Below are 72089 nucleotides of genomic sequence, written 5' to 3'. Positions count from 1 at the left end.
TTTTTTAAGTGATGCTGATTTTTATTAAGGCAAAAGCTCAAAAGGGCAAATTACAAAGGAGGGGAGCCTTCCCAAACAATGAGAGATTGTTGGGAAGTTCCAAATTTTGCCAATTTATCAGCCAAAGAGTTGGCTGATCTAGGAAGTGTTGCAAATTGTAACATTGTCTAATATATCCATGCACCTCAAGAAAATGTTCCAACAAAAAGTAGTACAGAGAAATTTGTTTGTTGAATTTAGAGTTGCAAGGTAAAAAGCCACTAGCTCTCAAGTCGGAAGCCACTAGTTGCATGTTTCGTAAAGTTGAAATAGTACATTGTCCATGTAGGTTTTCCAATTTCTCGACTATTAATATAAAATATGCACATGATAATAATGCAACTCTAAAAAAAAATTAATGTTTTTTTGCCTTCAACTACAACAAAAATGAAATTTATTCACAAACACCCACTAAAAAATTAGGAAATTCGTATTGAATCCAATTTGTTTTAAAGATGATTTTCATGATTTATGGCCCTTTGTCCTTCATTAAAAAAAATTATGGGCCTTTGTTACATTTTATAATAGGTTGCTCTATAATCAAATTCTAGTGAAGTATCAATTCCAAATTAGTAAGAAATAATAACAAAAAAGAGAGTGAAAACCAAAGAGAGGCATCAAGAGGTACTTACATCCGATTGCTTCTCCATAACTCTCACCCTCTTTTTGGGCTGCCGAGGTCGCTTAGATCCTGTCAAGAAGAAGATATCCTCTTCAATCTACTCTTTAGACAACGCAACTGGGAACTTCCTCCTCTCCATCTTCTCTATGTTCTTGTCCTGGATATTGCATGGTTTTCCGACGGTGAGGGCTAAACCTTTTAGGACTCCTTTGCATCACCACTATCCAAATCGATAGGTACCGAAAGACCATCATCGTTGAGAAGCCACACGAAATCCACTTGCACGATAAATTTTCACCTGAGAATGGTCCAATGAGCATGTATCGAACACGCAATCCAAGACGTTAGAGGAATAGTCAAGTTGTGCCAAATGAATCTTATTTTTTAGCAACTAGGTTCTAGAAAAACCACTTTACTATTAGCTCTATCTGGGAACCTCGACAAAGAATTGAAGGTCTTTGGTAGAGCAACTTATCTTAAACTATCTCTGTAGTCTTCAAAGTCGAACGCAGCTTGTTGAATCATCTCCTCTATCCTGGCAAACTCCATCTCAGGCATATCCAACACCGCCTCCGCATAGACTCATCCTCGGTAGCTTAACAGCAGCCTTAAAATGAAATAATTGATTGCTGCTTTTGATGATATTTGGATGCATCAGAGGTATGTTAAAAGCTGGAATACACTCTATGGCTCATTGACTAATCCAAAGAATAGGCCGATGAAGATGGGGCATTTAATTTTTGAGATCTTGCAAGCTTCAAATCAGTATCAAGTTGTTGCTAAGGGTACTGAAGTTCTTTTAGACTTAATGAATCAAGGTTTTCACCCATATAGTGCCTGCATTGTACATTATCGTTCAGTATTCTTGTAGAGCCTCAAGTTTAGCTTTGAGTTTGCCATATTCCAGATACCAACCTCCCTTCAAAGCATGCAAAAAGGAAGAAAGTTTCATGTTTCGATTCATTTAAAGAAATACACTCTTTTTGGTACGTTTTTAAGGCTTTAGCCAAAGAGAGGACTGTAACAGGAGACGCAAAAGTGGGGGGAGTGAGAAGTGGGAAATACCTCGGATTCAGGATCCGTTGCAGTAAGTTGTCACTCGGTATATGAATTTCTCTCGTATCGTTCTAGAATTCTGGCCATATTATCAGATATCGAAACTCTCAAGTTAAAGTGGTGCTGCAAACTGTAACATTGTCTAATATATCCATTCACCTCAGGAAAATGTTCTCAACTATTCATATTAAATATGCACTTAATAATAATGCAACTTCACAAAAAAATTAAGCAAAAAAATTAATGTTTTTTTGCCTTCCAACTACAATAAAAATGAAATTTAAGCACAAACATCCACTAAAAATTTAGGAAATACGTATTGATACCGATTTGTTTTAAAGATAACCTTCAAGTATAGCCCTTTGTTGTATTTTCAAAGAGGATGCTCTACAATCAAAATGCAGTGAAGTATCAGTTCCAAATTAGTAAGAGATAATAACAACAAAAGAGAGCAAAAAACAAAGAGAGGCATCAAGAGGTGGTTACATCCTATTGCTTCTGTATAACTCTCACCCTCTTCTTGGGCTGCCGAGGTGGCTTTCATCCTGTCATGATGAAGAAATCCTCATCTCCTCTTTACACAACACAACTGAGAACTTCATCCTCTCCACCTTCTCTTAGTTCTTGTCTGCCGCCAAGGTTCTCAGGCGAGTGGATATCGCATTGTTTTCCAATGATGGGGGCCAACCCTTTTAGGACTACTCCGCATCAACACTATCCAAATCGATAGGTACCCGAAGGCTATCACCTTCGAGAAGCCACACGAAATCCACCTGCTAGAGAACCTTGGCGGCGGACAAGAACGGAGAGAAGAAGGAAGTTCTCAGTTGCATTGTCTAAAAAGGAGATTGAAGAGGATTTCTTGATCATGACAGGATGTAAGCCACCTCAGCAGCCCAAGAAGAGGGCGAGAGTTATACAGAAGCAATAGGATGTAAGCACCTCTTGATGCCTCTCTTTGGTTTTCACTCCCTTTTATTGTTATTATTTCTTACTAATTTGGAACCGATACTTCACTAAATTTTGATTATAGAGCATCGTATTTGAAAATGCAACAAAGGGCCATACTTGAAAGTTATTTTTAAAACAAATCGGTAACGATACGTATTTCCTAAATTTTTAGTGGGTGTTTGTGAATAAATTTTATTTTTGTTGTACTTGAAGGCAAAAAAACATTAATTGTTTTGGTTTTTTTTTGTAAAGTTGCATTATTATCAAGTGCATATTTAATATGAAGAGTTGAGAAATTGGAAAACCCACATTGGACAATGTCCTATTTCTAGTTTATTGCAACTTGAGACCTAGTGGCTCTCTACCCTGCAGCTCTAAATTCAACAAACAAATTTCTCTGTCCTACTTTTCTTTTGGAACATTTCCTGAGGTGAATGGATATATTAGACAATGTTACAGTTTGCAACACCACTTTAACTTAGAGTTTCGATATCTGATAATATGGCCAGAATTCTAGAACGATACGAGAAATATTCATATACCGAGCGACAACTTACTGCAACGGATCCTGAATCCAAGGTATTTCTAACTTCTCACTCCCCCCACTTTTGCGTCTCCTGTTATAGTCCTCTCTCCGGCTAAAGCCGTAAAAACATACCAAAAAGAGATTATTTCTATAAATGAATAGAAACATGAAACTTTCCTCCTTTTTCCTTCTTTCAAGCTTTCTGCTACCAAACTAACAGCAGCAACAGCTCACTCCCACGGGTAGCCGACTCATACAAACAGTGATCCAACCTCCAACTTAAATTTCTTTCAACTAGGAAGAACTGAAACCGCTTAAATAACATTTTTCTTCCCTATTTTTTGTGCTCTCTTTTGAAATAAAATCATGACCATTTAAAAAAAATACTCCATTGGAATTCAGTTGCAGGATCGGCTTTGGGGTCACGTTTGGGCCATTGCCAATGTCTACGGTCCCACAAAATATCGGGACTGTGCTGTTTTCTGGAAGGAATTGCTGAACCTGCTCCAGCTCTGGGGCCTTCCCTGGATTCTAGCGGGTGACTTCAATGCAATTCGATTTGCCACGAAAAATCTCCTCCAGCAAACAGAATAACCTCCATGATGAGGGCTTTCGCTGACCTCGTTGGCAGCCCAGAGTTGACAGAGATCCCCTCTCAAGGAAGATGTTCACATGGACAATGGACAGCAACCCACTATCCTCTCAAAGTTGGACCGATTCCATGCAAATCCTAACTGGCTTCAACTCAACAACAACACTTCTGAAAAGGTTCTGAACAAGGCATGCTCCGACCATTGGCCGATCCTCAACGATACAAATTCCCAGCCTTGGGGTAGCTCACCCTTCCATTTTGAGAACGTATGGCTTCTGGATCCTGAGTTGGACACAAATTTTACGAATTGGTGGCTTTCCCTTCCAGCCAATCCCAATCCCTATTGGAATTTTCCTCTCAAACTGAAATTGCTCAAAGCTAGTATGAAGTCTTGGTCTTCTCAGCACCAATCTGCAGCTGCCAGCAGGAACAACTCCCTCCTCGGGCAAATCTCCGAGCTCAACCTCCTCGAGGAACAAAGGTCTCTCTCTGCCACTGAACTTACTCTCCGCAATGATCTCACTCGTGATTTCTAGGACATTTCCTATAATGGAACTATTCACTAGAAGCAAAGAGCCAGATACCGCTGGTGGTCCGATGGAGACGAAAATACAAAATTCTTCCAATCTATCGCCTCAGCCAGGAGGAGAGCTAAGCGAATCACCTCCCTTAACATCAAGGGCCAGGTGAGTTCGGATAGACTCCATTACTAATGCTATTGTGAAGTTTTTTTGTAGAACTTTATATTGTGGAAGGGTTCGATCGGCCGATGTTTCAGCAACTTCAGTATCAACATATCAGCACCAATATGGCCAACCATTTGGAAATTCCTTTCTCCCACTCTAAGATTGATGTTGCTGCCCTCAGTTTGCCTAATGATAGTGCCCCCTGACCTGATGCCTTCAACAGGGAATTTTACCGCCATTGCTGGCCGACAATCCGAGAGGATGTCTATGCCTCTGCCAACAATTTCCACCATTGCGACGTTACTTACGGGGAATTGGAGTCATCGTTCATTACCTTGGTTCCTATAAAAACCAACATTGAACACCCCTCATGACTTCCAACCCATCAGCCTCACCACCAGCACCTATAAAATTATTGCTTGACTTTTGGCTAATAGAATCAGGAAGGTCCTACCGCATATTATTCACCCTTGTTAGGGTGCTTTCATCCACAGTCAAAACATTCTCGACTTAGTATTGGCTGCGCATGAGCTTCTCAACTCTTTCAAGCACTTCAAACTTCCAAGATTTGCTCTCAAACTAGATTTTGAGAAGGCATTTGACCACGTCAATTAGAAGCTCCTGAAATATCTTTTCAGGTGAATGGGCTTTGGAACCCATTGGCGTGTTTGGACGCGTAGTTGTGTATCCTCGGCATCCTACTCCATTCTGGTTAATGGCATTTCTTGCGGTCGTTTTCATGGCACCCGGGGGATCAGACACCCTTATCGCCTTTCCATTTCACCATTGTCGCAAAATATCTTTCAACGATGGTCCAGCACGCCAAGAGTATTGGATGGCTCTCCTCCATCTCAAACCACCTTGACCAACACATTGTTATTCTACAATATGTCAAAACACCATCCTCTTTGGAGAAGGCATTATGGAGGTAGCTGTCAAGTTCAAAGCTTTGTTGAACCTATTCGAGCTCTCCTCTGGCCAAAAAGTCAGTTGGGCAAAGTCCTCCATCACGGGTTATAACATTAAGCAGAGTACTCCTCATTCTATGGATTATCTCGGCTGCAGAATTGCATACCTTCCCAGCACCTAAATCGGTCTCCCGCTGACTAACTCTACCCATAGATACCCCCATGGAAGTTAATCATAATCTACAAGACACCCAAAGTCCTACACTCAAGGATAAAACTCAATACCAACGATTAGTAGGTAAACTGATTTATGCTACAATTACCAGGCCAGATATCCCATTTGTTATGGGAGTTGTGAGCAATTCATGGAAAAGCCTTAGAAAGTTCATTTAGAAGCTACTCAGAGAATTTTGAAGTACTTGAAGGGTGAACTTGGAAAGGGTCTTTTGTATACTCAGAATAGGAAAGTTGATGTACTTGGGTATTCCGATGCCGATTATGCTAGGTGTAAGATGGATAGACGTTCTACGCCAGGCTATTGTTGTTTTGTTGGAGGCAACCTGGTAAGCTAGAAAAGTAAGAAATAGACAGTAGTGGCTATGTCAAGTACATAGGCCGAGTATCAAACAATGGCTCGTACAGTTATTGAGCTTATGTGGATTAAGTCTGTGCTTCTTGAGTTTGGTTTGAAGTTATTTGACCCTATGGTTATGAATTGTGATAACAAGGCAACCATTTTTATTGCCAGTAATCCTGTATTCAATGAGAGAATGAAACATATATAGGTTGGCTGCCGCATCATTAGAGATACAGTTATGTAGGGGAAGGTAGTAACACCTTATGTGAAGTCTTCAGACCAATTGGGAGATATATTTACTAAGTCTTCGGGAAAACGTGAACATGTAACCATTAGCGACAAGCTGGGATTGTTTAATATCTACTCTCAAGTTTGAGGGGGGATGTTAAAATACATATTTTGGTCATTTTCCATATTTTCCACATTACATTTTTCTCTTATAGTATGGCTATTAGACTGAGAATGTCTAATTTTATCTCTAGTTAAATTTTCATTTAATTTAGACATGTATTTTAGGAGATATGTAATTTTGAGTATTGAGGGGCATTTTAGTCCTTTTGTAAATTTTCGCTTAAACTTTTGTAAGTACTCGGATTCCAAGGCAGCAAAGCAACTCTTCTTCTAGAACTCTTTTTCCTCTTCTATTTTCTCCCCAAATCACATATTTTTCATGATGGACAGAGTGAAGAACTGGCCAAACAATTTCAGACTAAAGACGGGTTCAATAAGAATTTTCTGGGCATCGAAGTAGCTAGAAGCAAGGCAGGCCTTATATTGACACAAAGGAAATATATCACAGAAATGTTTCAAGAGTATGGGTTGTGGGGTGCTAAGCCAGTTGAGACTACTCCCATGGAAGTTGGTCATGAACTTCATGATGGACAAAGTGAAGAACTCCACGATGTCCGCCGAAGAGAATTGGAGGATTAGGAATTAAAATCTTAAGGTAATGAATCAAGCATTCCTAACAAAATGGCTTTGGAGATTCTCGGTGGAGAAGACAGCTTAATGAAAAAGAATGATAGTAGCCAAATACATTTTGTGGGAAGAATCATGGTTTCCTAAAAACACATCATCACGAAGAACCTCAAGTTTTTGGCTGACATTGTCACAAGGAGCTCTATACCAAAAATCTGAGATTTCATGTCAAGGGAGGAGAAGTTCTGGACAGATGTTTGGGTGGGGAAAAGCATTAAATTTCTCTTCTTCAAATTGGCCTTAAAAAATATACCTCTTCAGTAAGGAATTGGCATCTATAAAAATGATTTACTCTAATTCCATCAGCAAGAGAATAACTTTTGAAATACAATGGAAATCCAATGAATCAAATCATAATCCAAATTCAACAAATTGATGATGTCTCAAGGATCCATTGCAGTAAGTTGTCGCTTGGTATACAATTATCTCTCGTATCGTTCCAGAATCCTGGCCATACTATCAGATATTGAAACTCTCAAGTTAAAATGGTGTTGCAAACTTAAACATTATCTAATATATCCATTCACCTAAGGAAAAATGATCCAAAAGAAAAAGTAAGATAAAGAGAACGGTTTGTTGAATATAGAGATGTAGGGAAGAAAACCACTAGCTCTCAAGTTGCAAGCCACTAGCTGCATGTTTCGTAAACTTGAAATAGTACATTGTCCAATGTGGGTTTTCCAATTTCTCAACCATTAATATTAAATATGCACATCATAATAATGCAACTTCTACAAAAAAAAAAAAAAAAAAATTGCCTTCAACTACAACAAAAATGAAATTTATTTACAAACACCCACTAAAAAGTTAGGAAATACATATTGATACCAATTTGTTTTAAAGATAACTTTCAAGTATGGCCCTTTGTCCTTCATCAAAAAAAAGTATGGCCCTTTGTTGAATTTTCAAATAGGATGCTCTATAATGAAAATGTAGTGAAGTATCAGTTCCAAATTAGTAAGAAATAATAACAATAAAAAGGAGCAAAAACCAAAGAGAGGCATCAGGAAGTGCTTACATCCTATTGCTTTTGTATAACTCTCGCCCTCTTCTTGGGCTTCCGAGGTGGCTTACATCCTGTCAAGATGAAGAAACTCTCTTCAATCTCCTCTTTAGACAACACAACTAAGAACTTCCTCCTCTCTTTCTTCTCTCCGTTCTTGTTCGGCACCAAAGTTCTCAAGCGAGTGGATATCCGGATTTTGAATATCTGAATATTTGCCAACGAATTGGGTTCGGTATTGTAATATCCGAACCAATTCCAATCCATTTACAGCCCTAACCATAGCACCATCTTCTCATGTAAATTTCCAAATAAAAAGTAATCCATATAGAATTACTAAATATGGAGAACGAACAAATTTAAAAATCTGGAGAAAAGAAGGAAAAAAACTAAAAAAATTTATACTAAATATTTGGTTTCACAAATTGACAAACATTTGTTGAAATGCAATAATACAACCTCAACACCAAAAAACAAATGGCAACAAGAGGACACAATGCTGTAGTAATCATCAAAACAGTAAAAGAATACAGAAATCATCATTCTATTGGGAGAAAGATAGCAATTTATTCCATTAAAGAAGTTTTGAAGATTGTAGGCTGTCCTGTGAGTGAAAAAATTAAGATAAAAGGCCATTCTCATTGTAGTCCAACAGTTAGATAAAGTCCAAGATGTTCTAAAACCAAACCCCTTATCCTATAATAAACCATCAAAACATAGAACCAGGGATAAACATCACAAGAACATAAATCAGACAAACATAAAACTGAAATATCTAATAAAAATTTTGAAATTTTCAGTTAGTTAGTTGAATTAAAAAATTAACATTAAAATGGAATTCCATATCCTATCTAAAGAAGTGAAAAAACAAACAGAATTAAAGGATCTTTGACCAGAATTGTGAGGAGAAGTCAGCAGCAAAAATAAAATAAAATAAATTAGACAAACTTGTAAAATGATTTAAGAATCGTGAACAAAAAGATCATAAAAGTAATATAGAACCCAAGAATGACATTGACTTAAAAAATTTAAAGCTTGACAATTTTGTTGGTTAGCCTGGTCTCTTATTTAGCTTCTCAGTTCCAAATTGCATACTCCATTCACAGGGCAAGGGTGGAGTGCATTAAAGTACAGATCAGAAAGATTAAAAAGAAAGCAAAAGACTCGCTTGGACTATTGTTATAAGCATATTTAGACAAAGTAAAAAATATGAAATTACAGAAACAGAAAAAAGAGAGATTTTCGGAAAATAATTTTTCAAGGACATAATCAGCATATACAAAACAGGATTTCAGAAAATCAAGGAGATAATCACTAAATAAAACTGTTTGATGAAAGAAAATGTTCACTAAAGTTTGCAGTTGGTCATAGAAAGGGCAGTCCGTGCAAGAATATTGGTAGCAAGTCTGTGTAGAGACAGAGCTAGGCAGTGAGAGGATAGAGCATAGAAGCCAGCAGCAAAGAGAAGTACTGAAGACTGCATCCTTAGTTCTACTAAAAATCAGATACTTCTAATGATAAAAATTACAAGAGAAACAAAAAAGAAAATATAAAAACATTCTCTAATTGCCATAGAGATCTAGCATTATGCCTATTATTCTTGTACGGTTTATTATTTATGTTCAAACAATTTAGAATAAGGTCATAGAAATCTAATATACACATTCAATACCAAACTGCCAGTTTGGAACTTGAGCAATCTCAGTGACATAGGAGTTGAAAGAAAACTTAAATATTTCCTCACTCCAACATAGAAATAGAAAAAAACTCAATTCATAACCATTTGTAATTTACTCTCGTGACTCGTCCATAAAAAATTTATAACAAATTTGTAAACACTCCTTTGAGGAATCAAGCTCGTTCCTAAAAAAGTTCAGTCCCCTGTTATTGTTGAAGGAAATGACAATTGTCTCAAATTCAATAAATCTCCATTCCGGCACAAACATCCATCAGTTACATAAGCAGTTCATGAGCATTTATTCGAGCATTCCCACTCACGGCCTTTAGAAAAGGCAGCAAAGATAAGTCCTGAAGAGGGAAATTAGGCAGAGAGATCAAAGGAGGAGGAAAAAGAAATACCTGATGGTCTTCGATTCGTCCAGAAGCTGTTTGAGAACTGTCTTCGTTTCAAATTGGCACCAGTTCGAAACATAAAGAAGAGAAAAGGCAGGGAGAAGAGAGAAATTAGGAGAACTGTGAGAAAGATAAAAATGACACGTTTACGGAGAAGTTTGGTGAAGGTTTAAACAGCAAATGGGTTTTCCCTGCAAATGCTGCATAACGAAAAAAGACTATAACAATATAAAAGATACGCCAGAATACTCCAACAAGAAAAGGGGGATTTAAACAACGCAAAGCAAACCAAATGAGAAAGAAGGCAGAAAAAGGGTAAGCCAGAACACAAAAAAAAACAAAAAAATATTTTCGCAAATCAGAAGCATATGAGAGACGAAGAATGAAGAACGTAACATGGCATGAAAGAGAGAACTAAAATGAGGAGAAGTCCGGCAGAGGGAAATTAGAAAGAGAGACAAAGCAGAAGGAGGAGAACCATACCTCATAATCTTCAGCGTGCTCCTTCCAAAAGCTGTTCGAGGAGAACAAAACCTCTCTTCGGTTAAGAAGAGAGACCGTGTAGGATAAAAAATGAGGAGAAGAAAGAAAGATAAAAGCAAGGAGAAGAGAGAAAAAAGGAGCAGAAACGGAGGAAGAAAAAAAGGGCAGAGAGAAGAGAACAGGAGAATCGTCGCTGGAGAAAAAGAAGAGGGTGGGAAAGAAACAGGAAGAACCCGCAAGAAGCAAAGTTGGAAACTCGGAGCCCGGTAAGCTGATTTACTGGATTAATCGCCGTAACCTCTCTTCGATTAAGAAGAGAGACAGTATAGGATAAAAATGAGGAGAAGAAAGAAAGAGAAAAGCAGGGAGAAGAGAGAAGAAAGGAGCAGAAACGGAGGAAGAAAAAAAAAGGGCAGAGAGAAGAGAACAGGAGAATCGTCGCCGGAGAAAAAGAAGAGGGTGGGAAAGAAATAGGAAGAACGCGCAAGAAGCAAAGTCGGAAACTCGGACCCGGTTAGCCGATTTACTGGAAAAATCGCCATACCCAGGTTAGCCTGTTGGTTTATGATATTTATAACACCGACACAGGGATTGGTTTTTGACTGTTCATCCGGATGGTGTGGTTCGAATTTTATAACAGAATTTTATATGTTCAATTTAGCAATTTTTTTGAATGTTAATTAGACACAACCAACTCTAACCCATAATGAGTCTTGAACCCAAGTCATATTACAAAAAAGCCATCAACTTCATGTTCACTAATGATATGTATTACATATATAAAAGAAAAAAATGAATTAACTTTAAGTTCACCTGTGCATCCAAAATATAATTTATTTATTTATTTTTTTTTATTTTTTTATACATGATTGAAGTAAAATTAATATTTTAAAAATATATTTTTATTTTTAAATAATAAAATAGTGATAATATTATGATTGTAAATATAATGAGGTTAATGATATTCTTGTAAATAATATAGATTTTTTTTCCAAAAAGGAAAAACTTGGGTGGTGGCTAGACATAAATAAATAAATAAATATATATATATATATATATATATATATATATATATATATATATATAGAGAGAGAGAGAGAGAGAGAGAGAGAGAGAGAGAGAGAGAGAGAAATTGATATACACTTAGTGCAAAAAGTATGAAACGGTTATTCTGACCGTATGATCTTGATCAATGGTAAAAACTTCAGCTCGTTGTTTGCTCTCATTCCCTCCCACCCTTCACTTGTGAAGCCTTTGCCTCTTCCTCGCCTCTTCCTCTTCCTCTTCCTCTCCAGCTGCTTCGACTCTCCTAGTGATAATCTCTACTTCACCATCACCGAAACCCTTGGTTCCATGTTCACTAGAGATGACCTTATAATTATGTTTTGCTAGATCGTGTAACAAATTGGTGGAAACACATTGGGCAAAATATGTGGGATCAAACTTATTCGGTCTCCAAGGTTGCATTTGAATCAGTTGGGAGGTTGTTTCAAAAGTTTGATTCGAAAATTATTTGGTCGATAAGCTTATAGATAGTAAAAAATATTAGCTATAAAATCGAATTGGGTTGCTTATATTGTGGATTTTGTTTGGAAGAAGAGGAATGCTTTAATGACAAAGTCTTTTGTTCTTCAAATAGAAAGTTTTTGTGTCACGATTTTTCCTATTGTTAATGCAACAAAGATTGTGGCTTTAGGTGTTGTGGAGGTCTACCAGAAGCTCTCTAGTAGTAATAGAGTATTGGTTGTGTGCTCAACTCGAACAGTGCAGAGAGGTTTATGGGTATTTATGATGTGTTTTCACATCTGGTGCACTTCCTAGGTTCAATAGACTTTTGCATTGATATTTGAAGTCGGGATTAATATGTTGTCTTTGGCTGATGTTCCAGAAGGAAAACCTAACTGGGCTTTAGCATCCATTATTTCCATTCTAAAGTTGTGGTACTGTCAAGATTCTCCTCTGCTAAATCAAGCATTATAAGGATTGTTGCCGTGAATCCCCATCTTCTTGGTTTTCATATGCAGGTCTTCCTTTTAATTTGTTGTTAAATATTTAGGGTCTATATATTTCTTTTTTAGAAAACTCATGGTCTATATGGTTTATAAATTTTTTTTAGAAACAATCGGTGGGGATGTTGGGGCAGCTAGTTGCAGAGGAGATAACAGAATCTGGCTAAAGGGTGAAGCATCAGGTGCTCATCATTTATTTGTTTCTACATTTATTATGTTTTTCATTTATTTGTTTATATTGTGGATGCTTTCAATCAAATGAATATTTTTTGTGTTTAGACAAAATCACCATTTTTTGTTTTATGGGACTTTGTTTTTTATTCCATTTTACTTTTTTTTGTTTTGTGTAGACATGGTAAACATCATGAACACTTACCTTGTGGGTTTCCAACTGACAATAGAGGAGAGATGCATTATGGATCAATTATAAGCATGTTATTGGTCAAAGTGAGCAACATTTAATTGTCCCAAAGAGATGCATTTGCAGAAAGAAGAAACAAAAGGGAATGAAAAAATGTGATGATAAAATATTACATGCAGAAGATTCAAGACATGAGGTCTCAAAGATCTCAAATGACATCTTTTCCTCATAGACAAACAACTTCTCTCTTCCTCTACATCCATTTAATTCAAGTGTTTGTTAGGACAAATGGTTTGGCATAAACACAACTTTATTAGTTTGAAATCTGGGTTATGAGTTTTTCTTTGGTTGATTAAAGAACATTGAATATTGCTCTTTCTATTAATCTCTAATTTTAATATTCATGTATTTTCAGCTTCTCTATGAAATACCATGAATGCCTCTTTGCTTTTTGTCTTCTCTAGTAAAAGTTGTGTTTGCTATCATTGTGATCAGGTTTTGGGTATCTCTTCTACACTTGTTTTTTGTTTTGCAATGGGATCTATGGAGTGGAAGGCACTATAATGGGAACATGTCAGGAGGCCTTTGATTTAAAAAAACTATAATGATTCAAATACATAGCTATTTGAGGGATATTGACCAATGGCATAAGTAGTTCAAATGCATAGCCATTTGAGGGAGATAGACTAACTCCCTAGGTATTTCAAATGCCTAGATAGCTATTCGAGGGAGACATATCAAATGCATAAGTATTTGAGAAATACAAACTAATTGCTATAGTTGTTTCCTGCTTCAAATAAACAAAAGGGGTAGAGCAAAGAAGAAGGACATTACCAACAAAATCTCTGACTACACCTTTTTTTCCTAGTCTTTGATTTGATCTGTTCTAGAAACATTGGTTGAGTGATAATTTTTGTATTCTTGCTAGTGATGCCCTTTTCTCTGCTTAAGTGCTTCTGCTCATCTTTGGTCTCTATCAAAATGTTTCTACTTTAAATCATTATTCTTAGAGTTATTCTTGGAACAGGACATATTAGTTAATTGAATATTTTGCAATTTAGCTGCAAGGATTAGAGCTTTCTATTTTTGTTCTCACCTTCTCTTTTGCATTTTTTTCTATATGGTAATCAATATTGAATGTGAAATATCAAGCAAAAGGAAGATTACATAGAAGAAAGTATTTTCTTTGGTTCCATATCTTATATTTTATCCCGAGTTCTAAATAATCAATGTTTTTTTTTATCAATTTGAGTGTTGGCATTGGTTGCGCTGGTTCATCCTATTTTTTTTTTTTTTTTTGTGATAATTTATGGGCTACATAGATTAGGAATGTTTTGGTTTTCCTTTTATATATCTCTACTTCTCTTTGATGTCCAATATATAACTCATATGTTCTCTTATCCTCTCTTTTCCAATATATAACTATTATGAGTCAATGACCCCTAATCTTTGGAAGGACCTACCAAATGGTGTTTTGTTCTGCAACTATTTTGCCAAGTCTACTTATGTTTGATTCTCATATATTTTATAACATGACTGTCTTGGAAACATGGTTTTGACTAAGAAATATCTTTTATTGATGGCTTAATGGTGGATTTAGTGGGTGCATTTAAAAAATTATATCATTTAAATTCTAAATTTCTAAGGAAGGCCTAGGAATTTCTTACTGTCTTAATTGGGCTTTGGCTAGAAGAAGTGTGTAAAGGAGAAAGTATTTCACTACTTGAATACTTCATAACAATAGAAGGGTGCAACCACTATAGGTAGATACACATTTGTTTGCATGTTTTTATTTCAAATATTTTTCTCTGTAGTTGAACTCAATCCTTCCTCATGCATTTTCTTTATCTATTGGAGAGTCCATGTTTTTTGTAACGGAAGAGTTAGGGTCATTGAATACTTTGTGGCCTAGTTCATTGGACAATCTTCGTTTGATTCCCAACAAAGTCGTTTATTTGTATGTTTTAAGTAGATTTTGGCATGTCTATGAGTAACTATCAAACTACTTGCCCAAAAGTGAAGCACTTTTATTGGACACTTTTGCCCGACCGCAATATATTTTGAGGTTGAACAACATAAATACAAGAAACAATATGTAAAGAAAAAAAAATGTTTAAAAGCTCATAACAATATCATCAAATGGCTGACCAAGAAAATTAAAAAAGTTCAAAACATAATAAGAGTAATATGACTCTATTGGGATTTGAACCCAGATCTTTAGTTGTCTGGTGCCATATCGTTAGGCCACAAATGATTCTCAATAATATGGAAACAATACAACTAGTATACAACTCAAGGTAACTAGTTATATATATACCTAACACATCAAGGCACTTGCAATGAAAATAGTCACCTCTAGGAACTGCAATAGCATCAAACACTTGTGAAAGAAATAAGTACTACAAATTATAGTATCAATCTAAAAATCCACCAATCTTGTTTATTATCCTAACAAAAGCTTTACACCTTACAAGAATACGAACAAAAAAAAAAAAAAAAAACATAAAGCAAATTTAAAAGTATTCATAAATATATGATGGAAAATTTTGCTTTCTCCAAGCTTACACAATATGCTAGACACAAACAATTAAGGAACCCATTTCTTAGGGGCTTTCACTGGCCTCAAACCTACACATATAATCAAAATCCAGTTCAAAGTTTAGGTTGGTTGGTATGAAGAATATAGAGAAATAATGTTATAAGAAAGATGTTAGAATTTAAACTTCCACTCAAACAAATAGAAGGATCAGTCTTGCATAGATAACCCTCAACACTACATTTCTCTAAAAAAAATTAGAAATAATAAATAAATAAATATTTTTTGAAAATAGCAATTAAGTCTCAATATTCATCAATAAGTAGAGTTTTGGCTTGTTCATGCTTCAACGGTTCCCGAGCCTACTGAGCTCTTGGGAGAAGGGCATCAAAATCAATCTTTAGGCTCATCTTGAGAGTTGCCTTTTTGTCCTGTGCTCGCTTTAACTTGAATTTGGTAGCAGTAAGGGTAGTCTTTAAACACTCCACCTCAGATTTTGCTTGAGTCAGCTAAAGTTCCTTCAAATTTTGTTTTGTTCCCGTTCCTTTCATTGCTACAATCATATAAATTGAAACCACTTATAAGGTGGAGAAACAAAGTACAAAAGATGGTTTCTTCTACAAGATCCACTGACCTCACTGCGCTCTCTGTCTTCCTTGTCTCATTTGCCTCAGTGATTTCTTATCCAATACATGAAAAATTCTTCCAGGTCTAACCTAAAAATAGCCATCATTTGAAGGGACTGGTCAGCCAAAGTCACAATGCTACTGCTCCCACCTTGGTTGGCACTCATTGCAATGATGGTGGATTTGACCTTCGAGCTCATTCGTAACCTTGCCAATAAGGCCAGGTAATGAGCTCTCCATGATGGAAAGGGGTTTTTCTAGATCGGGCAAGGAGAAAGAGGAAGATGGTGACATCTTGCTTTTGATGATCACCTCATCTACTAACATAATAGAATATCAACTTAAGAGAGCAATGAGAAGCCAACAATTGGGAGGATGGGGGATAACTCCAAATTCATGGCAACAGGAGGTGCAACAGATAGCTCCAAATTAGCCTAGTCATTTTCATAAATGCTAGTGTCAGGAATCCTATTTATCTCTTGACCTCAATTTTCTGTGTCTGCCCTTTCATAAATTTTATTGACTAATTTGATCCCAAATTACGGTTAAATGTAGGGCTCAATATTATGGTCAACTTTCATTGTAAATATTCTGGTCTATTTTTGTGGTTAGCATGTATAGTCAAATTTCTTGTCATATTGTGGTTAATTGGATGGATAATATACTAAATAATTTTGGTTTTGAATCTTTTGGTGATTCCATTATTGTTGTCTTATATTATTAGCACTTTTGGATTAGTAAATATAGAATCTCTCATAAGTTTTTCATATTCTTTTTCCAGTTTCTTGTTCCATCTCAAACTTGTCAAGTGGATTCTCTCTTATTTGATAAGATCAATTCATTATGTTTTATTTTAGAACTCTTTATTTTTATTGGATTTTTTGGATATTAAATACTTTGTGTGGTTTGAACTTTGTTAAGGAAAAAGTTTCCTCATGCTTTGGGAATTGAGAATATCATTTGTTTGAGTTCCTTGGGTTAGTCTTCTTAATATCGTGTTTATGGACATATTATTTCCCTTAGAGGGTTTTCTACCACTACTATTGTCATTGAGTGACTTTTTTTTTCCACTTAGGGATCTTTATTAGTATTTTGTATTTGAAATCATATAATGTCTTAGTTTAAAATTTTTTAAAATTGTTGCGTATATTTCTTCTACATTTTTCTTGGGTTCTACGCTATAGTTAGCAATAAGAGTCCTTTTTTCTCTAATAGTATTTATTTGACTATTTTGTCTAATTGAACATCTCAATGTAAAGAACAAGGACTAATTTTGGCATTTTTATGCCAAAATGAGAATTGTGGGACTAATTTCCTATAACAACTGAACCTATGTGCTCCAATTTGAGGGGATTGTTGAAAGTTAAAATCTAAGATTTTGTGCAGTTCTAACATTTTCCAGAAAAGTCTTGTTGCATAGAAAGTAGTTTCCTAGGGTTTACATGTTACAAGAACATGAATATAACAAAGGCTTATTATTTAAGTTATAAAAAGACAAGAGAGGTCTCAAAATCCTAATTTCTCAAATACTCCTGCAAATTTCAGCAAAGGTATAATTTATACCTCCCATTTTATGCCTGAAATGGTGCTTATATACCCTAGGGTTTTTACATGGATTTTTTTGTTGTGCAACAACATAAATCAATCTCTCATGTGATTTAAAAATGGAAGGAGTATGAAAAGAATCCTTGAAATTATTCTATCAAAAAAGTTAGATTAGAAATTGTAGAGGATGTGACTCAAAAGGGCAAACTTGTAATTGAAGATTTTTTTTCCAAACCACGTAAAAAACCATTACATGCTATAACAGCAGTGAAAGGTGTGATTTAAGGTGTGATTTTAGTCCTTGATAGTCCTGGGATTTGATGGCAACCAAGAGCAAGACCTGGTGAATTCAATAAAAGACAAGACCTTGTCTTTGTGAAGAAGACACTGTTCTTCTGAATTGGTTCTATTCAAATTGGACAAGGAAAAATAATGTCATAAAATTTTGTAGTCTAACTAAATTAATACTAGAAATAAGTTACTCTATTGCATTAATCATTAATATTTGAATAAATATTTAATCTAGTTTATTAATAAATATTAAATATAATTTTGAAACAGTAGATATTTATAAAAAAATAATATTAAATTAGAAATGGTATGGATTAAAAATTGTAAAATTCTAATACATAATGCAACTAAAAAATAAATATTCACATACAATTTTTTCACTTTTCCCTAATTTCCCTTTCTTTCATTTCACTTTTCCCCAATCTCCCTTTCTTTCATACAAACAATACTAACATAGCATAGTGAATGTTAATCACAACAAAATAAAGCCCAAAAGGAAAGAAAAATTAGAATTCAGGAAGGAGACTTACCTTATGCCAATCAGGATTTCTGGGGGTATTTACAAAATACATTTCCTCAAAATTGGCAAAATTTCTCCTCCCATGAATTGAGCGCAATTTTCAAAAAAATAAAACTAAAGAAAAACATTATCCAGGAAATAAATTACCATTATTTGTCTGCTTAGAGTCAAGGTAATTCAGAATTGGTTTAATCGTGTTCATAATGTTTTTATGTTTCAAAAATAAGGTCTTACTGGTAAGTATCTTGACTTTGTCGTTCAATAGGTGATCACGTGGTGGTGGTGACTTAATTGGAAGTGGGTTGCTTGCAGCACCACCGGGTTCCAGTGGTTTTTTATATTATTTATATTATTTTTTTATGAAAGATTTTTACAGTATTTTACATAGCAATGTGATGTTATATAATTTTAATTTTTATAGTTTTTAATCAGTCAATAAATGGGCAAATAAACGAAAATAGAAAAGTGATACACGTAATTGGATAAATCTGAGACAAATAAGAAACCACTTTCCTGCAACAGACATGTAATTAGATAAATCTGAGATAAATCTACTTGTTCACTATTAAAGCACGTAAAACTAATTGCAAGTTCAGACAAGATTACAGTAAAACCAAAGGTATTGAGAAAGCTTTTGTGGTGATCTCAATGGGAATGAAACTCGCGATCTTGGTGGATTAGTCGCCGTATGGACTCACACAAGAAAGATTTTAGGTACAATCTGGAATTCCTCGTGTCTCTGTCCACATCTATTATGGTCCCAAATCATCTTCCAAGGATTCTTTCCGTATGGCCACTTCTATTCTTGTCCAAGTACAACAACGATAATTCACCATAGTCCAGAGGTCATTCCCATGGGTATCACCCTCGTCAAATGACCTACGAATCGCTTCCCTTCACCACATTCTTTTATTGAAAATACAAATTCGAAGATCTCCTTCATTAAAACCGACAAGAAAATTCAACGCATTCTCGCGACTAAAAGTTGCTTTTGGTCGTTGTCCAACTCCAACCGAGATTCATCATTTAAGCTATATAAAGAAACACGCGTTTGAGTTTTGACGGGTAGTTTCCTATCTTTGGTAGGTTGAAGTTGAAGACGCATTTTCTTTTCAAAGTTTCTAGATGGATTCTGCATAATTTGACGTTCTATTTAATCTTTTGCCCCATTCTAATACCGGTAATAAATTGGAACTCCAGATTTCGATCATTCAGAAGAATATTGCAAAAGAATTTCGTCTGTCGGTGAGCAAACTTACCTGACTGATCATCGTTCAGCAAACTGTGCTCGCCGTTCTTCGCCGTTCTTTACAGGAGAAGAGGTCTCTCTCTTTCTTTCTCATTGGAGGAGCTTGGTGCGCACCGCCTTCGAAAAGAAACTTGAGGTTCTTTGTTTTTAAAAACTCAATTCGATCGAGACTTTTTAATTGCCAAGTTACCTCTGTAAATTACTTTTCAGTTCAACGTAAATGAAGGATACGATGTTAAACGGTTAAAAGTTGGTACAATGTAGAACGGTTAAAAAGTTGGCCGGCCAGTAAAACTAAGGGCATAATAGTAATTTTACTGCGCTTATTGAAATCTCGTTCAACGTTTGCCGCTTTCCTTCTGTCTTTCTCGAGTCTTGACCACCCCTTCCCTTTCGAAATCGAAAGAAAAAGACGGACGAAAAAGGGGAGGGGATCTTCAGAAATAAATTGGAGAGCGCCGATTTGATCGCGTTACGGTCTGATACTTTCCTCTGGTTTCACGTTTTTTAGAAGTCGTTAAGATCCTGACAATTGATAGTCTCGCTCTTAATTCAGAACTTTGTCGATCATTTCGAAGGAAATTCGCCTATCATCTGTGAAAATTCGTCACATTTTCAAGGATTATATTAGGTTCGAGGACTTCGAAGGTTTTCGAAATTATAACGTCAGATAGCGTTAGGTACGGTAATCTACATTTTATACTTCTGTCCCTCTCTCTGATATTTCTGTTGGTTCATGGAACTTAATTTCACTTTATGGTAGTCAGTCCGAATAGCCGTAGTTTCTCTTAAATTCTATTCATATTTTGTTTCTTTTAATGTTTTTATGCCTGTTTATCGTTTACCACTACGGAATTTAGTGATGAATAGGTTGTTCATGCCTGGATCCGGTTGAATTTCACATGAATTTGGTTGGTATGACTCAACCAATCATTTATCTCTGTAGGTTTAGAAACAATTTTTTTTTTCTGTTATATTTTGTTTGATCAATATATGTTTAACTAGCTACCTGAAGTTGGATTTTTTGTGATTGTTTCTTCGTTGTAAAAATTGCTTCATTGAGGACCGATTGTCTAAGAATCTTGGTGGCAGCTTGACAGTCAAGCTGCTAAAAGAGAGAACCGTATTACGACTAGTGCTAGAGTTCTGTGAGACACTACGAATAACATAGGTCTGACTGTACTAATCACTTTTTTTTCAATATGGGTGTGGTTATCAAACGAAGTATAAAAATTACTGCTATGGTTAAATTTTCATATGAAACTGGGGAAATTTATTTCAGAGAGTCACATTTGCAAGCAGAATGGCTAGTTAGAGAGTAAACATGCAGAAATAATGTGATTTTGGTGTTCTTTTGTTAGGGTAAGCACTCACATAAAGTACTTAAATCGTACTCTTCTTTGTTCTTTTGGTTGATACAGAGAATACCTACAATTTTTTATGAATCCTTAGCGATTTTCTGATGTTCAATATGATTTTTTTATTTCCTTTTGCTCAGAGGATCAAAATTTCTGTTCATTTTCATCCTAGAACTGGTTGTACTCATGGAATCTACATCATGTTCAAGTTAGCATCTGCAGTCTTCGGGGACCATTGAGATGCTTCAAGTGAACTTTCTGAGAATAGCTGACTCTTTATCTGCCTTTAACCTTATTCATATATAACGTTTATAAGTACTTTTTGCTAGTTGCTCAAGTATGATTTATTGCTTGGTCCTCAACTTTCCGGATACAGAATCTAGCATTGTTCCTTTAACTATCTTCCTCTATGTAAGTAATTTTATCTAAATGATTCTGCAGGGACCAGAATTTCAGTTGTTGAGCATCACCTGGCTCTTTCCAAGATCAAACCAACCTCTTGAGTTTTAGGTGGCTGCACAATTTGATGGGATGGGGAAACAATTACAAAAGGCGCTTGAAAGTATTTACAGTTGCTCTTATCATATACTTTGACTATAAGGTTTGAATATGTTTGTTATATTTGAGCTTTGCCCAGAGGCCTGGTTTTCTTTGAAACTTTTCTGTTGTTGTTTTATTTATTGCAGACACTTTTCTTTTTTAATATATACTGGAAAATTTGTCCAGTACGGTCATGGAGTAACTTTATGCTTCTTGCTAGCAAACATTGGAAATTTGTCTTAGTTTTACAAAGGTCTGTTTTGATTTATGGTTCCAAGGATAACACCATATACAACCATCTCTGATGTAGAAAGCAACAAGTCTTCCCCTTGAGGCCCCTACAGAAGGCAACTAATGCATCTGTTATTGAAGTTGTTCATCTGATTGTTAAATAGTTCAGTGAGGTTAAACCTCTGATTTTGTGGGCCCAGACTATCTTATCCAATAGGCGAATAACCACCAGGTTGTAGATTTGATATTTTTTATTGGGTATAATCCCACATAGGCCAAAGTTTGAAAAAAATTATGCTTATAAGTCAGGAAAAAGCCTCCTAAGTTTCACTTGTTATTTTGGATAGGCCTAACCCAACTTTAACATGGTATAAGAGTAGGGCACTTGTCTTGTTGTGCCTATTTTGTGCCTGCTTAGGTTTTCTACATTTTAGACCTATTGTTTGTTTGTTTAGACCAGGAAGTCATTTTGGTTGGGGGGTCATGGGGTCGTGGGGGAGGGAATGTTAGTGGTGGTGAATTACGTTGGTTAAAGTTTAGAAAAATCCTATGGTTTTTAGTTGGGAAAATGCTTCTTATCTTGTAGCAGTCATTTTGGAATGGACCTACATTCAACTTTAATAATGCTCATGGGGGAGGGAATGTTAGTGGTGGTGAATCACGTTGGTTAAAGTTTAGAAAAATCCTATGGGTATTAGTTGGGAAAAATGCTTCTTATCTTGAAGCAGTCATTTTGGAATGGACTTACATTCGACTTTAATAATGCTAATCTTATTTATTGGCAAAATCTAGTTGAGAATCATGAAGACAAAGTGCTTGAGTTTGTACTGTGTCAGTCATCCTTTTTAGGTCATGTCGAACCATCTTAGAACGAATCTCAACCTATTTAAGGAAAGATGCAAAGAGTCATATTGAGATATGATGGCATTGAGACTCTTTCACCAGGAGACACCATTTACAGGATTTGAACTTCAAGTGTTGGCATCCATTTATTTATTTATTTTTTGAAAATCTTGAATGATATGACTTGCCCTTTATTTTCCCTACAGGCTGTGCAAAAGAGAGAGAAGTGGGCTCGAAGAGGAAAAGGCTCTTCCCTTTGGGAACAAGCTCATGAGCGCAATGCAAAACGTATGCTGAATTTGATAATTGAGTTGAAAGGGCTCTGGGTGAAACTCGGCCAATATCTATCTACGCGTGCTGATGTCCTTCCGGAAGCTTATATATGTCTTCTCAAGCAACTGCAGGATTCTCTTCCTCCACGTCCTCTGCAAGAGGTATTTTTACTTTGCTGAGATGAAATTAAGTGAATAAGAGATGTAGCAAGCTCAATGTGGGATGAAACAAGGTGAACAAGAGATGTAGAAAAGGCCAACCTGTAATACTGATGAAGAAAGTCTTCTCCACCCAAAGCAGGAATGACAGAAATGCTTTCTTTAGACTCCGGTCAGCCTGACCAGTTGAGCAGGGTTTGAACGAAAAAACGTGGAATTTTGTAGATCAGTTTACAAAAAAAAAACTAGAGATTGAAAGACCAAAATAATGTTTGGGTAGTTCAACTAATAAGTCCAGTTGGACATATTAAATTAAAGAACCATTTTTTCGTAGTCTTTTACATTTTCATTTTCAAATCGGAAATGCTGAAAATGCTGTACTCTCTTCATTAAACTTTCACTTGATAAAATTTTGGGCCTTAACTTCGAATTATCAAGAACCTGAATGAAGTTATTTTCTGTCTTATTTATTTATTTATTTATTTAAATTATTTAGATTAGAGTCAGTAAACTTGTAAGCACAATAATACATGCTGTGAAGCTTTTATATTTACACTCTTAACTTTTTTAGCTGGTCATTTTCACAGGTCAGTCGGACTATAGAGAAAGAATTTGGAAAGCCCCTGGTTGATGTTTTCTCTGAGTTCATGGAAGAACCTCTTGCGACAGCTTCTGTAGGATATTTTGACTAACTTTTCTTTAACTATTTGCATTTTTATGTAAATGGATTGAATATATTGTCTGTAATTTGATGGAAAAATGTTTTGCATTCCTTTTTATGTTCCAGATTGCACAAGTTCACCGAGCAACTCTGAATGATGGACAGCAAGTTGTAGTTAAAGTGCAGCATGAGGACATCAAGACTATCATTTTAGAGGTTCTCCATGGCCATCTCTTTTTTTGTTTGGTTACAAAGTATGGCTAAAAATCACAATCATTGCATGATTTTTGTGCCTTTGTTTTCAGGACTTAAGAAATGCAAAATCAATAGTTGATTGGATAGCATGGGCAGAGCCACAATATGATCTCAACCCATTGATAGATGAATGGTGCAAAGAAGCTCCTAAAGAGCTTGATTTTAATCTTGAAGCTGGTACATTAGCCTTCGCATCAATTAAATTCTCAGTTAACTCATTATATAATTCAACGTTCTGTTTCCAGGCTTGTTTCATTGTTGTATGAGTTCCATTTTCATTTATATGGAATTGTTTGTCTCTATCTAGAAGCATGCTACTATACCTGTAGATTTTTGTATTGATGAGTTCATGTATCTCTTTTTTGCCTTTTTCTACTGTAGAGAATACAAGACTGGTTTCCAATAACCTATGCTGCAAAAACGATCAGGAGAACAATTTTCATGTGGATGTATTGATTCCCAAAGTTATTCAGGTAGTATTCTGTGAAATTAGCACCTTGCTAGCTTTCAATTATTTCAATTTAGTGCAAGGGCAATTTGTTGCATGTCTCTTGTACTTGTATTTTTATTTTCCTTTTCATTGTTGTTCTTTTTGTGACAGTCAACCGAAAAGGTCCTGATTTTGGAATACATGGATGGAATCCGCCTAAATGACCAAGAATCTCTGAATGTATATGGAATTGATAAACAAAAGCTTGTTGAAGAAATTACTCGTGCTTATGCTCACCAGATTTATGTGGATGGGTTTTTCAATGGTGATCCTCATCCTGGTAGGTTGCACTCCTTAAAATCATAGTTATTATCTCTCTTAAAGTTTGAACCTCCCATTTTATTTTCATGGAGTGTTGGTGATATCCTAGTCATTCATGTATGTGCTGGTTAAATTCTTGGTAGTCTGCTATTACCACATTTAGATTCAGCCTTCAAGAAAAATATGTGGTTGGAATCGCATGCTGTAGTTCAGCATGAAAAATTAATAACAAGTTTAATCATGGAAACTTGAAAGGTAAATTTTTTAAAATGGATAAGTATGGGAATAACTCATTTTGTCAGAAAAAAAATATTCCGATATTAATGATCGTACATTAATGCTCCTTAAATACTTAAATATAAGCCACATGGTCTATGTAGATAATCTAAAACACCTTTTCTTTAAAAGAAATTGAACAGAAATTCCGGCTGTTCATGTATCTGATTTCAAACGCCAAGCACTTCATATCAAATCTTGGATTAAATCAATCATTATTAGCAAGAAATTATGAACTAGAACCAGCTGCAAGTTTATAAAGCCATGATATTTCCTGAGTACCAGGTGGAGTTTCTTCCCCATCTTCTTACTCTCAAGCATCATAGATTTTTGTCACGCATAACTTTGAGCTTCATTTGAATTGCCTTGGCTGGCAGAACATGAACTCCAGTTAGTAAGATCTGGACAAGCTGGCTGCCTTGGCTTTGTTCAAATGACTTGGTGGCATGCATAATCATTTCTAATTGCTCCCATAAGAAAAGATCCTCCACACTCTTTTATTTCTTATGATTTTTAATGTTTTGTTGTTTGGGTGGTGAGGGGTGGGCAAGCAGGAGATGGAGATGGAATAGACAAAAGATGAAGTGCATGAAAAAGTTCAAATTAAAAGAACTTATTCTGAAAATCATTAGGTTCTTCTTTATTAACCAATCCCTCTACCTTGTAGGAAATTTTCTTGTGAGCAAGGAATCTCCTCATCGGCCAATTTTGCTTGATTTTGGGCTGACAAAGTCAATATCAAACTCTATGAAACAAGCCCTAGCTAAAATGTTCCTTGCAAGTGCTGAGGTTAGTATGTGCTAGTTGCCTTACAGAAAATCGAAGCCTTAAATCATATTTTGTTTCATTGTTTCTTACCACCCTAACCTGTTTAAGATAGTTGTTTGTGGTTTCCTGTGATTCCATTGTCATCTGAGGTATTTCTATTGCTTTTAGTGCCAAATAAATTGCCAACTTTGTCAACTAATTTAGAGGTGTGCATTGTGTAATATTCACGTGCCAAACAGGGGGATCATGTAGCACTATTATCCGCTTTTGCTGAGATGGGACTCAGGTTGCGTCTAGACTTGCCTGAGCAGGCGATGGAAATCGTCAACACGGTTTTCCGTACCACAACACCAGCTAAGGAAGCACTTGTGAGTTTGTCTCATAGGTCTGTTCTCCAAGATCCTGTCTCACTAATATATCAATGACTTTCATCACTTTTCTTTTAACTTAGGAAAACATGAAATCCATGGCCAATCAAAGAAAAAAGAACATGAAGGTCGTTCAAGAAAAGATGAAGCTTGGTAAGAAGGAGATGAAACGTTTTAATCCAGTAAGTCAAATGTACTCCACTGGGAACAATCACTTCATGAATCACCCTTGAGATATACTAACTTTTATTTTCTAGGTTGATGCTTTTCCAGGTGATGGAGTTATATTTTTTCGAGTCCTAAATCTTCTTCGAGGTCTTTATCCTTCTTGTCTTGTGGAGATACCAAGTTATGGGTTTTGACTGTTTACTGATCTGATGCATGGTCTACTTTCTAGGGCTTTCATCCATGATGGATGTACGCATAGTTTATTTAGACATCATGAGGCCGTTTGCTGAAGCCACTTTAGAAGGGTGAGTTTGATCTTGTCTTTTCTAATGTATTTTTGTGAAAAGTAAAAAAGTGAAAGAAGCAAAATGCATATGTCTATTATCTGCTTACAAAGTTATGCCCTGATTTTTAAGGGGAGGTATGCTAAATGGGTTGGTGCCAAGTGCACACTGGATATGTCACACACCTGTTCATTCCTTGGTGGAGACCAAAGTGCGGGATCTCTTACTTCGGTTGGGCAAGGATAAAATACTTGGGATTCAGGTACAACAGATCTAACTACTGAAACATTTGAACAATCTCTCTTCTTTTAATTATGTGATCCTCTCTCTCTTTCTCTGTCTTTCTCTCTTTATCTCTCTCAGTATAGATGTGTGGATAATATAGGCCAAAATTTGTCTAAATCACTATGGCACCTTATGCTTTGCAGTTGAATGCTCAAAGTCCCTGCAGATCTGTGTGGTGTAATTTTAAGTGCCAACAATTCCCTGTTTAATTTCTGTTAAATTATGCTGAATAACTCCGCATTTAAATATTTTAAAGTATTTTTTGTCAAAAAAAGATCCTTGTTTCACTAGTCTTTCATAGCTAGGGCTGTAAACGGGTAACAAATGGAATGGGTAATGGCTTTTAACCCGTTCCATTTTGCCATCACTTGTACTATTACCTGTTTCATTCCGTTGCAAAAGGGCTGTTCCATTTTTGGATTTTTTCTCCATTTAGCGATGATTAAACAGGTAAGCTAATGACTAATTTTATATGTTAAATAAAAATATCTTAATGTAAAGTAAATTCATGAAATCACAAATATACAGAAAAAATTATGGTTCTTTCTATTTGTAGCACTTGTAGGCAAAAACTTTTTTTCTCAATTTTCGCCCTCAAAGATCATGAGTGCTGGAATTTGGGGAAAGAGAAAATGAATCCATTGGGAAGGAGAACGGATTTGGGAGGCGCCTAGGGTCCTCTAAGAGATGCTGAGACTTGATTGAGGAAGTGTGTGATTTGAGAGAGAATCCTACCAAGAGACTAGGAAATGGAATCGTGCAAGAAAGGAAGAAACAAGGCGATTAGGGTTGAAAAGGATGAAGAAAGAAACTCAAAACGGGAATAAATAGAAGCAGGGGCGGTGGGCAGGGAAGAAAGAGACCAAATGCTAAAGCTTTAAGCTAGATTTGAATTAGCAGATACACTCAGTTAGATCAAAAGCAAGTGAGTTCAGATGATCATACCTTCACTCTTCACAAACGTGAGAAGAAAGAAATGGAATTCAGAGACTTGGAACTTGTTAAGGAATAGTCCCACATGGATTAGTGAGTACAAAGAGTTTGAGTTTATTAGTTGGGAAAGAAGCTTCCTAAGTTGGTTAGTCATTTTGGGATGGGCCTTGGAGCCAACTTCACATGATATCAGAGCAGGTACTCATATGTGAGCATCCACCCAAATTATCCACTTGTAGAGCCACAAAAGAGGGCCTACACATGAGAGGGATTGTTAAGGAATAGTCCCACATGGATTAGTGAGTACAAAGATCTTGAGTTTATTAGTTGGGAAAGAGTCTTCCTAAATTGGCTAGTCATTTTGGGATGGGCCTTGGACCCAACTTCACACAACTCTTTGATTTGCATGATGGGTTGCTAGGGTTTTGAGGATGTCAGACGATGCATGCGCCGCTCGTCTCTTGATTCTCCGATGACACTGCCACTAGACTCTTTATTCTCCAACTTTCTTTTATTGCTGGGAAATTTTTTTAGATGAAGTGGAAAGTCTCTGCTTGTGTTGCTTTTTAAAAAGAGGAAGTTGATTATTTAATAGAATATGACAAAGTGTGCAGTGATAATGGACGGAGAGAGAAAAGGGGAAACAAATGGTACTCCATTGTTGTCTGAAAATTAATAACCTGTATTACTATCAGAAAATTAATAACCTATATTGCTTTCAGAAAATTAATAACTTATACGCTCCATTATAAATCCATAAGGGGAGAAACAAAGGAACAAAACTTTGCTAAACTTTATCAATATTTTTATATTAGGTTTTGGTTAATCCATAATCGGGTATAGAATACTCATTACCCTTATTTGTTTCATTTAAAAGTCAGAAGATGGGTAATTGGGTAATCTTAAGGAAATTTTTAAATAGGTACAATTTTTTCTTCAATATACTTTTATAGTGAATTGGTAAAGTAGTAGATCAGTGCGTCCTGATACTGTATTTGAAGCAGTTGTTAGAATCCCTTATGATATGCAACTGAAACAAGTTTTTGTTAATGGTAACTAAAGGGTCTTTTAATGTGGGGTTGTTCTTATTTTACCCAAAGGATTTGAATTATCTCGTCCTGATCGTCTTTCTCTTTGGTTTCATGGTATGGTAAGGATGGCAGGTTGAGGAGTGGAGTCTAGTCGGGTAATTGGAGGTAAGGAACTGGGACTTGTTTCCTACCATGGGGATTACCCTTCAAAGGACTTATGGGGATGTGTTCTATGTTCTGGTCTCAGCCCGGATTCTTGTATGTGGAAGCAGAGCAAGGCCCTTTCTTCTATTCAATCCAAAGGGTAATTGGGCAAAATTGCCACCCCTAATCATAGCTTAATAGGTTTTTCTCTTTGCAAGGTCCACATCATGTGACATGATCATCAAGAGAATGGCAGAAAGTGGTGCACCTAAATTTGGTGCTGTGTGGTTTGAGTATAATATAACGAGTAATGACCATAAATTAGTTCTTCTAGAGATCTTCTATATTAGGTATCACGAGATGAATTGACTCAACGACACTCTTGAATGGGTATGACCACTTGTGAAGACAGAAGCCCTATCAGGCTCAGTCTCCTTTGGCATTTCAAGAGGTCTAGGATTAGCAAGTTATTTGTAATAAAGAATGGTTGTTTAAGAATGTTAGGTATTAACGTTATTTTATAAATATTAATTAGTGTTACCATATCTAGATTGGACTAGCTGATTGAACTGAGTTGAATTGGATCCAGTCCTTTTTCTGGGTTTAAATAAATAAAAAACTGAAGGAAAGGAAGAAAAATCTGGCTGCTTTACTTGGTCTAACTGCCAAACTGTGCAAATTGGTTTAGACAGCTGGATCGATCTCCCCTTGCCAATTTGTATAATACAAGGGAGGGACCCTCCCTGATCTGCAAGAATAGGGATGGGCAAGCAGTGCTTTCCATCCCATTCTTCTCTGTTCTTCACGGTTTTCCATAGAAAAACCGAGAGGAAGAGAAGGGGTGGTGTGCTCACGTCTTTTCATCTATCTACTGACAGGGTAAGGAAGCCCCCTCCTTGCAGGTGTATTGACAGAAAGGGGGATGTAATATATCATAATGTGGAAGAGTTAGCTAATGAATAGTAACAAACACAAAATTACTCTAACGTCACACTAGTCTTTCTGAAAGGAGGAAGGAGGCTTAATCAAAAGAGAAGGAAATGAATTTAAAGAAAGATGTCTTTCCTATTTTAGACTTAAGTTTTTAATATAGAAAGTCTGAAGTTCAGGAGCTAGAAGTTGCAATTTCTTTCTGTAAGCTTGCTGCAGTTAGAAGTTTAACTAAAAAATTACTTATTGTTTTGTTGCAACTTCTTTGTTTTAGACAATTAGAAAGTTCTTTGATGTACTACTTTCCTGTTTTGTTGATTTCTGTGCCTGTAAAGGGCTTCATATATAACACAGTAATCGTCTTTTATCTATTGAGTGAATTTTTTATTTATGTTCTCTATTCCATAAATTTATCCTTGTTGTTTTATTTTTCCTTTGCTATTTTGCTTAATAGCTACAAAATCATAGTTTGTTCTCCAAGTTTAACCCATTAAACTTGACTTTTGATCGTGGTTTGCTACATTGTTGCCCAAATCTAGTTGACTAGTCTCTAGAGGAATTTTTCATCTTTATTGTTGCTTAAATATAAACTACCATGATACATCAAAAGGGAAGGAGCCAAAGCTAGGGGTGGCCATTGGTTCAGGTTTTGCGGGGACCAACCCAAAAAGCCCAGGGATGGGGTTTGGGTTTCACCCTTATGGTCGGGGATGGGATGAAAAAAAAAAGCGTCAGGTTTCTGGTTGGGAACAGGTTTCCCCAAACCCGATCAACAGGAATGAGGCGAGGATATGAAAACTGGGTACAAACGAGATGGTGATGGGTGGGTTTATGGGGGCGGGGATTGGATCGGGATTTGGGTTGCAAAGACGGGTTTTTTCTTGGAGTATGGTTTCGGGGTGGAGTTCGGGTTTTCAATAATCTGCGCCCAATCTAACTCGTGCCCACCCCCATTGAAGCCTCCCATGCCCTCCCCTTTGTGCATTATAGAGATGCAGCACAGATGGCAAGAGCCCTTCCCCTATTCATTTTATTATTATTTTTAATTTTAATATTTGTTATGATGTCATGCTATTATGAATTTTCTTAGGTCTCTAACAGAGAAGTAAGAGATGTTGAACAATGGGAATAAGAGTTTTTCAAAAGAAAAAGAAGAAGATACGCAAACTGGAGTTTGAGGTTGAGCTTTTGCAAGAAGACACACAAAGAGATAAAAAAGATATAGGGTTTTTCTTGGTTGTCCTACTCAGTCACGAATTTTTCATTAAATAGATCATTACTTCCCTAAGTTTAGCTCTAATTGGGATCTAATGGCTAAACTACCTTTATGAGCAAAAGTTATTCTCCTTGTATCCCACTTAAATGCCCCAGGGTGGTTTCTAACATTCCACCCCTCCTATGAGAACCTTGTCCTCAAGGTTCAACTATGATTGGTGTTGCTTATGTCATCCATTGTCCAAAGGTCTCGAAATTTTGTAGATGTTCTCACCTATTTGAGGATTGAATTGCTCTCTCATCCTTAGCCACCAATAGTCACTGACATCTCTTGTACACGAGGATAGAGTTAGTACCTCCTCTTTTTTATCAAAAGATGTCAGGAATAGCTTATGATCATCAACATATTGGTGAAAATTTGCCATCTATGTAGCATTCAACTTGTGGCTTGAGGCCTTGATGGAGTTCTCATCAAATTTATACTTCAGAAAATTGGGTTGAGATAGATGTGGCCGCAGGTTTCCAAAGAGATTAGTCTGGGCTCTTTCGGCAGTGATGATTGAATTGCCTCAAAGATAGGTTGGTCAGCCTTCTCGGGTTGGAAAATAGTAGGGTTGCCTATGCTACCTTGTTCAGCATAAAGTCCCTTCAGATGACCAATCTTTAGGTTGGGAAAGAGTTGTAATAGGGTCTGGAGGAATTGTTTTTCGAACCGATGTGCATTGTTTCAAATAGAGGCAATCTTAGATTCAAAGGTGCTAGTCAACTCATCCATACGTTGTGAGACTTCATCCACTTTGGAGGAACAAAATTTCTACCTCTTCTAGTGAATATGGTCTAGGTATCATCTCTAATTCAATATTTGAAACAACACTGACAAACTTCTCTTTCATCACCTTCTTCCAAAATAACCTTTGTTTCTTTTGACATTTATTTCGTTCTATTGAAAAGTTGGATTAAGAAACCTCTTCTTGCATTAGAAAGTAGACTCTGTGATCTTTCTTTGAAGGTGTTTTTAATATAAAGTTTGTGATAGATAGGGTGAATGATCAATTGATTGATGCTTCATTTTGTGGCTCGCAAGCACCGTTCAGGCTGAGCTTCACTGCTTTAGATGCTTAGATGCTTATTTCTCTTTACAGAAAAATTAGAATGAGAAGTTGTTCATTGTGTTGGAAAATAGACTTAAAGGACTTTTCTTCAAGATATAATTTGTGATAGAAAAATCGTGGAAGTTGAGGGTAAGAATCTTTTATCCAGGAAAACTTCTGCTATAACTTTTAAACTTGCACTAGAAAATCATATTTTCTCTTACTACGAGGAACGAACTGCTCTGATACCAATTCTTATGAACTATCTTAAGTCTCAAATGAAGAAATATGAAATGCTCAACAATGGGAATAAGGGTTTCTCAAAGGAAAAAGAAGAAGATAGACAAACTGGAGCTTGTGCTTAAGCTTTTGAAAGAAGACACACAAAAAGATAAAAAGAGATAGTTTTTCTTGGTTGCCCTAGTCAACCACAATTTTTCTCATTAAATAGACAATTAGCTCTAAAGATTAACCCTATTTTGTATTTAATGTCTAAACTACCCTTATGAGAGGAAGTTATTCCCCGTATATCCCACTTACGCCCCCAACTTCTTAAACTGCCCCTACAAGATCATAAAAAGCAGAAATACCCCTATGGTGGTCTCTAACACATGCCAATTCAACTATATAGGTTTAGTTGAACTAGACCTAGCCTCTTCAAGAGGTTGGTGATATGGCTGGTTCTAACAATATTGATTTTAATTATGTAAGGCAGATATGCAATTTTTTTTTAGCTTAGTACTTCTAAATATTAAATATCAGGAGGGAGCCAGAGAATTAACCCGAATTGGTGCTTTTATCAATGGATCAATATTGCACATATCAAATATCTGACATATCTTCATTGCAATAAATGCTTCTATGAAAATGGAAAATATGAAGTAAAGAATGAAGAAATTGTAGAAGGAAAGAGAGGAGAAGCAATGGAAGGAAACGTGACTCTTGACAGAATCTTGTTGGGGGTCGAGCTCAACTCCCTTTTTGTTAAATTAGTAGTTTTGGTAAAAAATACAACTATGCCCCTTACATACTTAAATGACTTAAATCCTTATATCTCCCATTCTACATAACCAAAATACATAGTAAAATATGTATAAGATGGTAATGAAAATAGGATCATCTGTATATGTAAAATGACTAAAATGCCCTTTAGTAGATTTTCTAATAGCTTCTTTCCTTTTTTTGGTAAAATTTGTGAATTGTTTTCATCATGCTATACCATGCACAGATTAGGCATTTTAACAACCTGAGCTATATTTTTACTTAAATACGAAGTAATAGTGTGAAACTGTACATTCAAAATGATGGATGGATTTTTAGTGTTAAGATTTGTTATTTCTCTCAAAAATTGAATTATCTTAAGGCACCCAGCATAGGCATTTAGATCTTTTCTTTTAAACGAAAGGGAAAACATTATGTGAGACTGCATTTTGTTGAGAGCTGAACTTTGAGAAGACAGATGATCCATTGCTTTAGATGTTGTCCAAGAGGGTTTACTTCAGAAGGAAAAATAGCTTTGTTAGATTACATATTTCATGTCCTGAGATTGACAGACTGCTTTCATAACAAGAGGAGTATATTTTGTAACTGTGTAGCTTCAGTGGCAAAAAAAAAAAAAAAAAGGGAGCAGTTAAGGTCTGCTGATTAATTTGTGTCAGTATTAGCTATTTCTAAAGTTTTTAGATCTCCTGCTAATGAAATGCAGGAGTTTATTCTCTAACTAGGTTTTCTTTTGAAAAACTGCCTAACTAGGGTGGTCTGTGTTTTTAGGTTTGTGCATATAAAGATGGAAAGGTTATTATTGACACAGCTGCTGGCATGCTGGGCAGATACGATCCTCGGCCTGTTCAACCAGATACACTCTTTCCAGTTTTCTCTGCAACAAAAGGGATTACTGCTGGATTGTTGCATTGGTTGGCTGACAATGGGTATGCTACAGTTTCACTATCTTTTTGTTGTCAGTTTTCTGCTTGTTGAATGCCTGAATCCTGGATGAGTTTTGGGAATATCTATTATCGTTAACTTTCTTAGACTGTTCTTCTTGAAAAATCTATAAAAGGGTATTTGGTCATTTACCATTGCCGTATGCCCCTCATAGAATAGCAGTGAGTTTATCTTTATGCCAGAGTTCTCTATTCAAATTTTGTTTGATTCTGTACTTAAGGAGATATAACATGTAGAAGGGCATATATGATATTTTCTACCTCTTTTCTTAAGTAAGTTGTAAAAAGTGTGAAAACCTAGAGAGAGAGAGAAGAGGAAGGAGAGAAAAAAGGAGGCAAAGCTCTGAATGATCTGCGTTGGGGGTTGTGCACAACCCCAATGCTATTTATTAGGTTTTAAGTCATAAATTACAGAAATAATAAAAGTGCCCCTCTTACGTAGAAAACACTTATTTCCTTATAACTCCCATTCTACTCTGCCTATGAATATAAAAATTTGTACATAGTCTAAATCAAGCATGCTGAACAAGGCAGTGCCATAATATAAAATATCTGAGCATGTAAAATGACAAAAATACCCTAGAGCTGCTTTTCTCACTCTCCGTCAACCTAGAGCATATATATCCATGAGGCCTAGCTTGTCACAGAATTTCACGAATTCACGCTTTCCTAATGCCTTGGTGAAAACATCTCCAAGTTGATTTGCTGACCGAACATAGGGGGTGATTACAACTTTCTTCATCACAACATCTCTAACAAAATGGCAATCCGCCTCTATGTATTTTTTTCTCTCGTGAAAAACTAGATTGCTAGGAATAAATATAGCGACCTAGTTATCACAAAACATAGTCATGGCTTCATTCTGATGGAAGTTTAACTCCCTAGAAACTGATTTCACCCACAAGAACTTGCTAACAGTATGTATCATAGCTCCCGTATTCCGCTTTTGCGCTGGATCTAGCTACCAAATGTTGCTTCTTACCCTTCCAGCTGATTAAGTTGCCACCTAGAAAGACACAGTAGCTTGTAGTTGATTTTCTGCTAAGCTTTGACTCAGCATAGTTTGTAGTAGAGAAAGCCTCAATTTTTAAGTGATCATTATTTTTAAAGAAAAGATATTTCCCTGTTGCTTCCTTGAGATATCTCAAGATCCTCTGAGCTGCTTTGAGATGGATCTTCCATGGGTGTTCCATAAACTGGCTTACTACACTCACTGCAAAAGATATATTTTTTGTCTAGCTTTGACCCAGCATAGTCTGCATCAGAGAAAACTTCAATTTTCAAGTGATCATTATTTTTAAAGAAAAGACCTTTCCCTGGTGCTCCCTTGAGATATCTCAAGATCCTCTGAGCTGCTTCGAGATGGATCTTCCATGGGTGTTCCATAAACTGGCTTACTACACTCACTACAAAAGATATATCCGGGCGCATAACTGTGGCATATATAAGCTTCCCAACCAGTCTCCTAGTCAATGTTTTATCATTCAATTCTACACTTCGGTCATCGTGCAAATTGAGTCCAACTTCTATTGGAGTATCTACCGGTTTAGCTCTCAATAATCCATACTCATGTAGCATATCAATTATATACTTTTTTTGAGATAACACTAGTCTTTCTTTGCTTCTTGCAACTTCGACACCCAAAAAATATTTTAATACCCCCAAGTCTTTGGTTTGGAAGTGAGTAACAAGTAGCTTTTTGACTTCTTCAATTCCAGGGGTATCACTACCTGGCAATATAATGTCATCCACATATACAAGTAAAACTTTGATCCCCGAAGACCTTTTCATGACAAACAGTGAATGATTGCAGTGGCTCCTAGAGAAGCCCATAGACATCACTACTTGGCTAAAATTTTCAAACCGAGCACAAGGGCTTTGTTTCAAGCCATAGATTGCTTTCTTGAGTTTGCATACCTTGTGCATCTCCCCTTGAGCAATATACCCTGGAAGTTGCTCCATGTAGACTTCTTTTTCAAAATCACAATTTAGAAAGACATTTTTTATGTCTAATTAGTATAAGGGTCAACCTTGAATAACAACAATTGATACGATTCAACGAACTTCCTGTAGTTGTCTTAGGAATAGAGCATGCAGAAATAGATAATGCAAACTTTCTTTAGTTGTCAGACAAATGATCATATGACACAAAATGTGACAACGACCGATGAGTACCTTTCTGAACACCTTAAAGTAATGGATAGGTGTAAATCACTTACCTTAGGATCTTGAGACAGAGATGAGTCATGGTCCGACATGAGAGAGGAAGTCGTGGGTTGAGAGGGATGCACCTGTCAATGTCAAACGTGGCAACTTCCCAAGAGGTCACCCATCCAGAGATTACTCTCGCTTAGGCTCGCTTAACTTCTAAGTTCTTAGTCAAATACCCAGCCAATACAACCCAAAAAGACTAGCCCTTTAAGGTGCAGAAAGCCAAGTACCTAACCCATCAGTGGACCAGAGGCGGACGGAACCTAACCCAGGTGGATTGGAACCACCTAGCTCTGACACCCACCCCGCCTATTCTGGAGCCGTCTCTCACGGGATTCGAACGCCGGACCTGGCGTGCCAGCTCTGATACCATGTCAAACGCCTAGCAACTTCCCAGGAGGTCACCCATCCTGAGATTACTCTCGCTCAAGCTCGCTTAACTTCTAAGTTCTTAGTCAGATACCCAGCCAATACAACCCGAAAAGATTAACCGTTTAATGTGCGGAAAGCCAAGTACCTAACCCATCAGTGGACCAGGGGCGGACGGAACGTAACCCAGGTGGATCGGAACCACCTAGCTCTGACAGTCAACACTGATATACCTGCAAGGATTTCTCAACAATGGTATTTTGCGTAAGTCCAAGACAATCATCAACCGGCAGATGAATAACTGATTCAGAAACTAGGGAAGAAGATGGTACATCAGTGGAAGTAGTAGACTCAAAAAAGGAGTGTCCTCAAAGAATGTGACATCTACTAATACAAATGTTTTTCTAGTAAATGGACAAAAACATTTGTATCCTTTTTGATGTACGAGAGTACCCAAGAAAGATACACTTAATTGCACGTGGAGATAACTTATCTTTGAATAATCCTAGAACATGAGTAAAAAAACACATCCAAAGACACGTGGAGAAACTAAAAATAATGGAGCTAAAGGCAACAAAATTTGAATGAGAATTTTACCTTCAAGGATAGATGAAGGCATCCTATTGATCAAGTGGCATGTAGTAAGCACTGCATTACCCCAATAGTGCTTAGGAACCTTCATATGTAGCATCATAGTGGGAGCTACTTCTAGTAGATGACGATTTTTATGCCCTATGACTCCATTTTGTTGTGGAGTAAACACACATAAGGTTTGATGAATGATCCCTTGATTTTAACAAAAAATATCAAACTTGTGATTCATAAATTCAAGACCATTGTCAGTATGTAGAATATGAATAGAGGCCAAAAACTGATTCTTTATTTCATTGTAAAAAAGTTTGAATACATCAAAAGCTTTAGACTTCTCCTGAAGGAGGTAGACCCATGTACACCTACTGAAATCATCAATAAATGAAATAAAATACCTAAAACCAAATAGACTAGTTACAGGACAAGAACCCCAAACATCTAAATGAATAACCTCAAATAGTTGACTTGTCTTATGATGTGAGGTTGGAAGGAGCTTCGGTGATGCTTGCTCAGTTGACATGACTCGCACTGAAAAAGTAAGTCTAGAAGGAAATTTTGGAAAGACTCGAATAAGTTTTCCCTTTGAAGGATGACCTAATCTCAAGTGCCACTGGAATGGGGTAGCAGATGTATGCAGGGATAACAATAGCAACACCTTGAACTGAGGAAATAGACCCATCAGCTAAGTTTACTTGTTTTATATGTGATGACTCTTTCATGTTAGAAAACAAGGATGACATACCTAACATGTGAGCAGTAGCTCCAAATTTGATAACCAAGGTAGGAGAAGAGGACACGTGAAGAGCGGATATACCTGAAGTAGCTAGAGTAGCAGTAGGAGTAGGAGCATGAACCGTGGATGCTGAAGATGAACCAATTGATAATTGAGCTAGGCGCTGCATAATTTGTTGTTGTTGCTGAAATAGTTGTTATACCTCATCAGCTCTCCTTAAAGGGACGTGAGCAACAACCTTTGATATTGTTCCACTGTTCTCATGACTGCTAGAGTTTGCCCAAGCAGGCTTTCCAAACTTTATCTAACACCTATCAGAGTCATGGTTATTTTGTCCACAATGGACACTTTTCCTCTCGGACTTACCATCACCTCTGCCCCGACCTCTGCCTGAACTATCTCTACCTCTACCTCTCCTAGAACCTGTCCGGCCTTGAGATGAGTCTGCTAAACTATGTCGAAGGCTCAAAGTATTAAGTGCAGCAACATCTGTCACCTTACTCCATTTTTCTTCTTTGGATACCAATGTTGTTTCAGCCCCTCACAATACCTCTTTTGAAGCTAGGATTTGTGCCTTAATGCTGTCAAACTCACCACCTAGACCATCAAGGAACTTCACCACTAGTAATTGGTTCTGTTGTTTTCTAAATTCCTGCTCATCTGTAGTGAATAGATGATACACATTAATTTCCTACCAAAGTCCTACAAATGCACTGTAATATTGTGTAATTGTCTTGTTACCCCTTTTGAGACCAAAGAAATTGGTGTACAATTCATATACTCTAGATAAGTTGCTCTCTTGAGCATACAAGTACTCCAAAGAAACCAACATAGCCTTTGCAGTTTCACAATGCATCACTTGATTCCTCAATGTTGAATCAATATTGTTGACAATCCAAGTCATAACTTGGTTGTCTTCAGCTTCCCAATCATCAGTTGTTGGGATTGGAGGGTCGTCTCAAATATACTTTGTCCTCCTGCACTTCAAGAACATTCTCACTGATCTGGCCCAACTGAGATAATTTGGTCCTGTCAACTTTTCAAATGTCATAAACGCAACATCTTTACCATCAGATCCACCCATATTTGTGGATGGCACATAAATTTCACCCAAATCAGCCGTAGAATAAGTATAGAGTCACCATCAAGGAACTTTACCAAATTTCAAGGATGTGGGCCCCACTTTGTAAAAATTAGGGTTAGGACAGGAATGAGATGTGCTCAAATCAACACCAAATAGCAATTAGATAAAAGATCTTCCAAGAATAGACCACAATTAGGGCTGATGTCAGCATACAAATTGATGAAGTAGGCACTGATATGGGGATATTTGATGCACATCCCAAGATCACTCAAAAAGAACCCTTTTTAGGGCAATCAAGGCATGAATAATCCTTGATAGAACTAATAATCCTAGGGTTATGGCAAAAGAAATAGCAGAAAATTGAATTTTTACCAACCAATCACCGAGGAGTTTTGAAAAACCCTGTTTTTGTGAAGTCGTCCAGATAAAAGTAGAGGTCTTTCTAGCTAAGATGCACTCCCAGCAATGATTACTACTCCGATACCATGTAAAAAGAGTGAAAACCTAGAGAGAGAGAGAAGAGGAAGAGAGAGGAAAGAAAAAAAAAAGGAGGCAATGCTCTGACTAAGCTGCATTGGGGGTTGTGTACGACCCCCTGCTATTTATTAGGTTTTAAGTCGTAAATTACTGAAATAACAAAAATGCCCCTCTTACATAGAAAACATGCCTATGAATATAAAAAATTGTTCATAGACTAAATCAAACATGTTGAACAAGATAGTGCCATAACATAAAGTATTTGATCATGTAAAATTAAAAATAACAAAAGTGCCCCTCTTACATAGAAAACATGCCTATGAATATAAAAATTTGTAGATAGACTAAATCAAACATGCTGAACAAGATAGTGCATTAATATAAAGTATTTGATCATGTAAAATTACTAAAATATCCTTGAGCTGATGTTCTCACATAAGTATATAAGTGTCTCGAGGATTAATTCCAGACCTTAATGGCTGCTGTTCTATTCAAGCGCAGCCTCTTCTATTTTTCCTTCTCTTTCCTCTATTTCTCCTTATTTTTCATATTTTAACAGTTCTACTGTACTTTTTCACCTGCAATTAAGTAATATCATGCCAGGAAAGCTAGTGATTGACAGGCACAGATCTGTTTGATATGATAGAATTATCATACTACGGTCTAAGTGACATTTTCTATGCACATTGCATGTGTAAACATTTAAGAAAAAAATGTATACATTTTTTATGAACCTTGCCAACCTATCTAACTTTTCAGTGAATGCTGGATTTAATTTTTTCTCTAAATTTTTGTCTTTCAGGAAGCTAAAATTGGAGGAAAATGTTGCAAATGTTTGGTCTAACTTTGGCTCTCACAGGAAAGATCTCATAAAGGCAAGTTATTCATCACTTGAAGTTTATTGAAATACTTCTTTAGCATTAACTCAAATTAGTTTTCGGCAATTTTAGGTTCACCATGTGCTTAACCATACATCTGGTCTGCAAAATGCTATGGCTGATGTCATGAAGGAGAAACCTTTATTGATGTGTGACTGGAACGAATGCTTGAATCGTATTGCCATGTCAACACCCGAAACTGAGCCTGGTTCGGAGCAACTGTACCACTATTTGTCATTTGGTTGGCTTTGTGGTGGAATTATAGAGGTAATGTTACTCCCTCTCTCTATTGTTGTCTTGATCTCATGGAGGTGTGCCTTTGACATGATTCTTTGAAAGATTGTGGACAAACATGTGGATAAAATCTGCATTCCAAAAAATGGTGATCTACTCATGTTGCATTTTATAATGTTGAACTAAATTCTTTGCCACTCAATATTCAATGAAGTCCTTGTTTTTCCAAGATGGAACCTATGATTGCATTGGAATTTTCTGAGCTGCTGCCTCTTTCTTGGGTCTTGTTGAAATAAAGGAGATAAAATATTATTTATGGACATTTCAATGAGATACCAGGACTGGATATTAGTTCTTTCTCTGGTTCTGGATTGGATCCTCTATTAATGTCATCTGGATATACTTTTGGTCATATTTCCATGTCAGCCTAACGGATGTAACTAAACTCAGTTCTAAGAAACTATATCACTGTCTGTTACTTGTTTCCGTTTTGATTGAACTACAGGGGTAAAATTGCTCCTAAGATTGCAATAATAAAGTGGAAGGTTGTTTATATTGCGTCCATCATCATAACCTACTGCTACACTGATTGGCCTCTCCGTGGACTGCCCAACTATTTTATATGGCTCACTTTTTTAATCTACCTATTAGATGATATATGTTCGTCGTTAATCTTCTTTCCTTATCTGGTAGCACAATCATCTTCCCCACCCTCATCTTCTCCTGCCGTTGTTTCTTCAGTATCCAACAGCTCTGTAAAACATGGCTGATCCCTCTTGCTCTTTTGTAGAACTAGCTGTTTCTCTAGGTGAAACCTCGTGTAGCACTTCAGATAAGTTTTCACTACTATTAACATCCGTGTATGTTACATCCTCATCAAGCTCCCTTTGTTTTTGTACACGTCAGCCTGAATAATGAAACAAAACTGTGGTATAATTATCTGCATTACAATCATTTTCTTGGATTTGCTCTTCTGTTAATATGAATTCTTGATGAGGTTGGGAAAACATTTCAATAATACATCTCTCACTAGAAAGTTGTTTCTAAATCCGAATGTTCCAAAATTTTATGGAAACTTTACAGGAATTCGAAGGAAACATTTCAGATAGGTTTCTCAAACTTTTAGTAAACTTGTGCTAAATTTTGTTAGGAATTTATTTCAAACATTATCAAGAAATGTATGTTTTTATACATTTTTTTACAGCAGAGGCTAAAAATGAAAATTTTAAATCATTTGGTTCAAATAAGTTGTCTGACTAAGTAAAATTTATTATAATTATTTACCTTGTTAGTAGATATTATCATACATAGGCTAATGTCTGGAAATTTCTTTGGTTAATTGGAAAAAACCTCTTAATTCTGGCTAATCATTTTGGTGGATCTAAACCTAACTTTAATATGATATCTTGGGCCTAGTTTGTGCCTTGTTTGAAATTGTTCCCTATTGTTGTTGCTCACATTTCAGGCCTGATCAGCTTGGATGTTAGTGGGGATAATCCTACAAACATTTAGGTTATCCTGTGGACTATTTTTCACAACCACTTCTCCCACTCGCAAACAACTTGCTTGTTCCATTGATTCATGTACACCCATAGAATGATTAGACTTTTTTCCCTCCAGCTTAATGGTTGCTCTTGGAAGGTGTCTTATTTTCTGTTACTTTGACAGCATGCTTCTGGGAGGACATTTCAGGACATCCTGGAAGAAGCTATTATTCGCCCACTCAACATTCAAGGCGAGCTATACATAGGGGTTCCTCCAGGCATGGATAAATTCTGGCCCTCATTGAATTACTTAATTCTGTTTATGCCCTACAATTTTTGAGTGGTCAGATGAAAGGTTTCTTAATTTTAAGATCTAGGGTAATGGATAATATGAGGTAGCTTGAGGGTTTCTTTGTAACTAGTATTCAAAAATAAATAAATAAATCTCATTACTAACTACTACTATTTTTCAGGTGTTGAATCTCGTTTAGCAAGTCTTTCTATCGACATGGAAGATTTCCGCCAGATAGGAAGGGTCATGAATCAACAAGATCAGCCCTATGGCTCCCAGCTTAGTAACATTTCTGAGCTAGTGATGGGTCTTCCTGTTTTCTTCAACATGCTTGCCATCCGCCGTGCTGTTATACCAGCAGCAAATGGCCACTGTTCAGCCCGAGCATTAGCTCGATATTATGCAGCCCTTGCTTCTCGTGGTATGGTCCCGCCATCACATGCATCTTCAGAGATACCACTTGGTAGTCACACTCACATCCCTAAATTCCCTTCTGGACAAAACCATAAGAGCAAAGGCACTTCAAAGAAGGAAGTAGCCGAGACTTCAAAGATAGTAAAAATGAGTATTGAAGAAATGAAAGAAGGGAGCATTACAGCTAATACTGGAAAATTTGATCATAGAAAGAAATTTGATGGAAAAAGTAGTACTACTGTTATGAATGGCGCTAGTATTGCCAATAACATTGTTAGCAATGGCAACGCCCAGGATGCAAGAATATTTTCCAACCCTAAAATCCATGATGCATTCATTGGAATGGGTGACTACGAGGGTTTGGTTCTTCCAGATGGAAAGTTCGGGCTTGGGTTCAGGAGATTTAAATCAATTGATGGGTCAATAAATTGCTTTGGTCATTCAGGAATTGGTGGATCAACGGCCTTCTGTGACATAAAACACGATTTTGCCATTGCAGTGACTGTGAATAAAATGTCACTTGGAGGCGTGACCAGAAGCATCGTTCAAATGGTTTGTTCAGAGCTGCAGATCCCTTTGCCTGAAGATTTCTCAGACTTGGGGGAAAAGGGTCCAGACATGCAGCTTGGGGTAGGGGGGATGGATAATTAATTGAATATCTCCCCGATTTTGCCCCTCCCCATCCACCCACATACCTCAATCTATGAAATATGTAACACTAATCTTATTTTTCATTTTTTATTGCCTCTCAGTTATGTAATGTACGATGAAATTGTTGTTTTCTTTTATACGACTTTATGGAATTTAAATACATAGTACAGTACAACAATTTGGAACAAATTTTGACGCCACGCTCAGCATTCGACACAGTTGAACACGTTTGCTGTCCATATTGGTTTGTTATTGTGAAAAGTAAGAATTTTGGTGGAGGAAAAAGAGAAAAATGAGAGGAAAAGAGAGAAACCGGTATAGGGATACCACGTGCAGAGCTAGGTAATATAACAGGATTTGATGGTAACGACTTAGAGGAAAAGAATGACACTCCTGAAAGAAAGTAACATTAATAGACAAATATTTTTCTAATAGACGGGCAAAAATATTTATATCCCTTTTGTGTACCAGAGTACCCCAAAAATATACAATTAATTACTCTAGGTTGCAACTTATCCCTGGTAGATCCCAACAAGTGTAAAACAAACACAACCAAATACTCCAGGAGAAATAGGAAATAATGGTGTTGGTGGCAAAAGGACATGCATAGGATTTTGCTAGCTAAAATAGATGAAGACATTCTATTAATCAAGAAACAGACAGTAAGAGTAGCATCACCCCTGTAGGACTTCATTGGTATCATCATTGTCCTAGTAATCTCCAGTTAATAGTGATTCCTACGTTCAGCTACGCCATTTTTCTGAGGAGTAAAAGACACATGAAGTTTGATAAATAATTCCCTGATTTTGCCAAAAAAATCTGAAATTTATGACTCATGAACTTGAACTTGAGACCATTGTCAATACGCAAAATATGAAGTGAAGCAACAAACTGATTTTTAATTTCATTGAAGAAAAGTTTGAATATATCAAAGGCCTCATATTTTTCCTTAAGAAGGTAAATCCAAGTGCATCTATTAAAATCATCAATAAAATAAATAAAGTACCTATTACCAAACTGACTAGTCACAAAACAAAGATCCTAGATGTCTGGTTTTATGAGATGAGAATGTAAATGAACTTATGTGATACTTGCCTAGTTGACACGATTCGCACTAAAAGGAAGGACTCAAAGGAAACTCTGGGACGACTCTAATCAGTTTTGCTAGATGTCCTAGCAGCAAGTGCCACTATAGATGAGAATTTGTAGTATGTAATGCCTTGATATTAATCTGTCGATGGTTCTCCCAATAATATAAGCCATCTCTTGTTCTCCAAATAATATAACCCATCTCTTTCACGAGCATAACTAATTGTCTTCCTTGTCACGAGATCCTAAAAATACAGTGAGTAGGATAAAATATGAGAATAATTCATAAATTTGGCTAGTTGACTAACAGATAATAAATTTAAAGGAAACTTGGGAGACAAGAAGTGCTGACTGAGGAGACAAAAAAGTGGCTAGAGTAATAGTGCCTACTCCTTGAACAAAAGAGGAAGAATCATCAACAAGATTAACATGTTTTATACACAAAGACTCATTTAAATAGGAAAACAATTATGACATACCTGGTATTTGCCTGGAGCTCCTGAGTCAAGAACCCAGGATGGTGATGATTGTAAATGATAAACTGTCATACCTGAGTCGACAGTGGTAGAACAAGGAATCAAGATGGAAGCAAGAGCTACAAATGCACAGGGCGAGGCAATAGAGATTTGAGTCATCTGTTGGGCAATATGTTGTTGCTAGTGTATCAACTACTGCATCTCATCTAGAACACCTAGTGTAATAGATATAGAGGAATCTAAACTTCCCCTTCCACTATCAGGAGTTGTAGAATTAGCACATGTTGGATTCCCAAAATTTAACCCAACACCTGTCAGAATAATGATTATTTCTTCCACAATAAACGCATTTCCATTTTGACTTATCATCATCGCATCCTCTACCTCAACTTGAGCCCTCTCTACCTCGGCCTTTACCTCTACCTTTACCTCTAGAGGAGTCTGTGAGGGCAGATATAGTGTTAGAAACATTAAGAGCAGTGGTTTTTATTATCTTACCTCTTTTACCTGCTCCAGGTACAATAATCTTCTCAACCCTTATAATACGATTAAAAGTGGTAAAGAGAGTAGGAATCTCATTTGAGTTTAAAATCTGGACTTTAATAGCATCAAACTCAGTGCCTAATCCATCATGAAATTTTGTAACCAACAATTAATTTTGTTGTTTTCTCAACTCATTTTCATTTATAGTAAATAGGAGATATACATTAATCTCCAACCATATGCCAAGGAATGCGTTGTAGTACTTTGTAACGGTAGAGAGATTACTCTCCTATGTATATAAAGACTCTAGAAATAGTTATATAACATTTGCTATCTCACAATTCATCACTTGATTTCTTAATGTAGAATCAATATTGTTGACAATCCAGGTCATAACCTGGTTGTCCTCTGCCTCTCAATCATCATCTTGAGTAACTAGAGGGTTATCTCTAACGAATTTCAACTTCTTTCTACCCTTCATATACATTCTACAAACTTAGCCCAATTTAGATACTTAAACTTTGTCAATTTTTCAAATGTAATCATGATTGTATCTTTTTCATCAAGTCCAGAATTATCTCTAGACAGAGTGTAAACTTCCCGTGTTTTAGCTAGATTAGTGATATAGAATAAAAAAAAATAACCAATCAAACTTTCTAGATAATTTCCAAATTTATCACCAAAGTGGGCCCCAGTCGCAAAATTAGGATATGTGCACCTCTCAACAAGTCAAAAACCAGCACAATGCATCAATCTCAACTAGAATCATGAAGAATACTTCTCAATTAGAGCTGACTTAAGAAATTTCATGATGATGCAGGCACAGTAACAAGGATGGGTGACACACATCCCAAGAAATTCTAATAGAAACCTAATTTGAGCAATTAAAGCATAGAAAATCTCTCAATGATCAATAGTAATCAATAATCCAAAGGTTATGGCAACGAAACAAGAGAAAAACTTAAACTTTTATGATCCAATAACTGAAAAACTTGTAGAACTCCTCAAGGAAGTCGGTCTTCTTCAAAACTAATGAAGAACTGCAATAGAATGCTCTCAACAGCAATTTATTATTTTGATACCATGTGAAAAGTAAGAATTTTGGTAGAAAAAAATGAGAAGAAAAGAGAGAGAAATTGAGAAGAGCAAGAGAAGGCTCATTGGGGGTCATGCACACCCCCAGTTCTCTTAAAAAATAAGTTTAGGCTAATAATTATAAAAATACCCTTATACACTTAATAAAATTTATTCTCCTTATATCTCCCTAACTATGTATCCTATGTACATGAAAATTTAACCACTAACATAACTCTACATGTAGAACAAAATTACATAAAGAAATGAAACCACAAAAATGGTAAAATAACCAAAAGACCCTTGGATGTATTTTCTATCGGTTTTGTCTGCCACCATGTTAAGTTTGGGAATAGATACATAATTACTACGGGGGTAATTCCCTCCGAATTAACCATTCAGCACCCAATAACAAGTAGGTTGAGCTTGTGAGATCACTCTATTTCCTCAAATGTTTCGGTTCCCATATCCTTAAAAAATGAAAGATTAGCCACTAGCCACAAGTCATGTACTCACGGTTGCAGTTGCTCTATTTCTACCTGTTATCTTCAAACCTAAATTGTCTAATATCTATACATAAAAGTAGTAGGCTGTGAATACGAGTTTGTAAGGGTTACCGCTTACCTTACTTTTTCATTCAAACAAGGTATAGGGTATTTTTTTTTTTCCATGTAAACTTCTATATGTATAATAAGCTGGTAAATTACATAATTTAAAATAATATATAAAAATTTCTAAACAAAATTATTAAATTCCTTTCTGGTTTTAAATCTATCTTGGATGGCCATAGCCTAAGGGTTTTTGCTCTACCAACATTGGACTATTTCCGGGCCAATTGAATTGTTTCTGTAAATTATTTTTAATAAAAACTTGAACTCGCAAAATTCTCTCTTTTCAAAGAAAGACGTCTTCGCCGATTTGTCGAACATCTCTTTATGACAGAATTATGAGCAGGTATAGGAAAATTCAGAAATTCTAGGAAATTTAATATCCATCATTAAGATAAAAAAATTTCACTAACCTTTAAAACCATCTAAAACCAGCAATGCTACAAGCATAACCTCACGTTACCCTCCCTTAAATGCGAATTATTCTTAAAAAATAATTATTTATGAGAATGTTTAGCAACTAAGATGAAGATGCAATCAAACCAGCGCTAGAATATGACATCAATGATGAGGTGGTTGACACATACTACTTTTACGGGAAGAATACTCGCTACGTACGATTCCACAGGGAAGGGTTAGGCTGGGCTCGAAAATGAGTAGAAAGAGCGAACAAATCCAGCGATTTCGGATGTTATGTCATGGCGACCTCAAGGTTCATACTCCAAACAAAAATCCAGTAAATCAATCCGCACAATAAGACTGCAGAGTACTCCAAAGAGATGTCGTAGCAAACCCAATTTCTAAACAATCAACAGCATTCAAAAAGAACAACTCAAAATCGCAAGCTTCATTACAGGGCAATCTAATATACACTACCAGTTCTATACATTATACATACAACAGACTGTTCCAAGCAATTTTTATAAACACATATTATTTACTAACTTTACAGTATCGGTAGAAATTATGCAAGTAGGGTCATACCTCTTCCTCCACCTTCGACACAGTTGGCTACCCACTTCCATGTATCAACTGAAAGGCGGCTTGCGCTCCTATCCCATTTTCTCCTCATGACTGGTAAAAAGGCTTTGTCAAATGCACCGTTACCACCTGAGCACAATACTATACCATTTGCTCACATGCAACTCTTTTTTCATGATTCTGAGGCAACGATTTCTGCACAAAAAAGGCATTATATTTTTCTCTCAATATAAAAAACAAACAATTTTTTTTTAATGAAAGATAGAAGAAGGAATATTAATACATTATACTGATAAGGCAGATAAGAACTCAAGCATATTGCTTAAATTAAGGAATTCTCAAAGAGTGAAATCAATTCAACCAGAAACCAAAAAAGGTAATGTGGCAGCTATAATCTAAGCATGTACTTACCTTCACCAGCCAATTGTTCAACCCAAGCAACAATGTGTTTCCCATACGTATACTTCTTCAGTGCATGGAGGTGTATTCTTATGCGATTAAGCAACACTTCTCGCTGCTTATCAGTGCATGTTTCAAGAATCTTTTGGACCACATAGTTCGCAAACTGGTCCTTCATCATTATCTGTCACCCAGATTCCACAAACCCATTACTTTTACGAAAAATTAGACTCAACAACAAACAGTACGCATTTGATAGGATACTAGAACAGTGTCCTAAGTTCAAAGCAAGTTGAAGATCAATTCATACAGTTCTACCAATGCCCATAAAGTTTCCAAGAACCAGATTATGCATTCCACTATAAAAAACTTAAATGTTGGCAATACTATCTTTTTACATTTTATATAAAGAATTTTAGAAGATAATATTTCAAAGGTACTGCCAGTAAAAATTGCTACAGAAGTTGTTTGAAGCACCTATCTAGCAGGAACATTTAAAAATCTCTAGGAAGAAACTTTTTTGTTACTGGCAAATGATTTCTATTGAAAAAGTAAAGAAAGAAGATAGAAAATGGGAGGACAATAAACCAGCACTAGAGGAAACAAATACAGAACTAAGCTGTGCCCAACAACATGACGTTGCTGACATGTACCCTCATTGGCTGAGAGACTCAGCAATAGTCTGCTGAAAAGAAAGTATGAACCAAGATATATTAAGAGATTGGGAGATATTTTAAGCCTCATCTCATGAGACTGTTAGCATGTTAAGCTTCATCAAGATAACACTGCAACCTCCAAGAATGGCAAAGAGCCTTCAGCATCCAGCCAAAAGAGAATCGAGTGGATTGTCTTCTCAATTCGGCACCCCACATATAAGTTATATTTTGAGAAAGGACATCATTAGACATAAGCCGCATGCACAAAAGGAAAACAGTAATGGTAACCATCCAAACAGTTTTTCGGCCCTCAAAGCAAAGATAGCAGACATTGTGTTTTGAAAATGATGAGACTTTCATTAAAGTGGTAGAATAAACAAGGAGATGCAAAAACATCCAGGATTAGCAACATTTTCATAAAAAACAAACAAAATTAAAACCACATTAAGAATCAAAGACAAATGGAAAAGTGTTTCCAACAACAAGAGATTGCAATGAAATATCAATGCAAGCTAAATTATCAGCCCATCAAATTTGCAGTCAAACATTTATCTAGAAGTTTCTTAAATGAACCAGGGAAGCAAAATTTTAGACCTAAAAACTTAATAGTTTGTGAACTTATTTGGGTTATACTTGGGTCTGAGTTGGTCTGAGCCATTTCAGTCTCTTATTGCTCTTATGCTATACTCTGAACTGTTGATTTCTGGTTAGTAGCAACATAAAGCCACTAGAGCCATGCAGTGAAACCAATTAATGAATTGAATTTTTAAAAGAAAATTAATTTTGGCATTAGGAACGAAACTCCCTTTCTAGTGACTTCTAAATTAAAGTGTGATGCATCATCCTTTCTCTTTTAATTATTTCTTCTCTTTCTAAAGTCCTTGTTCTCCTTGCCCTAAAACTTGTCATAGTAACAGATTTTTTAACTTTCTTTTAGCGGCAATTTCAACAATTTTTTTTTTTTAGAAAGTGATCATTTTATTAAACAAGCATTAAAACTACAAACAAGCTAGGGGAGCACACCCTTTACAACAAGGGATTGGAGAGAGACTCCATGCTTAATCAACAAGTCGGCTATAGAATTAGCAGATCTAGGAATATGAGATCAAATACAAGAAATGTGGGGTAGAAGATCCATGATAGCATAAAAAACATCCCAGTGTCGCCACGACAGGGATAAACGAGAGGAAAACCAGCTACTAATCATTGCAGAGTCACCCACCAAAACTGGCTTTGTCGAGGTTATCGAGAGAGCTGCCATCAAAGTTGAGCTTGAGGTAACCCAGTTGAGGAGGCTGCCACTCTGAACAGTAGGAAATCTAGATGGGGAACCCATCTGAGCAAGAGCACACTAATTGTCTCCAAGGGGAAAGCCCATGAGAAAAGAGAACTCCTTCCTGGTATGAAGCCAAGAGGAGACAAAGCCAATGATAGAGGTGGTGACCCTCTCAGGAGATGAAGCTTGGCATTAAACCGCCGATTGTTGTGCTCCTTCCAGATACCTCAGGGGATGAAAGCAGTGCAGGTAGAGAGATAAGCAACTTGCCCATCTTGGGGAAGGAAATCCCAAGAAGCATTCTGCAAACAGACATGAAGTCTAGAGGCAAACATAACCGAAGGCTCGCACGGTTGGGAATGGCCATCCAATTTGACCAAGAGAAAGTGCAGGAGAGGAGAAGGTGGCTGATAGTCTCCTCCTCTCTCAAGAGAGAAGATTTGTTTTACTTTCTTTTAAGTGGCAATTTTTTACATAATTATAGCAGCATATTACTATAGTTTATGTTGTGCTGCAACATCGACAACAAAGAACTGTACCACAAAGCTCTCTTCGAACCTATTTATCTAATATCAGTGTCTTTCCCCTTTTACATACTCTTCATTTTTCCTTTCTCCCTCAATTTCATTTCTTTTGTTTCGTCGTTGGAATCAAATGCTAAAAGACATGGAATTTCTAGACTTTTTCATTTTTTACCTTTGTCAAACCAAACAAGTCTTAAAACTATTGAGTTATGTAACTTGATTTTTTTTATATTTTTTAGAACTTCTAATGAAATAGGTGAGTTATGGCATGGAACCAATTTGGCATAAGAAGGGATGGAGAACTAAAGGTTATATAGCATCAAAAGAAATAGATAACTAAGTTTTTTAGGACACCCGACCTTACACACAAAAATCGACAAAAAAAGTTCAAAAGTTTCCTCCATCCTTCTTGTTGTGATATTATATAGCTAGAAGCATACATTTTTTTTTATAAAGTCAAACAAAAAAAAAGCTCTTGTCTCTCTTTTTTTCTGTTTACTTTTTTTCCTTCAATCCCTCTCAAATACCTCTCGTCTCTTCATCCGACACTGCCTACCCTAAATATACTTTTTCCTTCTTCTCTCACTAACTAACTCAAGAATAACAGCTAACTGACCAAAAACCAGATCATCTCCCCTTTGTCCTTTCTTAGCTAACTCCACTGTCTTTATTCTATGCAAAGATCCCCCTTACTAACCCTACTTTTCTAACATGCCCTTTACCCCTTTGATTACAAAATAAGCCATCAGACCAATGTTATTTAGAACAAGCCAGGCAACGACCTGGAAAGGTGGCTAGGTCCAGTTCAACTGCTAAAAACTAGCAATTGTACTGGTGCTCATATCATAATTGACATAAAATTTTACAATCGAAATATTAAAATTATCTTAAAAAATGTACAGGGGAAGGGGAGAACGACCCTACCCTCCCCAATTAGCAATCAAAGACAAAAGGGCCTCCCAGTTTCATGTAATCGAAAGGAGGGTGAGACATTTTCAAAAAAAAAAAAAAGGAGGATGAGACTGCTCTGGCATGATCAGGTTATCATGGTTTAGCAGTCAAACCAGCCGGGGCAGCTGGTTTTTTACTTCCCCCAGGGGTGAAACTTTCAGGTGTGGATAAGAAACACGCTCAAGTCATCACCGATATGCCATTTCCACTCTAATTTAATGACTGTAAGACGAGAGGACACGGGTAACTAGTGAGTTCTCACGGTTCAGCAGTCAAACCAACCGATGCAGCTGGTCTTTGCAATTCTCCAGGAGTGGAACTTTCAGACATTGACATGAGACTCAGTCGGGACTGTCACTGATCTTCTGACAATTTTCACTCCTAAAATAACTACTCACAGAGCACAGGTAACTGGCCACAAAATGACTTTTGACCTCAAACATTATCCCTGACATTCAAGCCAAAACAGGCAACCTGGTCCAAAACGTGGGAAACATACATAAAACACCATATAGAATGCATACACGCTTTACAAAACATAAGCAAAGTGGCTTATACTTTGTCTGAAGTCAGGTCTAGGTCCATTCCAAAATAACTAGTAGAAGCCAGAGGCCTTTTCTCAAACAATAAGTACAAGATCTATCCATATCCAAACCTTCGGACTATACTCCCACAACAATCTCACTCTCATATAACTAACTTCAGACGTGAAGTGCACATAACCACAAAAAGGTGGGACTTTAACCAACTAATAATAAAGAGAGTCATCTAAATCAAATCCTCAAGCTTTAAAGAAGCCCAACCAAAGTGCTTCTAGTGGGTTGTTAATCACTCTTAAATCTCATGTGGTACCACATGTATATCATTTTAGGTAAAGTCCCAACTATGGCTGGGGACACATAATACCTACTCTAATACATGTGGTACCACATGTGGATCATTTTAGGTGGAGTCCCAACTATGGCTGGGGACACATAATACCTACTCTAATACCATAAAGAAATGCATCCAACTAAAAAGATCAAGTTGTAATTGCAAAATTCCAACACAAGTTCTCCAAAACCATTGTATTCTTAACAAGATTTTACGGATACCCTAATGATCCCATCCTTGTAACTGAAAATAGATTTCTAATCAACCATTCTGCATTGACTGGTCTTCCCCCTCCCTTCCTCCTCCTTCCTCTTGTTCCTTGAAGTAAATCTCTCACGGAAGTTCTTGAGGTGAACCTAGGTCTTTCATGATGAGAGATGTCATCATAGCCACAAGGACAGGTACCTTTCACACCCAGCATGCATCCTCCCCAGGATGGTTGACTCTACGGAAGCTAAATGATATCCTAGCTGCATTGGGCCAAGACTCTCCTCAAAACAACTTCAGCCAACCACTTGAAGTGAAAAGTGACTACAAGATGGTCATTAGTTGGTGCTCTCAAATGATCTCCATTAGCATCTACTTCCTCTATACAAAGAGATTGAAGACATTGTCTCTCTCTCTATCCCTTCGTTGCATGTAACACTCAGCAAATCATGCTGCGATTTTTTCTTTTTCTTTTTTTTTCTAACAATCATGCTACAAATCCAGATGGACTGGATCAGCACTGACAAGTTGTTTGCTAAGCTTAATTGAGGCCTTTTCTTTTTCTTTTTTCTTTTTTGCTCTTCTTGTGACATTTCTTTTGTATTTCAGCCTTTCCCTGTCAGTTGGGAGATCTAAATTTGGTTTTCTTTGTTCCCTTCTCTCAACAACCTTCATTCAGAAAAAGGAAAAAATGCTATAAAGAGTTCTAGAAAAATTAAAACAATTATTTACCCCAGCCAAAAAGGAAAATACAATGATCACATGATTAATGAACAAAGGAAGCACTATCTAGTGTCTTATCCAACAGCACCAATGAGATATACAGGTTCTGGAAAAATGGTAAGCATGTCATGCATCACTTTTTAGGATCTGGAAGCATTTTTTTTTTTTTGTTGAGAAAAAATTAAAACAACAAATAAAAAGGAAACCCATGGATTATCACATACCAGTAAATTATCATTCCCTTCTGTCTGTCCAACTATTTCCTCAATTAGAAGTTCTCGCTCAGAGGTATCACCATGCTCCAAACACTTTTCAATAACATTTGATGCAAATTTATGCTGACTCATCTGTACAACTTGTCCAGCCAATTTGGTAATGATTTGACTCCTTTCATGGGGTTTTCCTCTTTCCAGAACATGCTGCAAGCAAATACAATAATGAAATTGACAAATGGAACAGGGATTTGTTGTCCACCTCCACATATCGAGATGTACGCATTGAAAAGGGGCAGCTTTTTCATTAAGCATCACTCAGGTCTCAGATTCTTCCTTTTTCCAAAGGGAAAGAAGAAGATGAAACAGTTAATCAAGCCGAAGAATTTAGAGATGACATATACGGGTTGGACAAAAATGTATTTCTTTTGCTTTACATGATAGCTGTGAACTAACCAATGTCTTACATAGAACTCAAGACTCACAGAGACTATTCCAGCAAGAGAGCACAGGAATCATGAATCAACAGCATTGAATAGCACTACTACTTATTGGGCACTCCAATCATTCTTGACTCCCTCAAACAAAGAGACACATCAAATTAGCAATTTATGGCCTTTCCCTCAATTGTATTCTACAGGACTGAAGAAGTGTTTTTCCCCATCCATAGTTACTACCCTTCTATTTTTTCCTTTATTTTATTGTAACAGGAGCTCCATTAATTGTTTATGCTCTTCTCTCAATAAATAGTTTAAAAAATAAATTGTTTTCCCTGGGGATAGGGGAAAGAGAGAAACAGGGCTCGAAGAACGAACCGCGTAAGGACGCTGCAAGTAAGCAGCCAGGTTCTCCCTTGAGGACCAACTACAACAAGCTAGTGACTCTAACAAAAACAAACAGTAAGCTCTCTGTGATCACTAACACCTCATTCAACATTCGTCATCCACCATTATCATCATTACCACTGCATTATCCCACCAACATCACATTTAGCCATATGAAACAAGCAACTGAAAATTAAAATAAATGTGAAAAGCAAACATGTGGAACTAAATGTAGGTGTAGATTTTTAGCCTGCAAGTTTCAGAAAAATTAGAAACATTAACATAATCCGATTCAAAAACACAGTACATCTGGACCCAGAAACTAAGAAAAGGTCACACCATAAATGACTAAAGAAACCAGACATTACCTGTGTAACATAATTACCATACTGGTCTTGGGCAAGAGACAAAGCAAATTGTAATATCTCATCCACTATGCACTGAGTTTGTTGCTCATCAGTGCAGTGCTCCAACACTCTCTGTCCGACAAAGTAAGAGAGACACATAAAAAAACAGGAAAAAGAGAAGTAGGAAATAGAACAAATCACTGTCCCAAAAAAGTGTGAGTTGTGAGTCCTGCCCTAGCTGCTTCTGAGTTACCTGGATAACACGACAACCATAAGGATGTGTTGACAATGTTGCAACTTGACCACGGAAAGCTGAAATGATAAATCCTATTTTATCCGTTGGCACACATTCAATGCATTTTTGTATTACATGATTCCCATTTTGATCACGTACACATCGCATAACATGTCCATCAAGTTCGAGGACAAGTTGGATTTTCTGATCAAGTTCAATAACTTCGAGAGCCTGAATTAGATTATAAGAAAAAGATGAGAACTAGAAAGAGGATCAATCAAATGCTTTTCAACAACAAACTGAGTAAAGAGGACAAAAACAGAATCTATCTGAATGTGATCTGAGAACTTCTAAAACGTATAAGATGATATAAGGACCACTAATAAGTTCCATATTGGTTGATGATTACGTGTGTCCAGCAATGTTTTAATATTTCGATTAAGTGTTGATATCAATTAAGTATCAAGGAAACGGACAAATGTTTCCAAATTTCAGGCCTAGAACCACCAAAAAGCACGAGAGTTCACAGCCGGGAATTTTCATAGATATTCATTTTAAATGGCTACTGCAGATTGTTATTGCAGAAACAACCACAGCCATGCGTCCTATGGCGAATATATCATTAGAAAAGAGAAGATCAAAGCCATTCTTCACTATGTTTCCCACCAATCACTCAACAAGGGAGAAAAACTAGAGAGAAAGGTTGACAAAGAAAACCATTTTAAAAACAAAAGAAACCACAGGAGAATGCATTTTCTCAACATGAAACCATTTCACCAGCAGACAGAAACTCTGACAAGTTTGAAAGATAAATGATTAAATCATTTGAAGCCTTCTCTCTGACAGCTTCCTCAAGAAGTAGCAGAAGTAACCAGAAAAGAAGATACAATGACATAGAATTTCTTTCTCTTTGGCAATGAAATAAGGCAACTGACAGACAGGATACTGATAGCTAAAAGTTCATGGTTGCATCCACCACCTATTAACCTTACAAATTTCTTCCTTCCATATGCCATATAAACCGTGCCCATCTATTAGATCCCAGCGAAGCTTATTGCAGAGAACCAAGCCTCTCCATATTGAAATAGACTCTAAAGTTAGTGTGCTCATAGGATGACCCTCCTCAGCAGTCACTTAATTTCTTTGAAATGGTTCTAGAACATTCTTGAATTTGGTCAACTCTCCCATCACTTGGATGTGTGTACTGGGCTCCTAAACTACGGTGTGAAATCCCTTGTGAAAGAAGGGACTAATTGTGGTAGCCTCAGAGGGCCCCTTCCTAATCTCCACGTCTTCTTTTTTTGTATTTTGGGGCTTTTCAAGCCTTTTGGCTATTTTTTTCCCCCTTTGCCCTCCCCTTAGCCTTTGGATTCTTTTTTTCGGAATTTGAGCTCTTATATATTTTGTTTTCAGTTCTTGATCAAATTAGTTCACCATTGAAATAAAGAGATTTTTATCTGAATCTCTATAATTGCAATCTCTACAATAGGCCTTCAAAATAGTCCATTTCTGGCCTTCTGCATGGCATGAGTAAAAAGTTTATTTACTGGCCAAATGCTCAGCTACATAAGTTCCTATGGCAGCCTTCTCCCACTGCTAACTATTTGATGGTGCATCAGAAAGGAAATGCAACCATTGCGCTCTCTCCAACAAGAATTGTTCAGAGAGGAAAGTTATTGAGAAAGCGATCCACCAGATCCTCTCTTGGGTTGTGCCACATTGATGACTGTAAGGTGTTTTTTTTTTTTGGAACTGCATGACTGAAAGAAGTTTTCTAGCAGCTTATTTGGAAGGCATTAGCAACTTGAGGCAGATGTGCCCCTCAGAACCCTCCAACAGTGATTTCTAGGTGTTTGCAATCCCCCCCCCCCCCCCCCCCCCCCAACCCAAAAAATAGGATATCCATCAAGCTCAACTCTAATGGTAGTTCAAAAGGTAATTTATGGCCAGCAGGTTATGGGGTAATCTTCAGAAATCATACTGATACTCCCCTTCTCTATTGTCCATGGGCTTTGCAACTGCAGACAAGCCAGACTTAGGGCTCTTCTTCATGGGCTCAAGGATTCAAAGATTCTCCTTATCATGTTTGCCGCATCTTTGAAGACAATCAAGATCTCACCCATCCCCTTGATATCTCTTGGTTTCGTTCTCCTAGGTCAGTAAATTGGAACGCAAATATGCTTACTACTTAGGGGGCTGATCCCTTGATATCTCTTGGTTTCAATCTTTTAGGTCAGTCAATTGGAATACTGATATGCTAACTACTAAGGGGTATCCCATGATATGTCTTGGTTTCACTCTCCTAGGTCAGTAAGTTGGAATGCTTATATGCTGACCTACTTAGGGGGCTGATCGTCAATCTCCAGTTACCATTGATCACAAACCTCTACCCTAATCTCATGCACCTGTTCCCCCCTATGCCAGTCAACTAAAGAGTACCCTTTGTATGTTCAATCTTTATCCAATAATATCAGCATAATTTAAGGGGGGAAAAGAATGCTATCCTCCTCCAACAAACCTATCTATTTAGATGGCTATTCTACCCACCTTTCCAAGTCAAGCTAGTGTTAGAGCTGCACGTTCTAGACAAGTTTGCAACCCAAACCCCAATCTTGAAAGGTTGCTGTTCCACAGAAAACAGTTGTAAAATTGCTCTTGAAGTTGTCTTACCTTCTGAATGACACGACACCCATACATCTGAAGACTCAAAGGTAAAATGCGGCCAGTAAGCTGGTCTGCAAGTTGTTTCCTTTGTTCAGGACTTCCATGCTCAAAAAACTGAAAAAATAAATGGAGAAAAGTATTAGCAAATTATTGCTGTATTTACAGAACATAAGATGATTTCACAGCTCATACAAATGCAAACCACCAGATCAACTAAGGGGAATATAAAAAGAAAAAAAGAAAAAACATGGGAAGACAGTCAAATGCAACATTTTTAGACAACAATACCTTTTGGATCACATAATTTCCAAACACATCAGTCATTAAACTTGGAGCATGAGAAAGGACTTCTTCAAAAACGGATGCCTTCTCTTCAGCAGTACAAGTTTCCAACTTCTGCTGAATAAAGCGACTCCCATGTTGGTCAGCACTGGTACCAAAAACACAAAAGCAATCACTTACATTACAAAATAAGATGGCAACAGTTCCAACAGCTACTTATATTTTTTGCCTTCTGAGACCAAAAGAAAAGATCATCCTTAGTTCATATAGATACTTGCCTGAACTCAACTATACGTCCTGCAATATCAGATAGCTCAAACCTGCGGGCTTTACTGGATTTCAACTCTTCTAGAAAAGAATATGATTTTTGATCATCAAGCTTCTCAACTTCTTTATGTCCTTGCCATCCATATGCTCCCATATTTCTGCTTGATGTTACTGGAAACCTAAAGTTTTCAGTTTTTCGTCCAGCAACATTTGCTCCAACCACTGGGGATCCAGAGGTTGGATACTGCATCAAAACACCCATTCCAGGGGGGCTTCCATAAGAATTTGGACTAGTAAGTCCTACCTTCTGAGGGCTTTGAATGCTAAGTGCTCCACTTCTAGGATGGTGAGACTTCTGCTCAGCTGTATATGCTGAGGCTGAAGCTTTTTGTGAGAAAAATGCATCCTGGGTTCCCACAATCCCTCCTCTAGGGGTCAAAGCATCATATTGACCACTGACACTATACGGATCATCAGAAGGATGGTGAAAGTAATTCATATAAAGAGGATCTGTAAAAGTAGGCTGCAAAGCTAACCCAAGCTGTCCATAAAACTTGTACAGATGTTGCATGTCAACCCCGGGTGCAACACCTCCCCCAGTCGACATGCCAACAGAGCGAGCATTAAAGCTGGGACCCACAGAATTATCAAAAGCCATAGGAATTGCACCATGAGGGTAACCAGTAATAAGTGGAGGAAGAAGAGCAGCATTAAGAGCATACCCACCTATGCCATAATGAGGAGCAAAGACACTTGATGGTTGCAAGTTGGGGTAAAAAGGAGAACCAGCCATGTAAGCAGTTGCAGTGGCATACAAAGGTGGTGATATTCCTGACGTATGAAGAACTGGTTGTGCCTCAGCTGGGGTTAATTTGGAATGAGCATGAGATAAGTGATCCATCCCATTGTATGAACGATGGATTCCTTGGGTGTTACCAACCTGAGAGTGGGACCCCTGAGCTTGAGATACACCTTGTTGTAGATGAAAATGGTGTCGTGGCATGTTACCACGATGAGGCGATTGTTGTTCCTGTTGACCTCTACGAGCATCAGATTTGGGCAGGTTAGAAATAGTGAATCCCTCCATTTTGGACTCAATGCTGTCGATATCTGAAACAGCCACACCACTAATCAACTCCGCATCATCTAAGGGAACATCTATACTCCTTGTCTCTCCTTGTGAACCAAGACTGGAGCTTCCTGTCATGTCAATTAGTGATAAACCTAAGCCAAATGTAGAATGAGAATGATAAAGCATAAATCCCAATAACATGCACATACCTGCACCCAGGCCTAGCATCTTTGTATGTGTTTCTGTGCTCATTATGCTAACAGATGATTCATGCAAATGGTTGGCATGGACATCTTGATCACCTATTCCTTCAGTTGCCGTATGACTTGAGGAGCGTGATTGGCTATATATAGGGGATGGAGTGCGAGGGAAATCTTCCTGGAAACATTTAAAAGAATGAACAATATAGAAACAAAATAATCATGTTAGCATGTAGTAAACTTTAACTGCTTTGACTGGTCTAAGAATCAAATTTACATTCCAGAGATAAGCTCCAGTGGTAGTCAAAACAACACAATGGACAGGTGGAAAACCTTAGCCCCAACTGAAAACTAGACAAGAAAGATTCAAAAGTATATCCTGTTGAAAATTGAGAAATAAAGTGATTTATATGCATCAAAGAACCAAGATCCCACTGTTATGGTGGTAGATATAACTTCCGCCAGAAAGATAACAGACACAGCAACTAATGTAAATACCAGACTGGCTTTCCAACATGTCAAGATAGTATTTTGACCTGTATCAAATCGACCAGACTTTTATGACGAGCTGCTGATGAGGTTGTGTACCATCCAGACAGAAACTCAGAACCCTTTCCTGTCCATTCATCAGAAGTATGTCTCGGTGACTTCTCATCCTCAGGCTCCTCCTTATGAGTTGAGAGAGCAGCCCTTGGCATGAATAAAGATCCACTTGTGCTGTCATCAAAAGAAGTCAATCTCCAGTTATCTCCAAGACCACTAACATGGTGGGCTAAATGCCACTTTTCCCGTGAGATGAGAGGTGGAGGAAGCCTAGGGTTCAGATTGACATGAGCTGAATAATATGCTAAGTAGGCTGGGTCTGCACGAAGTTGCCCTTCAGTTTCAGAGTTTTCAATAGCACTATTCAGACTGGCTAAGCTACCTTCAGGACTGGAATGTTGTTGATCGATAAGGTTCCTTATAGCTGAAAACGATCCTTCCATACTTGGTGGTGCACTTCCACTCCGACTGGGAATTGAATCCTTACCATTTCCGCGAAATGTATGACCTCTCAAAAGTGAACCCAAGTCCTGTGCTACCACAGAATTCGATGAGGATGGAAGTTTTGTGGCATCCCTAGAGGGAGGCCATTTACCTGCCTCACCACCTCCAACTATTCTCATTTGACTTTCAGTTGCCATTCTAGCTGAAAAGAAAACCAAAAATTCTCTGAGAATAATTTCTTTGACATACTTGCAGCTTTTTATATCACTTGATGAACAATGGCACAGATATCCTGAAGCTTAACATTAAAAATTAAGCGATAAAAAATTGTCTAAAAAGACACTCAACAAAGACAGGCTTGTACAAAACCTAATATAATATTTTATTGCATAAGAAAAGAAAAGGAGACTATATAACCACCCTCAACCAGGCTATATAACCACTGGATAAATACAATCCCCTATTTTAGTAGGTTGTAGATCTGCCACACAGAGGCAGTAATTATTTGAATGGTCTGCCAAATATTAGACTATCTACTTGCCCATGTAAAATCCAAAGGTTAAAAAGGAACCGCTGATTGCAGATTGCTGACCACTCAGCGTGAAACTTAATAAATTTTACATCAAATAGACCTTACCAAACTTGATTGTTCCAGCTGGCAAGACACCTAGAATTGGGCTCATAAACCAGGAAGAAGCTGTTACAAGGTGCTCCACCTATGGTAGTCTGATTTCCTTTTTTGTTGTTGAATGTTAGTTATGCAGATTACAACTTAAACTTCAAGTCTCATCCATGAGACTAGAAGCCAAGACTTATACCCCCTTCCCACACCCTCCCCAGTGTGACCTCTGAGTCAAAGGTCCAATCTACCAAAGACTGGCTAGTTAATAGGAAAAAATAATATTATAATAACTATAAAGCCATAAATGTAAGATGAAGAAGGAGATAGAAATATGACTTGGATACAGAAACTTGAAGATTACCTCTAAAATCCACTGATTGCAGCTCAGCTCATTCATAGGCAACTCAAGGAAAGAAAATTTTATGCTCTAATGAGAGGTTTTTCCTCTTCTGCAACTGAAAGATGAAAAAGAAGCAAAATATAAGCAGTTGGATGCCACATGTACCAAGAAAACAAAAACTGGAAATATTGTAACTTGAAAGTAGGATACACCAGTCAATTGCTCCATACATTGGGGAGATGAGAGAGAGAGAAAGCTATAGAAAAAGTAACAATGCCATGGGAAAAAACCTATATTGCTTGTCTTATGAAGAACAACAGCAAGATGCTTCTTCCTTCCATGCTAATGTCTATACAGTAAAACTGCTTTCCAACATTACACTGAAGGCTAAGGCCCAAAAAGATAAAATGAATCATCCATTCATTCATCACTACAAACATTAAGTAAAGTAACAATGTTCAAGGCCTTTCAAGTTTTTTATCTAAATCAGTTGTCTTCTTTGTCAAGTGCTCACAGGATGACAAAAAGCCAAGTGGCTACAAGTCTCCATATTTGATATTCATATTCCTTATCCACCTGATAAAAAAGTGATGAAGTATATGACATGATGACTAGCAAAGGAAATAATTGCATAATGAAACAAGAAAACTGAGTATCCATAAGAGGAAGCTACCAAATAATGGATACCAAAGATCAGAAAATGTGCATAGAGATAATACGGTTATCAGTCCTAACATAAAGAACTTCATATGTACAATTGCCCATCATTTTTATTTTAGCTTCTATTTGCTTTATCATGCTTTCTTCATTTACGCCTTTGGCTCCAAATGAAGCAGGTTTATTTGTGCAATGTCTCAGGTACAAGTCTCACAGGGACCAGGGAGTCTTGTGCATGTTGCAATTATTCTTCTTGATTCTTGAAAGATGATGATGATTTTATTAAGTCACAGAAATAATACAAAGTGTCAAAATCATAAGACCATATTATACAACAGAGAGAAATTAAAGGCAAGTGCCACATAAGAGGGCCCATTTACAATTATACAACAGAAAGAGAAATTAAAGGCAAGGTAGCACAGAAGAGGGCCCATTTACAACAAGAAGTTGACACCCTTCTGTAGCAAGAATATCAGCTACACAATTGGCAGGGCCAGCACATGCTATCATGAGATAGAAAGGGGGAGCACTATCCTCCTCATAGAATGCTTAGAATCAACGAGGAGACTCAAGACTATTGTTGTGCACCAGCTAATAATAACTCTTTTTAACAACAATGGCAAAGAAAATTAAGAAAAGCTTAATCATGCTTTCTCCAATTATTTAGGTTTCATGCAGGACTTCCCTCTCTCAGGCTTCTAGCTAGCTAAAAGGTGTCCGATTGTTATTCATGGAATGAACAGCATAAACTTCTAAATTTAAACGTCAGGGCTCCCTCCTCTACCTTCGACCTGCTTCCATCTTAAACTAAACATTCACACTGTAATGAGCAATGGAGAAAGCACATATCTTCATCACATTAAAAATAGCTAAATTTGCATTTCACACAAACATCTTCAAACTTAATGATAAAAGGGTAATCCAAAAAGACTACTCCTAGAAAAAGGACATTCTTCCACTCACCAAAACAAACCTACTGAGCACAAGGAGATAATCAATCAAATTCTAGCGCATCAGAATCCAAACAATATCCGCAACCTAAGAACCTAGAGGACTTCGAAATAGTAAGAACAATAAAGTTGACCAATCACCACAAACGACAGGTTCAACAACCGCCATTTGCAATCGAGAAGTGTCATTCTGAAAAAGTTCTCCAGATAAGAAACAAGCTACTCAACCGAACCACTAGAGTTAGAGTGAAGTTTTGATACAAGCAAACTCATCTCAAGGAGTTGAATACAGCAACCAAAGACCAACAACAACAGGATTTCACACAGAAAAATTCTAAAACGCTACCTCGGTCGCAATAGTGTCAAAAAAAAAAAAAAAACGCCAGAGAGAGAAACCACCGGCAGATACAAGAACCTGATTATGAGGCCGGTGAAACCCTTGCTGCCGCGAACGAGGGAGAGCTCTCCACTAGTCGAGTCATGGAAGGAAAAACTCACAGAAAGGTGTCGCGTGTGGTGGCCTCAGCCAGCGGCATGAGTGATTTTCAGCGTCCTTTGCTTGCTCGGAAGCCGAAACGGTGTGTCGCCTCCACGAGAAGCACCAAAGGAGAACCCGCAGGCTTTGGATTGTTCTATATAAGTTTAAGAGATTTAAAGACTGAAATAGCCTCTTTAAAGTAGCGAAAAGCGGTCACCTTCTTCCGGACACATCAGTAAAAGCACTGAAGAAGAGAGAGTCCGAAGCGATTTTCCGAACTTTCCGTTGATTGCTTTTGGTCTTTTGTGGCTCCCCTAGACGGAAAGAGAAGGGTAAGCTTGTTCAACACCTCGAGGTGGCAGTAGTGCTTGGCTTCGTACGGAATCCGTATAGCTTGGCTAGTGACGCTTGTGGGGAGTGGAGCCCTTCCAGGCTCCATCTGTACAGTATCCATCCCTGCTTCCTGGCCCCCAGGCCCCAACCCTAAAACTACCGTCCTTCAATGGGCCGTGGGCGCGTATCTGCACTGTTCCATTTACAAAAATATTATCTTTTCACAATTCACAAGGTGCTGAACATACAATCAATAAAATTCTAATAAAAATCACTAAGAAAATAATAAAATTCTAATAAAAATATTACATAGTTTTCCAGAGTAGGCGACGATCGCTCCGACTAGTGACGGAAGTCATGGCAGGCTAACTGGCTTCTCCGGCGCTCTCCTCAGCTTCTATAGAGCCATTTTAACATTTTTCAATCGTCGGAGGATGAAAAGAACTGCAACAAAATCACTCAAGAGTTCAAAGGAGGAATCTCTCGTCAGTCATCAGACAGCACTGCCCAATTTGCCAGCACCAGCGGGAGACGAACAGCAATCCGGTGCATGGAAATGCCGGACACGTAACGAGGCGTTGACATGAGCAAACAAAAACAGGAATTGATCGATGGCCGGAAAGCAGCGCCAGCCGACTCAAATGCAGCGAAAGATTCACAGGCGTCTTCTGGAAGGAGCACCAAACGGAATAATCTTGCCACGTGTGAAGCGCCGGCGGTGTCCTATGCAGTGTCCGCGCTGCTTTGTCCTCATGGCTGGCAGCTCACGTCTTGGATGGAGCGTCGTCTGTTTGGTTTGTTTGTCCTCCATTATAACTACCAGAGAGAAAAGGGTGTGAGATTGGGAGAAACAGTCGTGCATCATCGAAGAGGCCAATTTGCTGGCCGTAAGCAGACACCGTGAAGTTTGCCAGATACGATTTCTCGGTTCTCACAAGCATTTCGCCGAATAGTGGATGTGAACGCTCAATCCACATTTGTCTGGCACATACTATATACGACGAATAGGTTATACGAGCGATTTCCAGGGATTTGAGAGCGCATTGGAAAACGGAAGAGGTAGGCAACGATTGAAGAAGATATTGGAGGATATGTGGCTGATTTTGCAGTTTGTAAAGTTGTAAACAACGAGGAGGCCGGACGGGAGGTTATAGATCCTTCCATTGAGGTTCCACTGCAAGATCACAGCCCTTCAGATTGCTCTTACTTTTCTCAGAATCGCAAGGCAAAGCTCACAATATGATGCCAAGGATTGCTTTCTTGCATGAACACTGTTTTCTTCTACCTCTGTATCACTACAATTGCGGTTTAGCATCTGCTACAGATGAAATTCCTTTCAGAGTATGGTGATTATATGGCATTTAACAATGACAATGGTGGGGTTATAGAAACCCTAAAAGAATATGGAATTGTTGATATGGACATGAAACCTGCAAGTGACACTTTCCTCGTGCCTTTCCACAAAAGCAATGGTCAGTTCATGGCTTTCAGAAGTAATTTTTATGAACTGTGGGTGGCCTCTGATGAAAATAAAGCAAATTAAATATAGTTTGTTGATCTTCTGCAGCAGATTGGGAAGATGTAGACTTTCGGTAAAATATTTTTTTCTTATTCAATTCATTTCATCTTCTTACATCCGTATTTATATAAAAAAAATTATATTTAGAATTAATTTTGGTCTCTCGGATCATCTCCGAAGTTGGTGTTATGGAGGACTTCTTCCTTTGTTTTTACTAATCAAGTCTTCTGCTCTTCTTGAGCTCTCCATCGGGATCGGTCGGTGAAAGTCTTTTTCATGCCAAAGGTCGTTGCTTCGTTATAGGCACCCATTTTTTTTCTTCCTCCCGACGGCCACCCTAGCAGCGTTCACCACAACCACGACCTCCACATCCACCGTGGTCGAATCCAAGACCAAAACCACCGTCACCACCTCACTTTGCCATAGCAGCTACGAAGTTTGGAAGGAATGCAGGGAAAGAAGAAATGGCGTCATGAGTCAAGCCAAAACATTCTTCCCCTAATTCCTTCCATTCTGCCATTGAATGATCTATAACGTAATCGATGCGGCTTCCGATGTTGACTAAACGGCGGGAGCTTCTGAAATTGGGTATGCAGTAGTAAGCACGCAAAGAGAAAGAACGGGAATTTTCTCCTTGCGTTATCGTCGAACGCAAGAGTTTTTCTCCTGCAGTCATCGTCGAACGGGTTATTCCCGTTCTGATATCATGTAGACTTTCGGTAAAATATTTATTTCTTATTCAATTCATTTCATCTACTTACATCCGTATTTATACAAAAAAAAAACTACAGTTAGAATTAATTTTGGTCTCTCGAGTCGTCTCTAAAGTTGGTGTTACAAAGGACTTCTTCCTCTATTTTTACGGATATGGAAGAAGTCCTCATTTGGAGGGTCTCACACCAACAAAAGATTCTCTACTGGAATCAAACTCAAGTTGTGAAGCAGTTTCTTGGGATAACTACACATAATGTTGAAGAAAGAGAAGCAGAGGTTTTCTAGCATTTCCTTTGTTCTTGCCCTGGATGTTTTAGAAATAGTTTTTCCATTGTCACAATATATTGAGGTATCTGGTATACATCAATTGTCCAAATGCATCTGCTTCCAAAAATGCTTGGTTAAGCTTTACAAGGCAATTCATGACCAGTTATGTTTCAGTCAATCAATAAGGGTCAGTTATTTTAATTATCAAAAATTTTAAATTTACTAATTTCTTTTCTTTTCTTTTTCCACATATATCCAAACAAGAGAAATTATATCTCTCTTCCATTTTCTCTTTCATTTTCTATGAGCATCCAAACAAGAAAAAAAAAATCATTTCATTTCTCTTTCTCCTTCTTTTTTTTCTTTTTTTTTTTTCTTTTTTCTCCACTTTCTATGTTCCAAACACACCCTAAGACAGTATTTGAGTCTCAACTCTTTTTTTTTTTTTTTGGATAATGAGTCCTTTGATAATCGCTTATTACCTGTCTTTTAGTTGAAGAGCCAATATTCATGGTATTCTGTTAAAGAATAATCCACATGGATTAATAAGAACAAATATATTGAGTTTATTAGTTGGGAAAGAAGTTTCTTAAAATGACTAGCTATTTTAAGAAACTTTTTTTCCAACTAATAAACTCAATATATTTATTCTCACTAATCCATGTGAAACTATTCCTTAATACTCCTCCTCACGTGTAGGTCTTGTAGGCTCTTACATGTGGATAATTTGGGTGGAAGCCCACATACGAGTATTTGCTCTGATACCATGTAAAATTTGAAATCTTGTATTCACCACGAATTATAACAAAGTTTACATCAGAGTATATACACAAAATTTACAACTATTATCGGGTTGTTCTCCTCTCGGCAAACCGATCTTCGGCCTCCGATGTCGGTAATGGAACCATGTTTACACCTTCTTTCCTAATGATTGTACACATTTTTAGTTCTGAAATATTTAACTGTGGAACAATATCTCGAGAAATATAACTGTTGGGTGCAAGATCTTAATGCATGAAGCTCTTGTAAAATACTCTGGAAACCATAAAAGACAAGTCTTAGAAACCTCATTATCATTGGATATATTATGTACCTAGATCTCCTCATGATGCTTCAACCTCATCGATCCCAAGGAGGGGTCCCTTTAAACATGGTGAGTAGGTGTAATGGGATTAGGACATACTAATGATTCAAGAACACTGCTTAAAAGATGTTTCTTTGAGTCACTAAGTTCCTGTTTGGAACCCATAGAAAAGAAAAGAAAAGTGGAAAGAAAGTTATTTTATGTTGTTTGGCAGCAAATAATCATCGAGAGAAAAAAAAAAAAAATGAAAACTTTAGAGAAAATCTTAATCATAACAAATTTAAAATATTGCTAATTTTTATTTTTTTTTCTTTTTTCATTTGTATCCAAACTTCTTCCATTTTTTTTTCTCGTTTTCCATAGGCATCAAAACAAGAGAAAATAAATTTTTTCTTCTCTTTCTATTTAGTTTATGTCCACTTTTTGTGTTCCACACACAACCTAAATTGATTCAGATGATGCCGTATATATTTTTCCATTTTTATCTCCATCGCATTGTTACGGCAAAGGATTCAAAGCTTGTAGGTCCAATGCCCAAGCCAAAACCTACAAAGGAGAAAACTAATGTTATAGATTGAATCAAACAAATTCAACCAAGTTTTGATCAAATTCAAAGTCAAGGATTAAATCTGATTCAATAGACCATAACCTACACAATTTTTAGTATATTTTATGATTATTTTAATTGAGAGGATTGTTTAACTAATCTTCCCTTTATTTGCATCTAAAGGTAAATAGCATATAGTTAATCAAAGATGATTAATGAGTGCATATAGGTGTTAATCTGATTTTTCCATCTAAATTAGATTTTTGAGTTGTTATTTGTACACTCCCCAAAATGGTCTATTAGAAATCCAATTGCCAAGAGAATTGGACCTTGTGATAAAAAAAATAGTGTGCACTCTCAGCTTGGTACTTACGGTAGGGGTGGGTGCACCTGCCCCCCTCCCCCACTATAGTCAACGAGTGCACATTTTTGTGTTTACGGTTACACCCCGACCTTCACCTTCTGCCACGTATCCTTCTCCCACTGCTTGACAAGCTCCTCGTAACCTTCCGCCGAACAACCGGCGAATTCCGTCAACGACGCGACTGCGACCGCCATCCCGGCGCACAAAACTTTAACGGCTACTTCCGCCGTCTTCTCTTCCTCCGCCACTTTATCTTCAATCTCCACCAATTCCATCTCTCCCACTCCACCGCTGCTCAACCGTTTTCTCCTCGCCTCCTCTTCTCTCATCTGATTGCACATTGACCCGATTCCGGCGGCGAAGAAATCCAACCCGTCGACTACGGGGATCTCGCTCATCCGATCCAGGAACCTAGACCATAAGATGCACATGGAGAAGATGGGTGGAGCCGGGCCGGAACGGCGGGGAGAGAAAGGGAGCCTTTCGGTGTCAGTCGACCGGGTGCAGCGGAGGGCCCACCCGGTGAGCGCTCGGACGTAAGATCGTTGAGAGGCGATCCACGACTGGAAGCAGGAGCGCCAGTTCCGCAGCTCGGATTCGAGGTTGGAGGCCGACCGAGCGAGTCCGTGGGGCGAGGGGGATGAGAACCCTGAGAGCTTATCTGGGGTGCATTTTTTGGGTGTAGAAGCTAAAAGGAGCTTGGCTTCATCGACTCTGTTTTTCTGAGATTGATGGCACTTTGTCATCACCCGCCACATCCTTGTTAATCTGCCATTGCCAGGAAACGAATAAATTAATCGAATTTCTACAATCAAGTTTTATAAGATTTCAAAGGAAGTAATCATGCAGTCATAATCTCCCCTTGATTAATTTTTACAAGAACGGTTTTAAAACTGAACAGGAACAATTAAAACAAGTCAATTATAGTCTCAGAGAAGAAGAATGGTGCGAAAAATTAACACACCCACCCCTGCATCAACTCTATCAGCTGCGGGTACAGTTCCTCATCCCTCAATGTTTCGATTCTCTTCGAAATAGACTCTATCGAATGTATTGAGACCTTTATCTGCGTCTGAAGATCCCTTACAGCTGCTCTTGTTTTATCCACCACAGAAGGATCTTCTCCTTTTACATCTTGATTCCTAAGTTGCATACACTTCTTCTCATATGCTATCCGTATCCTTTCTCCTGACTGTCAAAATAAAAGAAAAAAATTTCAATTAGTGTCGACGAGAAGATCCCTTATAGAAAATGTTGTATAGTTTTGATATTTATATGATCCAATCCAAATAAAGAAGGCACTAGAGATCCTTCGGGTAAAATTGTTTCCGATTGTTGAGCAAAGAATGAGAAGAGTACCTTGACCTCTTCGTACAGCTTCTTCTCCCATGCATATAAGCGGTCCAGTGTAGACTGATGGCTCCCAGAAAACATGCAGGATTCGTCAGAGATATCACTACTAGTGTCATAACAATCGTCTCTTGAGCTTGAAGAAGCATGGAAGAACCTAGATGATGTTGATCGGGACGATGCAGACCGAAACAGAGCAACAGGGTTTAACAATTTAGCAGCTGTTCACAATTCGAAACGAAAAATGTTACAAGCAAGCAATTAAGTACTTCCCATTCCCAAAAGATTGAATATATGGTCGTTTAATATCTGTTTAGGAAGAATACCTGTGAGGTCATTTGATGTCGAAGAGTACAGTGCTCTGCTTGCTTCCAACAAGTTTGAAATCTCATTAGCAGCGTCACAGACTATCATGAATTGGGTTTCAAGGTCCTTGACCACTTCGGCCATGCTCGTTGGCCTCCGGTTTACGTAAACAGTGAAACCAGGTGTTTCCTCCCTTGTTCCCGTTTCTTCGACTGCTCTTTCTTCATTACTCAGCTCAAGTTCTACATTATTCCGTGCTTCTGATACTGCTACACTCTCTACTGTATGAGATTGCAATCCTTTCGCTTCATGCTCAGTGTCTGTTTCCACTTCGATTTCCACTTTGTCATGGCTTGAACTTGTTTCACTGTCACATCCCGAATCGATCTTAGATCTCTCGTCACTCTTTTCTCTGTCATTCGATATCTGTTCCTCTTCGTCCTCTTCTTCCAAATCAGGGATCCCTTCCTCTTCGCGGACCTGTCTCAACCCATTGATCTCGTCATGATCGACTGTGATTCGATCGAGACTGCTCCGGTTTGGATACCCGTATGTATCTAATGATGAGAAGGGGTTCCAGAAAAAGTCCCACTGGGAAGTTGGAGGTGATGGAGGGGGAAAGCTTGGCCGACTATTCAGTGGTGAAGAGAAGAATGATGACTGCATATGCGGTGGATCCATCGCAAAGAAACCATCTATTCCGAAATGATGCGCCGGCGAGAAGGTTTGAATTCTTATAGTCTCTGGCGATGGAGGCATCTCTTCCACGGAAATTGGGGGGTTCCCACCTGGTCGAAGATAATTCACTGTACGAGAGGAACCGGTTGTAGACGGAAGGGGGGTTGGGGTGAAGGATTTGAGAGGAATGGCAACTATATCAGGTCCCCTATTTTTAATGGGTGTAAACAGGGGATTTGAGTATGAATCAGAGAAAAATTCCCGGGGTTCGTCTCCCTCCACATAATTCCTTAGAGCAGCAGAGACTCGTTTCAGAGACTGGATATATGCAATGTGGCCAGCAGCAAAATTAGTTCTATATTCGATTGCTTGTTTGATGAACCTTTTTCGATCTTTACAGAGTTGGACAGCCTCTTCATCATCCAACTTCGAAGTAGAACATCCCATTTCTCTTCAATGTCTATCTCTCTAAGAGTTGGAGAGACTTGAATAAAAAATGCAATTGGACAAAAACAAACCAGTTGTCCGGCCAAAATTCATAGGATTTTATAGGCAAGTTCTGCAAAACAAAATTTGGAAGATTACGACCAAACTGAACGGCATTATTTTGGGAAAATAACTACAGAACGAACAAAGAGTGTCCTTTTCTTAATCATGAAGCCATACGTAGAATACTGGGAAATGCATGAAACAAACCTCGAGCAGAAATTAGTTCGCTTAATACTTCCGTTCTCGTTCTCGATCTTACGTTGAAACAGAAACCTCCAAATCCATATCCGAAAGGAAGAAACTTCACCACAGCTGAAAGTAAGGAAAGAACAAAGTTTAGCACTTTCGGAAGAAACCCATAATGAAAAAGTCTGAAAGAAAATCACGGGTAAAAACGTTCCCCGAAGACCCAAAAATGATGAACGA

The 72089-nt window shown here is 37.4% G+C and overlaps 3 protein-coding genes and 1 long non-coding RNA gene across 7 annotated transcripts in view; 1 reads left to right on the top strand and 3 right to left on the bottom strand.

The window, feature by feature from the left end:
* Positions 1-11012, bottom strand: part of LOC137941604 (uncharacterized) — a 14970-nt gene extending 3958 nt beyond the window's left edge. Inside the window, exons 1-3 of one of the 3 annotated variants that reach the window (XR_011110418.1) lie at positions 10495-11012; positions 10018-10211; positions 7954-8213 (exon numbers count right to left, since the gene is read on the bottom strand). This is a non-coding gene — a long non-coding RNA (uncharacterized lncRNA). The remainder of the gene's footprint in view (positions 1-7953; positions 8214-10017; positions 10212-10494) is intronic. The other 2 variants (XR_011110419.1, XR_011110417.1) reach the window with 2 other exon arrangements.
* An 8999-nt stretch (positions 11013-20011) lies between these two features.
* On the top strand, positions 20012-43744 carry LOC137940488 (uncharacterized). The gene is made up of 20 exons (XM_068785582.1): positions 20012-20108; positions 20188-20311; positions 21431-21590; positions 22810-23037; positions 23622-23708; positions 23822-23911; positions 24001-24127; positions 24332-24423; positions 24552-24720; positions 25645-25766; positions 25985-26113; positions 26197-26295; positions 26371-26428; positions 26511-26586; positions 26698-26827; positions 33965-34122; positions 40405-40477; positions 40553-40747; positions 42383-42476; positions 42672-43744. Exons 3-20 carry the CDS (start codon positions 21516-21518, stop codon positions 43553-43555), a joined length of 2886 nt encoding a protein of 961 aa, XP_068641683.1. The 5' UTR covers positions 20012-20108; positions 20188-20311; positions 21431-21515; the 3' UTR covers positions 43556-43744.
* Positions 43745-48114: 4370 nt separating this feature from the next.
* LOC137940367 (pumilio homolog 5) lies at positions 48115-64287 on the bottom strand. 2 transcript variants are annotated; one of them, XM_068785398.1, is made up of 12 exons: positions 63950-64286; positions 61949-62042; positions 60515-61167; positions 59988-60156; positions 58718-59906; positions 58446-58587; positions 58164-58271; positions 55512-55724; positions 55280-55390; positions 54100-54294; positions 48678-48849; positions 48115-48461 (listed from the first exon to the last, which is right to left on the bottom strand). In XM_068785398.1, the coding sequence occupies exons 3-12, from the start codon at positions 61160-61162 to the stop codon at positions 48439-48441; spliced, it is 2970 nt and encodes a 989-aa protein (XP_068641499.1). In that variant the 5' UTR covers positions 61163-61167; positions 61949-62042; positions 63950-64286; the 3' UTR covers positions 48115-48438. The 2 variants fall into 2 exon arrangements, with proteins under 2 accessions (XP_068641499.1, XP_068641498.1); XM_068785397.1 differs by having other exon boundaries at positions 58718-60156; positions 63950-64287.
* Positions 64288-68775: 4488 nt separating this feature from the next.
* LOC137941955 (protein ALTERED PHOSPHATE STARVATION RESPONSE 1-like) overlaps positions 68776-72089 on the bottom strand; it is a 4292-nt gene continuing 978 nt past the window's right edge. The window contains exons 2-6 of the mRNA XM_068787588.1: positions 71871-71975; positions 70517-71733; positions 70200-70411; positions 69809-70032; positions 68776-69608 (exon numbers count right to left, since the gene is read on the bottom strand). Coding sequence (XP_068643689.1) covers positions 68918-69608; positions 69809-70032; positions 70200-70411; positions 70517-71621 — 2232 coding nt within the window. The 5' untranslated portion in view covers positions 71622-71733; positions 71871-71975 and the 3' untranslated portion in view covers positions 68776-68917. The remainder of the gene's footprint in view (positions 69609-69808; positions 70033-70199; positions 70412-70516; positions 71734-71870; positions 71976-72089) is intronic.

This window comes from Aristolochia californica, unplaced genomic scaffold, assembly GCF_029961685.1.
Source record: "Aristolochia californica isolate CCGP_79_NKW_82.1479 unplaced genomic scaffold, dmAriCali1.0.hap1 SCAF_9, whole genome shotgun sequence".
NCBI lineage: Eukaryota > Viridiplantae > Streptophyta > Magnoliopsida > Piperales > Aristolochiaceae > Aristolochia > Aristolochia californica.
This window is presented reverse-complemented; position numbering and strand designations above follow the sequence as displayed.

What these genes read in the sequence shown, in the direction of transcription:
- LOC137940367 (XM_068785397.1), bottom strand. Translation starts at nt 61,162, where the DNA reads ATGGCAACTGAAAGTCAAATGAGAATAGTTGGAGGTGGTGAGGCAGGT. An exon ending in GTCTGGTCGATTTGATACAG is followed by an intron (nt 60,157 to 60,514) that starts GTCAAAATACTA and finishes AAATGTTTCCAG; the next exon opens with GAAGATTTCCCTCGCACTCC. An exon ending in ATGGTTGTCGTGTTATCCAG is followed by an intron (nt 55,391 to 55,511) that starts GTAACTCAGAAG and finishes TTTGTCGGACAG; the next exon opens with AGAGTGTTGGAGCACTGCAC.
- LOC137940488 (XM_068785582.1), top strand. Translation starts at nt 21,516, where the DNA reads ATGGGATGGGGAAACAATTACAAAAGGCGCTTGAAAGTATTTACAGTT. An exon ending in TCATATACTTTGACTATAAG is followed by an intron (nt 21,591 to 22,809) that starts GTTTGAATATGT and finishes TTTTCCCTACAG; the next exon opens with GCTGTGCAAAAGAGAGAGAA. An exon ending in TCAAGACTATCATTTTAGAG is followed by an intron (nt 23,912 to 24,000) that starts GTTCTCCATGGC and finishes CTTTGTTTTCAG; the next exon opens with GACTTAAGAAATGCAAAATC.